This window comes from Aythya fuligula, chromosome 9 (genome assembly GCF_009819795.1).
Source record: "Aythya fuligula isolate bAytFul2 chromosome 9, bAytFul2.pri, whole genome shotgun sequence".
NCBI lineage: Eukaryota > Metazoa > Chordata > Aves > Anseriformes > Anatidae > Aythya > Aythya fuligula.
In genome coordinates, this window is record NC_045567.1 from 16,087,793 (window position 1) to 16,154,990 (window position 67,198).

General features: G+C 54.1%; 5 protein-coding genes across 7 annotated transcripts in view; 3 read left to right on the forward strand and 2 right to left on the reverse strand.

The window, feature by feature from the left end:
- Nucleotides 1–2,422: 2,422 nt before the first annotated feature.
- Nucleotides 2,423–21,506, forward strand: MASP1 (mannan binding lectin serine peptidase 1). The gene is made up of 11 exons (XM_032193274.1): nucleotides 2,423–2,427; nucleotides 4,692–4,917; nucleotides 9,941–10,118; nucleotides 10,206–10,337; nucleotides 10,761–10,957; nucleotides 11,237–11,384; nucleotides 11,484–11,602; nucleotides 11,872–11,950; nucleotides 16,165–16,302; nucleotides 16,888–16,962; nucleotides 20,611–21,506. Exons 1-11 carry the CDS (start codon nucleotides 2,423–2,425, stop codon nucleotides 21,504–21,506), a joined length of 2,193 nt encoding a protein of 730 aa, XP_032049165.1.
- Nucleotides 21,507–30,012: 8,506 nt separating this feature from the next.
- On the reverse strand, nucleotides 30,013–31,359 carry LOC116492505 (receptor-transporting protein 3-like). Its single transcript, XM_032193275.1, has 2 exons — nucleotides 31,214–31,359; nucleotides 30,013–30,538 (listed from the first exon to the last, which is right to left on the reverse strand). The coding sequence occupies exons 1-2, from the start codon at nucleotides 31,357–31,359 to the stop codon at nucleotides 30,013–30,015; spliced, it is 672 nt and encodes a 223-aa protein (XP_032049166.1).
- A 6,582-nt stretch (nucleotides 31,360–37,941) lies between these two features.
- Nucleotides 37,942–42,480, reverse strand: PDCD1 (programmed cell death 1). Its single transcript, XM_032192857.1, has 5 exons — nucleotides 42,372–42,480; nucleotides 40,314–40,646; nucleotides 39,284–39,439; nucleotides 38,859–38,893; nucleotides 37,942–38,160 (listed from the first exon to the last, which is right to left on the reverse strand). The coding sequence occupies exons 1-5, from the start codon at nucleotides 42,478–42,480 to the stop codon at nucleotides 37,942–37,944; spliced, it is 852 nt and encodes a 283-aa protein (XP_032048748.1).
- A 4,074-nt stretch (nucleotides 42,481–46,554) lies between these two features.
- Nucleotides 46,555–52,633, forward strand: TCTEX1D2 (Tctex1 domain containing 2). 2 transcript variants are annotated; one of them, XM_032193151.1, is made up of 6 exons: nucleotides 46,555–46,645; nucleotides 46,859–46,992; nucleotides 48,582–48,651; nucleotides 49,984–50,047; nucleotides 51,135–51,212; nucleotides 52,015–52,633. In XM_032193151.1, exons 1-5 carry the CDS (start codon nucleotides 46,581–46,583, stop codon nucleotides 51,180–51,182), a joined length of 381 nt encoding a protein of 126 aa, XP_032049042.1. In that variant the 5' UTR covers nucleotides 46,555–46,580; the 3' UTR covers nucleotides 51,183–51,212; nucleotides 52,015–52,633. The 2 variants fall into 2 exon arrangements, with proteins under 2 accessions (XP_032049042.1, XP_032049041.1); XM_032193150.1 differs by lacking the exon at nucleotides 52,015–52,633 and having other exon boundaries at nucleotides 51,135–51,731.
- A 391-nt stretch (nucleotides 52,634–53,024) lies between these two features.
- PCYT1A (phosphate cytidylyltransferase 1, choline, alpha) overlaps nucleotides 53,025–67,198 on the forward strand; it is a 17,075-nt gene continuing 2,901 nt past the window's right edge. The window contains exons 1-7 of one of the 2 annotated variants that reach the window (XM_032193148.1): nucleotides 53,025–53,062; nucleotides 57,430–57,570; nucleotides 59,921–60,020; nucleotides 62,139–62,255; nucleotides 64,163–64,314; nucleotides 65,100–65,178; nucleotides 65,895–66,037. In XM_032193148.1, coding sequence (XP_032049039.1) covers nucleotides 57,454–57,570; nucleotides 59,921–60,020; nucleotides 62,139–62,255; nucleotides 64,163–64,314; nucleotides 65,100–65,178; nucleotides 65,895–66,037 — 708 coding nt within the window. In that variant the 5' untranslated portion in view covers nucleotides 53,025–53,062; nucleotides 57,430–57,453. Of the gene's footprint in view, nucleotides 53,063–53,786; nucleotides 53,937–57,429; nucleotides 57,571–59,920; nucleotides 60,021–62,138; nucleotides 62,256–64,162; nucleotides 64,315–65,099; nucleotides 65,179–65,894; nucleotides 66,038–67,198 lie in introns of those variants that run through there. The other variant, XM_032193149.1, reaches the window with a different exon arrangement.

Consider the following 67,198-nt stretch of genomic DNA (forward strand, 5'->3'; position numbering starts at 1 on the left):
CAAGCCCAGCTGCTGCTTTGTCACGGTTTAACTCAGCTGTCCCACCAGCACTTGGGGAAAAAGCACTTCTGGATAAAGACTCTGCATGCCCACTCCTGTTACTCCATGGCCAGGCCTCATATAACATGTACACGAGGCCCTGGTGAGGCAGGGCTGAGATTGACATCCCTGGCATCACCGATCGTAGGAGGGGTGTTTGCAGCATCTGAGCAAGCAGCACAGAGGTCTGCCACTGGGGTCTGCAGTGATTCACATCCTCCTCTGCCCTGCAGTGCTTTGGGGTCGGTGTGGATGCTTTAAACCCTGCTATGCCCAGCAGCACGGGCTGGATCCACATTGAACTTGCATCACCACTGCACAGGTCACGGCCAGCCTCACAGTGTAAACACAGACTTTGACCCTCAGTGATCTGGCTTGAAAGAGGCATCAGCAAGCAAAGAAAGTGTCATACGAGGCTTAGGGCTGCTCCTGAAGTGCAGGAGCTGTTCCAAAAAGCTATAGGAGGTTGTCATGGTGGAAAAATGAGTGCATGAAGGACCCACCCTGCAGAACAGGCAGGGAAAAAATAGATCACAATGTATTCAGGCAAGAGCACACTTGCCTGCAAAAATAAAGCCCTGCATTTGACACGTTGCTGAGCTATTAATTAGTTTGATCAGCTTGCCTGGGTGTGTTAACATGAGGGAGAGCTGGTGTTTGTACAGTGATGAGCTGTTAAAACTTCCCAAACAGAGGCAGAAAAAAATGGCAGAGTGAGATCTCCCCTTTGCCCAGAGCCTTCCTGCTATTCTTCCAGTGCTTTCCCACTCATATTTTTTCTATTTTACCCGGCTGAGTCTCCTAGGTGCCATTTCTTCCCCGGCACAGAACCAGGGACCCATGGGAGCGACAGAAGCGGTTTCGGCACTGAAAGCCAAGGAGCTGTCAGCCCCCAGAGCACAAAGGCAAGGAATGGAAAAACCACCCCGTTTTCCTCCCCACAGACCCCTTCCCTCCCAGCTTCTTGGGGGGCTGCACGTAGCCGAAGGGGCAGGCGAGTTACCATTGCCACTTTAATGGCTGGGGAGGGCTGGGAGCTGCTGCTGGGGGAGCCCTGCCAGCACATCCCTGTCTCCCTGCCCCTTGTTTTTGTGTCTTCTAACACGCCGCAGATGTACCCGTGCCTGCCAGGGGGTGTCTGCAGGGTGTACATTAACCAGCTCAAGCTGAAGTTGGTCACCAGCTATGAAAGTTTCATTCTTGATGTCTCCGAGCTTGGCGTTTCTGGACGAGGGGGCCACTTGCACCCTAAGGCAGCCCTAAGTAACGATTCGGGTTGTGCAGGCAGGAGGGGCCGGGGTTTGCTTGTTCCTGGGGCAGGGAAGGGAAAACCATGTCCCCTGGCTCGGTGGGCAGCGTGCAGGTCCTCACCTCGCCAGGAGGGACTCAGGCTTTGGACCTGCAGCTTTGGCATCTGCAGCTCTCGCTGCCAGGGCAGAGTCCGCATCCGAAGCTGCTCTTTTGCCCTGGGACAAAATGCAGAGCCCAGCCAGCCCCGAGCCCTGCAGGAGGCTCACAGCCTGCTCTCGCCTTTACCCCGACTGCCACCAGCAGAAAGTTTGCAGGAACCAGACCGCAGCCCCAACCAAGCCGGGCACGGCTCAGGGAGGAGAAGCTGAGATCGGGTCCTGAGCGCGGGTCCCAGCTGCAGCACATCCCCGCAGCTCTGCACTTCTGTGCAGGTTTTTATTTTTATTTTTTTTTTCTTTTCACACGTTCTTGCCTTCTGTTTTTGCTGGAGGCTCCCGTCCCTATTGAGAGGCAAATTTTAGCCATCTGGCAAAGCAGACTGTAGGATAAAAAAAATGAGAGAGGGAGAAAAAAAAAACGCACACACAATGTGCATGGGCACACACACACACAAAACTCTGGAGATTAGGGAAGACAAAAACTTCTCCGCGGTTGCTGGAGAGGAGAGGAGAGGAGAGGAGAGGAGAGGAGAGGAGAGGAGAGGAGAGGAGAGGAGAGGAGAGGAGAGGAGAGGAGAGGAGAGGAGAGGAGAGGAGAGGAGAGGAGAGGAGAGGAGAGGAGAGGAGAGGAGAGGAGAGGAGAGGAGAGGAGAGGAGAGGAGAGGAAGAGGAGAAGGAGAGGAAGAGGAGAAGGAGAGGAAGAGGAGAGGAGGAGAGAGCCTTCAGCACAGGCAGGTCCGTGTGTGCGTGCGGGGATGTGGGGAACCGTTGCAGGCAGGGGAAGGCGTGACCTGCATGGAAAATGCCAGACAACTCCAGACACACACGCAGAGGCGCGCACACGCTCACAAATCTCCGGCCAGAGATAAGGCGGACAGCGGAGCGTGGGGAAGGAGGCGAAGCCGGCCCCCGCCGCCCAGCCAGCCGCCCTCCCCTGCCTCCCCAGCCCCTCGGGGAGCTCTCCCAGCAGAGACATGAGGTGAGTGCCTCCGGGACCAGGGGCGATGCGGCGGGGGAGAGGCGCACACCGGCTCTGAGGGGCTCCGGGGGGCACCAGGGGGTGGTTGGGGGACGGCGCCAGTTTCACTCCGGAGTGGGACCGGGACTCGCGGAGAGGAGCTGGCCGTGGGGCGAGCCGGCGGCGCTGAAGGCGAGGTGAAGCGAAGCGGAGGGGGTGATGCCCGTTTCCGCCAGCCCCCGAGCAGAAGAGAAACAGATTTTTTTCCCTTCGCACATTTTTGTGGTTTCAGACGAGCTGTCAGAAAAAGGCATGTTCAACCTCACTCCGCTCGGATGAGAAGTCGGCCCAAGTTTCTCGGTGCCCCTCGACTTTGCTTTGTACCCGGGGGCCGGGGCGAGCGGTGGCACGAGACAGACGAGCCCCAGAAAACTACTGCCCTGGTTTTGAAAGAACGCAGACAGGTTAAAAATAATCTGCTTATATAGCTTCAATTTCCTCATCAGCATACCTAAATCAAGCCCTGCTTCTGAAACCGTGTGTGCATGCACGTGTGGGTAGTTCCAGCGACTGTAATATACACCTACAAGCCTCTGCCAGGCCTTAGTACCTATTTTAGAAAGCGGAAATTTTCTCTAATGGCTCTAATTTCCTGCATGTTTCTGTTCCTCTGTGTGCTGTAAAAAGACGGAGGTCTCTCCTCCAGCCGGGTCCCTTGCAATGCCATGGGCATTCGAGTTTGTACCCCTAGCACGGGCAGGGGTTTGCTGAAAACTGCTCCGCTGGTGCTCACCTTGCTGTTCAAACAGAGCTCCAGACTGGTGTGCAGGGTGACCTGCAATCGCTGTCCTCTGTGCCCTCCTCGGGCACAAACAAGTTGGCAGCTGGGACAAACTCTCTAGGATCAGATTTTTTAAAAATCCGAGTTTGATGACAAAAGGTCTCTATGGATCTTAACTGCTGTGTCCTTCTTCATTTGGGGTGAGTGGTACCCTAAGAACTGAAGAGAATTGAAGAGGGAAAAGAGAAGAGAAAAAAAGCAAAATGAAGAGAAGCGAAAAGTACAAGAGAAGCGAAATGGAGAGAAGAGTAAAAGAGAATTGAAGAGAAGGGAAGAAGAAAAGAAAAGAAAAGAAAAGAAAAGAAAAGAAAAGAAAAGAAAAGAAAAGAAAAGAAAAGAAAAGAAAAGAAAAGAAAAGAAAAGAAAAGAAAAGAAAGAAAAGAAAAGAAAAGAAAAGAAAAGAAAAGAAAAGAAAAGAAAGAAAAAAAAAGAAAAGGAAAGGAAACGAAAGGAAAGGAAAGGAAAGGAAAGAGAAGGAAAGGAAAGGAAAGGAAAGGAAAGGAAAGGAAAGGAAAGGAAAGGAAAGGAAAGGAAAGGAAAGGAAAGGAAAGGAAAGGAAAGGAAAGGAAAGGAAAGGAAAGGAAAGGAAAGGAAAGGAAAGGAAAGAAAGAAAAGAAAAGAAAAGAAAAGAAAAGAAAAGAAAAGAAAAGAAAAGAAAGAAAAGAAAAGAAAAGAAAAGAAAAGAAAAGAAAAGAAAAGAAAAGAAAAGAAAAGAAAAGAAAGAAAGAAAAGAAAAGAAAGAAAAGAAAAGAAAAGAAAAGAAAAGAAAAGAAAAGAAAGAAAAGAAAAGAAAAGAAAAGAAAAGAAAAGAAAAGAAAAGGAAGGAAAAAAGATAGTGTGCTCGAGGGGAGCAGTGTGCAGGTTCTGCTGCTGGGGCCCTGGCCCATCCTCGCCTGGCTGCAAAGCCGCGTGCTGTTTGCTGGGAGTCAGTGAGCCCCGTTTAGCAGGGTGAAGCTAAGCGGTAGTAACAGCAGTGGTTATTGCCATGATGCTTTCATTAAACCGATTCAGAAAGCATCGTTATTTTATTAAGCATCCTAATGTTTACTCTTCTATTAAGCGAAGATTTGCCCATCGGCTGCTCGTCCAAAGACGTGTAGCTGGTGGCTGCAGCTGCCAGGAGCGAGAAGCTTGGGGCTCCTGATGGTGCCTGGAGCTGCAGGGGTGCCTTTGGATCCCACGGGGCACCTCCATCACCCACCCTTCTAAGGGGTTTTCCCTGTGCAACTCCCACCCTCACCTCCACATCCCTACGAAGAGTTTGCTGGCGGTGGCATGGTGCCACAGCTCTCCCAACCCAGCACACTGGTGTCAACTGTGCAACCTTACACAAAGTTGTAAGGGTTTTGGTGGAAAAAAATGCATTTTTTTGGAAAACCAGACTGAGCCCTGACAGGCTTTGGGATGGCCAGAGTTTCATTTGGTGTCCCCATGTGCTTTCCAGGTACCCCCTGGCCTGGTCGCTCTGTGCCTGGCTGCTCGGCGTGGCGGATGCTGTTGAGCTGACGGAGATGTTTGGGGAGATCCGCTCCCCAAACTTCCCCGATTCCTATCCCAGCGACTCGGAAGTGACGTGGAACATCTCCGTGCCCGAGGGATTTAAAATCAAGCTGTACTTCATGCATTTCGACTTGGAGTCCTCCTACCTGTGTGAATACGACTACGTGAAGGTGAGCGGTGGTATCAGGGGATGCACGAACGGGCAGGTGGGACATGCGTTTGGCCAGCAGGGAGTGCTGGAAACGCTGGGAACAAGGTATTTTTCCCCATTTGTTGGGCACAGGAATTGTCTGTCCAGTGGACAACAGGGAGAGCGCAATAAGCTGACAACATCCATTGGGCTAACCAGTGGGTGGGACACCCAAGTCAGAGCCCAGCCACAAAGGACCAGATCTCTGAAACTACAACACTTATTTCTCATTGAATGCCACGGGATTCGCACACCTGCGTGCTGATGAAATCCCTGTGGCAAAACCCCCAGGCTGTGCTCCTCTGATGCCAGGCACATGCAAGCAGGCCCCTGAGCTGGGCACCCTTGGCCAGGTCATGGCTGTGGGGACACCCAGCAGACCCAAAAATACGGGTTAGACCCGAGCTTAAGGCTGTAAATTGGGGTCTGCATGCAGAGCTTCCATCCTACGAGCAACTGGGACAGACCCACAGGCTCCGTTGTGTTCACTACAAACCCATATCACAGCCCAGGTCCAATTTTTGGGGCCACTGCTGGCAAATACCCTCAGCACAAAACAAGCTCTGGATGTTCCCAGGGAGCTGTCATGACCAAAACCACAAAAGATTTCATTCTGCCTCGTTGCTGGGCAGTAACCCATCAGAAATGATGGTGGGCCACACGCTGCGGGGCCACACATAGCATCCTTGCCTCTTGCAACTCCGTGTCCCCAAACAGGGTTCCCCTGGGCTCTCCGTCTCTCTGAATTTGGTCAGTTTTGGTGCTTTCTGGCAGGCCAGGTGTAGAAAACAGGTGCTTCCTACATTTCAGGGCTGAACATTCATCACCCATCGCCCAGCACAAGCCTCACCCTGCCTCTCTGCATGGAGGCAGGTGGAGGTTGCACCCAGGTCTGGAAGCACTCAGCCCCGGTGCTAGGTGCCAGCTACTTGCAATTATTGTTTTATTCTCACCCTAAGAAGACAAAGCAAACATTTGCATTTTTTTTTTCTTCTTGGATCTGTTTGCTGCTTTAATTTCCCCTTTGTGCTGGCACTCATTCTGCTACTAACAGCTCTCATTGAGGTTTGATTAGTTCTTTCTGCTTCTCCTGGATCTTCTCCAAGCACGAGGGCCAGGGACATATATAGAGATATATTGCTCTTAGAACCCAATAAGCTCAAGGAGCAGATTTCTTGGAAACTTTCCCCATTCCAGGCTTTACCCCTCCTCCTGCCCTTCACCCCCTGCTCATTTTTCCTTTTTCATAAGAGCTCCCTGTTATTTGGCCACGGTGCCAAGTTGGCATCACAGCTTTCCCTGCTGCTGGATTTCCATAAGAAGGCGGCATTTTTCACAGGGATTTAGATCTCAGCTGTATAAATTTGCTCAGGGCTGTAGCTCAGCTCACAGAGCCTTTACCACAGAACTGCCTTTGAAAAGTGCCGAAAACGCTCAGGAACACCCGTCTGGGTGGATTACAGGTGATCCGTAAGCTGCTCCGCTGGGAAGACGTGCAATTTTGATGCTATTAAAGCACCAGCTTGGAACACGTAAGGAGAGCAGCAGATGAATAGAAGACCATTTTCCTCCTTGGGAAAACCCAACACGTATAGATGTGTCTGTAATACTATGGCAGCCCCACTAAAGAGGCTCATTGAGGCTCAGAAAGCCAGAGGTGCCTCCTCTCTGTTTGGTACCATCTCCAAACGAGGGCTCTCCATCATCTTCACTGCCACAAGACAGAGGTCAAACACGGGGGCTAAACAGCCCTGGTGCAAGGTGGGGACCCAGCTGGGGCCAGGCAGAAAGCCACCGTGCCATGGTTTTTGCCTCCCTCACCTCCTCGGGTGCCCCTGTGCCCCAGCTCGAGCAGTGCAGAGAATCATCCCCAGCAGCAAGCTCGAGGCCCGCTGAGCTGCGAGCACACGCCAGTCTCTGCCTTCGGGGTGGTCTTCAGAAGGGAACAGTTTCCAGAGCCCTGAAACAATGGCTAATTAAAACAATAGCTGTTGATTTATATATATCCACACGCACGCGCGTGCGTGTGTGTATATATATATAAAACGAACGTGGCTCCTAGGGAAACGTGGCCAGCGGGATTGTTTGTGCAAAAGGGGATGGGACGGGTGGCACTTCAGTAAGGAGGTAAGCGAGGAGGAGCAGGAGGAGCAGGCAGCCCCGAGCAGGTAGGAAACACCAGCCTGCGTGCTCCTCAGCAAGCACCCAGTGCTTCTGGACACAGGTCTCCAGCAACCCTAGGGCAGAAGCAGGGAGATGGGAGGTGCAAGGTCCTTGCCCCAAATGGGACAGGTGGTTTCTCTTGAATCAGGGGAGCCAAGGGGAGCTTCCAAGGGTGTGAGTTAAAACCTCAGCACAATTTTGCAGGGTTTTTTTGGAAGGAGCTCTCTGCTAAGTCTGGGAAACCTCCACCAGGGAGAGGATGCACGCATGTGGGGAAGACTCAGCTGCAGGCTCTTGCTCCCGGCTGCCCCATCCCCACCTCGTTTCCAGCACCAGGCAGCACAGCATCAGGCATTTCGCACAAAACCCCACTAATCTGGGTGTTGCCTCCTCCCATGCACTCCGGCTGCAAGGCGGCTCCGCAGGGGCCGTTCCATGCCCTTCCCTGCCTCTGAGCCTCTCCTCCCCATGTCATGTTCCCAGTGTCTTCAGCCCGGCGCTGCGATTTCTCGGCCTAATGAGCCATTTATATATATTACAAGCGGTATGCTTTGCCCTCGTCAGTCCAATTAGTGCATTCCTGGCGGGCTGGCGGCCGCGTTTCCGTACTGCCGGCTCCATGCTCCTTTCCGGTGGCAGGGGCTGAGCCGCCTGGCCAAATTCCCCACGGTGCTGGGGGGGCTTTGTTAACCCGGCCGCTGCAGGAGGCATCACTGGGATGTCACTGCTCCAGCAGCCAAAGCTGTCTCCTTTCTGGGTGCCCTGGGCACAGCCTGCGTCACCACGTGCGTTGTGACAGCCTCTGAGTCCCAGCCCCAGCCAAAAATCACGGGGACAGAGCCACATCCATGGCAGGGACCCCCCTCCATCCACAGGGGCAGGCATCCTCACAAGGAGAGCAGAGGCAAAAGCAGACAGCAAAGCTGGCGGGAGGCAGTGGCACGGGTAAATTTAAGGCACGAGAGTGTCGCTCTGTTTTATTTTTCAAAGCAGGCTTCTTTCAGCGTATTTTTATAGGGAATTTCTCCGCGGCAATTGATATTTCCCTCAGGGACACATCTTCTCTAGTGAAAACGTCGACATCGTGACCCGAGAGGGAGAAACTCCAAACAAACAACCAGGATTTAATTACCAGCCTGCTCGCTGGATGTAAATGATCTACGAAAAAGTATACAGTCCTCAGCAGAAGCAGCAAATATTAACCAGGGAGGATGACCTCTCTGTTTAGTTTACAGCCGGAGGGCTGTCTCTGCTCCCTGCGTCCCGGGGCATGGGACCCGTCACAGATAAGGGGCTGCCGATACCTTCGGCGAGGCCCCATGGCGAGAGCATCCTCGGGCAGGGACACGGGCACAGGGGACATTTCCCCGTGCATCCCTTCAGAGGTGATGGCAGCACCGGCCCCGCACCAAGGATCTGGCTGGAAAACACTGCTTCCGACAGTTTTCCTCCCCAAAAAAGTGTCTTTGCAGAAAACGCAGTGTGCCCACTTTTCACAGCAGCCAAAGAGCCAGGCTCGTTCGCTTTTTGTAGATGGTGCTCCCGTTTTCCAGCCTGAAATGATGTTTTGTTTCAAAACACCCTTTATTTTGGATTTTTAAACGATTCTAAAGCACCACAGTATATTTCAAAGCGATTGAAACCAGATGGACCCCAAATTACTTGTTTTCCTTTTTTTTTTTTTTTTTTTCAGAACTCTGTTTCACAAAAAAAGAATAAAATTCAATTGGGTTTTTGTCCCAATGCGGGACGCATGCTTTTTCTCCAAATTCTCAAAATCTATCATCGGAAAGTCTCTCTCTTTTCTGGCCAGCTCTTGCTCATATGAGAGGATGGAAAATATCTGGAGGCAATGTCAAGGCACGCTGAGCTGCCATTTCCATGTTGTCTTTCCCTGGTGTGAGCGAGTTTCCTCCTGCATGCTCAGCCCTGGGAAATTTCCTTTTCTCCCCACTCCCTCCCCAGCCGGCGCATCCCGAGGGTCTCGGGGAGCCGTGGTGGCAGCCGCAGGAGGGTCCCACCTCGCCGAGGCCATGCGAGCTGGGGGTGGCACTCATGGGTCCCCAAGCTGTGCGCTTTGTTATGGCCTCAATAACGTGTTCTTGGTGTGAGCACGGAGGGCTGGCGTGGTGCAGAATTGCTCATGTTCCTCCCCTGGGGGGTTATTCGTATTCAGAATATGACAGGGTGCTGGGAACGAGGACAGGGTCCAGAGGTGGGATTGCAAGAGGAAGAGATGAGGTTGGTGCTGAAATGGTCCTGTGGAAACCGCGACGTAAAAGAAAGGGATGGGGCAACGTAAAAGGAAGGGATGTGGAAAACAGGAGGGTTTCCCATAGGGATTACAGTGCTTCCAGGCTGTAAAGAGCTGCACAGAGGGGCTAGTGAGCACGCTGAAATAACAGCAGGGCATGGTGGCTCCTCCATCCCCTCCTGCAGCCTTCTAGGACACAGCACATGGACCCAGGGTGGTGGGGACAGCACCGAGCTTGTCCGAGCCAGCCCAGGGAACTGCAAGGCCATCCAAATTACAGCTGCTCTGACCTGATACAAAACCAGAGTGATCGATACTCAGTGCTCCCAGAGCACGCAGCAGCTCCAGCTCTTTTCATGGGCTATCTGCTCTGCTCCTCATCCCAGAACCCCCAGTGCGGGGGTCCTCAAGGGTCCCAGCACCCTTCTGAGCGTGGAGGCAAAGGGAACACAGGTACCAGCAGCTGTGGGTAGGAAAGGCACAGCTGAGGGCTGATTTTCACCCCCTTTCTTCCCCAGCTCCTGCCCACACGTCAGCCCTGTGTGATTCGTGTGAGCCAAGCACTAACCCAGCCTTTCTGCTACAGATCGAAGCGGAGGACCAGGAGCTGGCAACCTTCTGCGGCAGGGAGACGACGGACACCGAGCAGGCCCCCGGCCAGCAAGTCATCCTGTCCCCCGGCCCCTACATGGGGCTGACTTTCAGGTCCGACTTCTCCAATGAGGAGCGCTTCACTGGCTTCGACGCCCATTACACGGCCGTGGGTAAGCAGCACGCAGCCTCGGGACCTGCTGGACACGGGGGGCTGCAGCGTGTGACCCCCCTCTCCTTGCTGTCACCATCCCACCTAGATGTGGACGAGTGCCTGGAGAAAAGCGACGAGGAGCTGGCGTGCGACCACTACTGCCACAACTACATCGGCGGGTACTACTGCTCCTGCAGGTTTGGCTACATCCTCCACTCCGACAACAGGACCTGCAAAGGTACTGGCCGGGCACAGCACGGCCGTGGGGATGGTCATGCATGGTCATCTCATGAGGGATGAGATGTGGTTTCTCCCTCAGCTAAACTCTAGAGATCTCAAGTAGGAGAAATGAGAGGTTTTAGTCTCTTCTCTGAGTATGCCTGATGAAGGTGAGATGGGTTTGGCTCTCAGCCCGGGACCCTCCACATCACGGGCATATGTGGAGCTTGGCTTGTGAGGTTCTCCTTGCATGGACCCACATTCAGGGCCGTAGACCCCATCCCATAAAGGGGCTGAGCAGGCAGGGAGCTGGGTGCAAGCAGGATCAGGGGCTGGGACGAAGGGGAGCTGAGAGTTGGTGCCCATCAGCACCCCTTATCCTGAGCGTGGCCGGGGCTGGGGGAGGCTTCCGGGGCGCTGATCCATCCCGGCTGTGTTTCAGTGGAGTGCAGCGACAACCTCTACACCCAGAGGAGCGGGGTGGTCACCAGCGCCGACTTCCCCAGCCCCTACCCCAAGAGCTCGGACTGCCTGTACCGCATCGAGCTGGAGGAGGGCTTCTTCATCACCCTGAGCTTCGAGGACAGCTTCGACGTGGAAGACCACCCCGAGGTGACCTGTCCCTACGACTACATCAAGGTGAGCTCCCCCTGCCCCGCTATCCTGTCATACCCCCGGTGTCGCGTTGATGGGGCCAAAATGTCCCCAGTCTAAATGGAGATGATGAAGCCAGCAGGAGCCCCATGATAGCTGAACCTCTTACCACACCTGATGGTGACCCTCTTTCTGGCCCTGGGCCCAGAACCAGTCCACATCGCCCCACCACATGGTGGTGAAACGTCCCAATCCATCGTCCTCAGGGTGAGGAGATCCCCAGGTATCCACACCCCACCTCAAGCCACCTCTTTCCCTTGGCAGATCAAAGCTGGCCCCAGGGAGTTTGGCCCTTTCTGTGGAGAGAAGTCCCCGGGACGCATCGAAACCCAAACCAACAGCGTGCAGATCCTCTTCCACAGCGATAACTCGGGGGAGAACAGGGGCTGGAAGCTGTCGTACACAGCAATCGGTAACTCCTGCTGCTTTCCCTGGGAAATGGGAAGGAAGGGCTTTATACACTCTGCAGGTGGAAACCTGTTGTTTTGCTCTGCTTGCTCTTCATTCAAAGGAAACCCGTGCCCACTGGTGCAGCCACCCATCAATGGGAAAATCGAGCCTTCCCAAGCCAAGTACACTTTCAAAGACCAGGTTGTCATCAGCTGCAACACCGGCTACAAAGTACTGAAGGTATGGGGTGACGGTGTGGAGCAGGGAGGAACCCTTCCTCCCAAAGCCATCACATCTCTGCTTGGGAGAGCAAACATGACCCACACCCCCTGGGCCTCCTCCCCAGGGCCTAGGGCACAGCCTCCTCTAGCAATTTTTAGCTAGAAAAGTCCTCTTCCAGGGAGGTCTGGTTATATCTTTACTAAATTGCCAAGAATTTGACTTTTTATAGGCTCATACCCTGATGGTGTTGTGGTTTCTGTTTTGTTCTGTTTGGTGTTTCTGCACAGGATAACCTAGAGAGCGAATCCTTCCAGATCGAGTGCCTGAAGGACGGGACGTGGAGTAACAAGATCCCCGTTTGCAAAAGTAAGGAAACCCCACGCACACCCTGTCGATGTCCTTTTCCTGCTGAAATTTCACACTGGATGGAGCTGCCCTGCCAGAGCGGAGCTCCTTACTCAGACCCAGCCAGAGAGACTACGTAATTCTGCAATGCTCTCTTGGCTCTTTCTTGGGTAGCATAACGGGGCTTGGTCCAAATGCCACAAGCAGGAGGTTTGTGCTTCCCCTTAGATTACTCATAAGTTGATTTGTGACCAGCTTGGCCGTCTCCCTGTCAAAGAAAGAGCAACCCTGGCTCTGGGGAGCTGGGTGAGCGGTAGCACAGACGGCTCTGCTGCCATGTGAAGGATGGCAAATTCGGGGCTGAATCCTGCTCTCGATGTGAGAGCAAGGGCTGCGTGAGATGGGATGACTCCCTGCTGTCTAGAAAACACCTACGAGCTTCCACAAAGCTTTTTTAACTGTAAAGCCTGGGCATGGATCAGATCAGACTTACCTCCGTGGTGATGCACCTTCATGAATGGCTGCTGCTGGAGGGAGGGAGGTGGCTGGTCCTGGGTGAGTGAGGTGGGATTGTTCGAGCTGTCAGATAAATCTGACACAATTTGGGATTATCTAGTTCCCAGTCCAACTTTCCCTCCAAATGGAAGCTGCTAAGATCACAGGCTTTAGAGAGGTGCCAGGTTCTAGCTGGGCAGTGCACAGCTAAGAGAAAGGGGACAGAAAAGTTGCCCAGATACTTACAAACCTCAAAAAGAGAGAAAAGAGGGAAAAGAAAGGAGATTCCATTTGCGTCAGTTCTTCTTTTGTCTAACCCAGCTCCTCTCTCAGCTCAGGCCCGGAGCTGTGCTTCTCATGTACCTGGTAACACCTCTTTCCTTTCCCCAAACACTCGCCAGTACCTCTCTGCCCCAGAAGGCACTCACTGCTACTCAGCCTGCTGTAAGGCTGGCCCAGAGAGGAGAAAAGCAACAAACACTCTCAGGGAAGGTCCCAAGACCTCCCAGGACAGGCAAGACGAGATGCTCTCAGGGGATGTGGCACCCAGGTTCTCCCCTTCTGGGCATATCCTTTTTGTTTTAATGATGTCGTGGATCTTACCTTAGGAGTGTATTTTTGGAGTTTTAAGTCACGTTTGCTCATTCAAAATGAAAAATGGGAGGTTGCCAGACATGCTAAATAGATTCCTATCTGAAAGGGTTTCTTACAAAGTATGGGATCAGTGATGTCTCTGCCCCACCAGAGAACTACCCCTCTCACCAGCAGCTTCCCATTCATTTTATCCAGCTTGGAGAGAGATCAGATAAACACTGGCATTGCCTAGACAAAAAATAATGCAAAAGTTAGATATTTTTAACCCCCAAAGCATTAATTTTTGGAGATTACCTGCACTATTCCATTTGGGCTGGAACTGGTCCCTTCTTGTGTGAGATAAATCACTACACTAAATTTCTGTGGCTTTCTTGGAAAGCCAAGAAGCCCCTAAATGGGCAGTCCAGGCCTTCAGACTGCCGTGCCTCCCACCTCCCCTGTACGTCTGTCTGGGAGAGGCAAAAATGGTTTGAAGTGAAAAGCAAAGAAAATAGAAACCTCCCCAGCCAAGGTGGATAATATCCAGCTCTGCAGCCTGGCCAGCTTCTCCCAGCCACTGTCCCCAGATCGCCCCGGATGAGCCGAGCAGGTCCCCATCAGGGTCCCCATCGGGGTCCCCATCGGGGTCCCCGTGGCTCCTGGTGCTCGTTACAGATCTCTGGTGTTTTGGGGGCTGGGTTTCCTGCATGCCTCTCTCTGCTCGGCTACTAATTGAGCTTTCTCTCTCTGCTCTCCTCCTTCCCCTCTGCCTTCGGTGCAGCTGCAGACAGAGCCGACAACCAGACAGACAGAAGAGCCGGCTCGGAGCAAGTGGCTGCGTGAGGCTGGCGCCGGCCGCGCCGCCGAGACGGGCAGCCTGCCTCCGTGCCCCTCTCTGCTCTGTCCCACACCCAGGGCAGCTCCCCTTTGCCCCTGGCTGCCAACTCCATCTCCGCGGCTTGTCTAACCGGCATGGCGCTCCTAACCCCCTGCGCACGCTGCTTTCTTAACTCCGTCTCCAGAAGGGAAATTTGGAGCCGAGCCCCCCTGTCCGTCCGTCGGCCCCTTTGGGAAGGTCCCTGCCTGTCCCCGGGATGCCGCCAGCTCCTGGCACATCCTCTGCACCCCTCCGGATGCCCCCGGCCGTGCTCTGCTCCCCTCCGAGCCGGCGGTTGCGCAAGGAGCGTCGGCCCCGCACATGGTTTGTTTGTTTGGATTTAACCTCCCGCTGCCCTTCCTCCCTGGCCCAGCATCGCAAATAAGAAACACTCCTTCCTCTCCTCTCTCCGAGCATCCTTTCAGCTCCCCCACCCCGGGGTGAGGGAGGATGGGGTGGCATCAGCAGCCTTCTCCTGCCAGCCCTTGGGAGGATGCGTGCGGGACCGAGACCTGGCACGGGTACGGGGGATGCTGCTCTGCCTCCCCTTGGTCCCTGCTGCTGGCCCTGCGGAGGTGAGGATGGGCTGGCATCGGGATGGTCACAGCCAAAAGAGGGCAGAGCCCCGTGTCTGGCCCCATCCGTGTCCCCAAGAGCCCAGGATGTGCACACAGGGCTCCTTGAGGTGTCAGGGGCTGCACTGGGAGGGGGACCGGAGGCTGGAAGAGGAGGAGGAGAGTGCTGGGGGGCTCTGTATGGCTCTGCTCTTAGGAAGATGGCTTAACGGCCCCTCTCCCAAGGCAAAAGTCTGGAAGAGCTCAAGGCACCAACTCCACACTCCCTTTGGGCAGGACCCGGGACACCGGTGGGGCAGCACCTCTGTGCAGGAGCCCATTCTGGCATCAGGACTGCCCCCACACATGGGACACGCAGGGAGGGAGCAGGTTGTGTGGGCTGGGGGACACAGCCCTGCAGCCATAAATAGCCCCAGAGCAGACGTGCCAGCCACACCGATCCCCCAACACCCATTTCCCCCTTCCTACAAGCCCCAGCATCCCCCAACACCTTATACAGGTCCTGCAGGTGCTGGTACCATGGCACAAATCCACTGTGCTCCTAAGTGTGGTGGAAAGAGAGCTTGGGGACCCTGAGGCTGGTGACAGGAGTCTGTGTCCCCTGCTCTGCCTCTCTGCAAGGCACAGGCACCCCGAGCCTCCTGCAGCCTGGCTGTACCCATCCCATCGCCCACTGTCCCTACCAAACCGCACCAGGGCAGAGGGGACCCTGGTGAGCAGCGAGCCACAGCATTTTGCCATAAACCAGGCTTTTTTTCACCCAAGTGGGTGGCTCACCCTGAGCATCGCTACATGTCCCTGGTGCCAGCGTTGCTTCTAGTGATTTTTTTCTTCATTAGCCTGGATCACCATGGTAAGGCTCCTGATCTCACTGCCTGCTCTGCTAGCCCCCTCCCCATTCTCAAGCACCCAGACCCATGGAGCTCACGTGCCCCTGACACACTGGACCTCCTTTCCCATCCTCTCAGCTTCAGAGTGGCAGAGCCCAGCTCTGCAGAGCTGCATTTCCCAGGCAGGATGGGACCCTGGGTGGGTGGCACAAGCCTGGCCCATGGGAGAAGAGGCATGGTGAGGGATGTGGGGGAGAAGACAGACCATGGGAAAGGGCAATGGCACCCTGGAGGTTGGAGCAGGTAGGTTTTTCCCTACAACTGTTCATCTCCCCCTGCCTGCAGAGCAGCCAAGCCGTGCTCTCCATGTCCTTCACCCCTGGTTGTCACAGGAGAGCCAGGACCTAGGGGTGCTCAGCCTGAGCTGTAAATGGTTATCAGCAAGGCTTGCTGAGCAGGTCCAGAGCAGGAGGGATGGGGCTGTGCTACCAACAAAGCCTGGTGCATGGAGGAGGTGTTTGATGAACCACTGCCTGCTTTTTCCTGCCCATTCATAAGGCATGCAAAGACAAACTGCGGGAGCAAGTCCTGACAGCTCCTGCCCACCTGTGCAGATCCCTTCCCCTTTCAAAGCTACAGCAGATCTCGTCCTAAACACACAGCTCGGGACATCCTAGGAGGGATGGGAGCCGAGCCAAGGAGCTGCCTGAGCCGTGCCAGGCTGTGCTCCTTGCATTGCCCTAAAGAAGCGAGGTATGGGGCTATCGGAGCCTCGCCCTGCCCTGTAGGACCACCACCCACGCTGAAACCCAGCACTGCCTGCACGGGGCTGGGCACCCCGAGCACGGTCACAGGGCTCAACCCCGATTCTGTGTTGGCTTTCAGTTGCTGACTGCAAAGAGCCGCCGGAGCTGGAGCACGGCTTTGTCACCTTCTCCTCCAGGAACAACCTCACCACCTACCGCGCGGCCATCCAGTACCACTGCCAGCACCCCTACTACCACATGGCCCCCAACAGCACCGGTGAGCTGGGGGACAGGTCCCCATGGTGCGGGTGGGCACGCGGGGGGAGCCAGGTATATGGCCACAATGGGGTCTCCGTGCTTGGGGGAGCACCAGGTCCAGCAGCCCTAGGAAGGGCTCCTTAAGGCACCCATCCCAAAAACCCATCAGAGCCAAAGCCCTGCAGAGAGCAGTGGGATCATGGCAGGCAGAGCTTCAAGCTTATCCACCAGCAGAGACACCATAAGGGGGTTCACAAAACACCACGGGTCTCTGCACCCTTTGGATATGGCTCTGGGCAGCAGCCCGGGTGCACATATGTCCCAGCCCTCCTTCCTCCTCCTCCCTCAGTATGGAAAGCCAAAGAATTTCCTCACATTCCTGCCTCCCTGCTCACAGCCCTGCGCATCTGGTCCCCGCATCCAGCACTCATTAGTGTAATGGGCGGCAGCAGCACTAACAGGGTGACAGCTCAGAGGGCTTCAAAAGGAGCCCTCTGAAAGGAGCCCATCCTGGAAAAGGGTTCAGAGGGTCGCGATGGCAGGGCAGCATTTCACTGTCCCTATACTTGGGCCACCGCCCAGCTAACACACTGCTCTCTTCCAGCCACCTACACGTGTGATGCATCAGGGGTGTGGAGGAGCGAGGAGCTGGGCACGGCGCTGCCGTCATGCCGACCAGGTACTGGTGGAGACGGGTACCACGGGGAGGGGTGCAGGGATGTGCGGGGAGGGGGCTGCCTGCCCGACCTCACCTGCTGCTCCCGGGCAGGGACCCCCCTCCTCGGTGACAGAGCTGTGTGCTGTACGTGTCTGCTGCAATGTATGGCAGAGAGGGCAGTGAGGACAAGGTTCAGGAAGGCAGCAGCCCCAGCAATATGGGCACGTTCAGCCCCCAGCATCGCTGGAGCTGGCTCCAGCCAAGGGCAGCGCACGACCTGCCCGGTGGCGCCGGCTCCCGGCTGCCATTAGCAGCGTGTCCCCATGCAGGAGCAATTAGCACGTCTCCAAGCCTTGCAGAAAAAAACAGCCCCTTCACAGGGCCAGAAGTCCCAAGCCTTTAAGCAGTGGCAGAAACGTTTGCAGCCAGCAAGTTTCCAGGCCAGGCGCCCGCTTGGGATTAAACAAAAGTCCCTGGGACGTGGGCTGGCCACAGCCGGCTGCAGACGGGGCTGGCGGCAGCTCTGGGTGCAGGCTGTGGTCGGATGTGCGGGGACAGCTCTCCGGAGCGGTGCACGGACACGGTGGCAGGGCTCAGCCCCACGGCAGGTCTCGCTGGGTGTCTGCTCTCCAGAGACCGGGGCTGTGGCTGCTCTCGTTTCGGCAGCTGCTCCCTGCATCCCTCCTTGATGTTTCAGCCTGAAATAATTTGTGCCGGGAGCATACGGGGACATTTTTCGGGGCCTTAGCTGCCTTCATGGGCCATTTCCAGACCTCCTGATTAGTGACAGAAGTCACAGGGAGGCTTCAGGATAATGGAAAATCCCAGGGAGAGGGTGACGCTCTCCTGAGATTGGGATCTGCAGGCAGCAGCTGGCCAGCTGCTCTTCAGATCTTCCCTCGTGTCTCACGCTACCTCCCCATCAATAGAAACTCCTCTTCCAGGCCACGCCGCGCCTGCCTCTGCCATTAGTGGGAGCATTTGCAGCCTGGTCAGCGTTTTTGATATGTAATTTAATAGAATAAATATTTGGCTGGATGCGTTTCCTCTAAAATCATCTCCCTGGGATGGCTGTCAGCTTCAGTGCAGCAGCACAGCTGGGCTGGGCTGGGAGGCAGGAGCTCTTAGCCCAAGCACGTTTTCTGTTCCCTGCAGCACTGGGAAAGGCAGGGGAGTGAAGTGCAGGCAGATGCTCCCCACACACTCTGAAGTCGCAGTTTTCCTAGCAGCAGCCACAGCAAATCCATGTCAGCAGCTCCCGGTGCTCCTTCCCCAGCTCTCAGTGCTGATCCCATCACCTTGGGAGCCTCTTTCTGGGAGGTTCAGCATCCTCCCCTCCCAATATGAGGGCATGGGGCAGAGTCATGGCAAGCCCAAATCGTCTCCCACAGCCTCCCAGTATCATCAGCACCCCTGGGCACTAACCAGCCTGGGACTTCCCTCCCTGGCACTGCCCCAGGCACGAGCCAGCTCCAGCACCACCACCTTTGTCCCAAGGAATATGTTCCCCAAGGGCACCTTGGTTCTCAGAGCCACCTTCAGCTGCTGAATTCCTCCCGGTGGGTCACAGCACGTGGATAAAGCACCTGGAGGCAAACCAGGCAGCACATCAGGGCCCCTCAGACATAATTCTGGGTCTGCTGGAGCTGAGCAGAGGGAAGCTGGTTTGGCTGCCAGAACTGCGGCGAAGACTTAGGATGCAGGAGTAAAGCCCACGGTGCTAGGCAACATCCCGCGGCCAAGCCTCCTCCGGCCACAGCTCCTCCGGGAGGGTGAATGCCATGGCCGTGACACCACAGGCCTCGTGATGGGTCTCAGGGCGAGGGGTGAGGCCAGGCTGATGTAAGGCTCCAGCCCTCCCGGTGGCGTTCCCCTGGCACAGGCTGAGCAGGAGCCCAAGCGGCTGGACGGCTGGGGAAGGGCTGAGCGAGCTCGCGGGGCAGCGTGAGGCTGCAGGATTACTCACTTGGCCTTTCTGCTTCTGAAGTGGTGTGGGTCCAGCCAAACCACTCCAGAAACTGAGCTGCAATGGGAGGAATTGCAAAGTGCAGGCTGGCCCACCAGCCAGCTCTGTCTCCCACCCACCAGCACAACTGTACAACAACCCTTCACATGGCAGCCCTGCTTTACTGCAGCCCAGGCCTGGCAGGAATCCTAACATCCACCAAGTCTTTGACACAGCAGCATTCTCCTTCTACCTCCCGTTCCATAAGGAGTCTGGTGCACATGGTGCACATCTGGAGCACAAATCACACAGGTGTAAACCAAGAGTAAGATCTGATCCTACTCAGAGAGCTTGAAGTCCCACCCGGGCTCCCCCTTTGCTAGGTCTGTGCCTGGCTTCAGTGGCGGATCTGGTACAGCTCTGGGGTCGTTATCACTGGGTAAAAGCCTCCTCCACATCCCATGGTCTGCTATGAACTGTTCCCATGGTCCATACTCACTCTCAGCAGACAACAGACCATTCTTTCCACCAGCTGAGACCACTCTTTGCACCCACTTGTCCTGCAAATATGCAGGACAAGTCCTCTAACCCCTCTGGAGTGGAGGTCTGGCACACACCACCCACTTGCACAAGCCCACCTTTTTCATCAAAGGCTTTCTGCCTCCCTTCATGATAGGACCACATGTACTGTAGCCCTGCCCTGACAGGCACCAAGAGCTTAACCCTTCCCAAGCTCAGTGGATACTTTTTGGGACAGAGACCTACCAAAGCTGGTAGCCAAAACTGTGCCTAGAAAGCCCATGGCCTCATGGCCAAGGGCATCTACCTTCTGTTTTCACAGCCTACAGCAAGGGTGGGAAAGGAGAAAGCAGCCAAGAGGCTGCTTTTTGGAGCAGACATGCTGGGACAACCTGGGCCTTGCCTGCTCGTGGCTGAACCCATGTTGGAGTCCTGCAGAGCTGGGACAGCAGCCAGAGGGAGCTCCTGGCTCTGAAGACGTCTCCTTCCCTGCCCCAGCACCTGGCCTAGCGGCCAAGCTTGGTCCCAGTCCCACCAGCTGAAGAATGGCCTGGTCTGGGCAGGCTGCCATAGCCATGGGAGCCACGCAGCCATGCTTCAGGGTGCATGGGGAGATGCAGAGGCAGGTCGGACCCTCTTACCCCCCCATGAAGGTATTGCAGGTCCCAAAGGTGCAATGATGGATGGCACTGAGCGCTGTGCATTGCATGCATCATTGCAGGTAGATTATGCCACAGGCTTAGCAGTACCTCCTGGGAGAGCTGCCTGGGACCCTCCCTTGGGTCTCCCAGGGTGCCATGTGGGAGCAGATGACAGGATTGGGTACCCCCAAATCCTGCAAAGCAATAGATTTTACTGTCCCATAGACAAGACACTTCTCTAATCTATGTCTCATTGACCACAGCCACAAAAAGCATAGACAGAGGGCTTGGTATAGTTACTCTTAACTCCAGGAGAGCATTGTCCCTATTGTCCAGGGCCCATGAGCAAAGCAAGATGTTCTGTGCTCCAAAAGTATTGCTGACATAGCTCAGGCCAAGAGAGAACTAGCTCCATAAGGGCTGAACAGGGTCTGCAGGGGTCACCCCACCATCCTCATGGTCATGAAGATAACCAGCCATGTGGCATAATCTACAGGGGAGTCCCTTTTCATTTGTTCCCCAGATAAGTGCTGGGAGTAACAGTGCTGTCCGTTTTGTCCCCAGTGTGCGGCCGGCCGGCTCGTGCTCTGCCCGGGATCATCAAGCGCATCATCGGCGGGCGCAACGCAGAGCCCGGCTTCTTCCCCTGGCAGGCCCTGATTGTGGTGGAGGACATGTCCCGGGTGCCCAACGACAAGTGGTTCGGCAGCGGGGCCCTGCTCTCGGACTCCTGGGTGCTGACAGCCGCACACGTGCTCCGCTCGCAGCGGCGAGACAAGACGGTCATCCCCGTTTCTAAAGAGCACGTCACTGTCTACCTGGCCCTGCACGACGTGAGGAACAAGATGGAGGCTGTCAACCGGACAGTGGAGAGGATCATACTCCACGAGGAGTTTGACATCCAGAACTACAACCACGACATCGCCCTGGTCAAGCTGAAGGAGAAGGTGACCATGGGGAACTACGTCATGCCCGTCTGCTTGCCCCAGTTCGAGCATGAGCTGGAGGGACCTCACCCCAACACTCTAGGGCTGGTGGCTGGCTGGGGGATCTCCAACCCCAACATCACCGTGGACGAGATCATCAGCTCGGGCATGAGGACGCTGTCCGACATCCTGCAGTACGTCAAGCTCCCGGTGGTGCTGCATGCGGAGTGCAAGACCAGCTACGAGTCCCGGTCGGGGAACTACAGCGTGACCGAGAACATGTTCTGCGCCGGTTACTACGAAGGTGGGAAGGACACTTGCTTGGGAGACAGTGGGGGAGCCTTCGTCATTCAGGACCCGGGAACCCGGAGGTGGGTGGCCCAAGGGCTGGTCTCGTGGGGTGGCCCGGAGGAGTGTGGCAGCAAGCAAGTGTATGGGGTGTACACCAAAGTCTCCAACTACGTGGACTGGGTGGAGAAGAAAACAGGCTCCTCAGAGAGGTGGACATTTCTGGACCCTGAGCTGGAGAGATGAGTGACTAAGCACTGCTTGCTGCCGCAGCTTCCTTTCTTCTTGTTGTTTTTTAATATGCTCCAGACTCTGGTCTTTCGCAAGCAGTAGCCACGATGCTCAGCCGCACTTCGGGCCTTTGCCAGCCCTCCACGTCATCCGTTGCGCTTGGTCCCATCCCTTTGCTTGCTCTCTTAGAAAATGCTTGCTAGGGAGCTGGGGGAAGGGAGCGAAGGGTGAGATCTCATCTCGCATCCTTAGCTCATGCTGCTGGGCTCCAAACCTTGCCCACCCTCCCGGGGAGGCTCCCTCCAAGCTGTGACAAAGGCAAAGTGACAGAAGCAGCATTTCCCTGCCACCAAAGCCTTGGGCCATGCACAAAGACTTGCCCACACCCTCAGGGCTCTCAGGCCAGCTCTTCCCATCAGATGATGTAACTGGAGGAGCAACAGGGGCTGTGGACAGCATGGGAAACCTGGATGGGCAGGTCTGGACCTCACAGGTCCCCCCCACTGCGTAACACCTTTTCTGTGCAAGGAGCAGTGAGAGAGCCCTGTGGGTTTGCTGGTATTTGTATTTGCAGACAAACATCCCTTCCTGATGGCATCTCAGGTGATGTCCACCTGGCCCCAGGGATGTGAGGATGTGTCCACATTAGCCCTAAACTTCAGCCATGGCTGGAAAGGTAATGGCTGCTGATATGGCACTGACCCAGCATATGGGATGGCCAGGTAAGCTTACCTTCCTTCAGCAGGGACATCAACTCCTTCACTTGCCAGCAAAGCCCTCCTATAGCTGTAAGCAACATGCAGCAACTGCCTGCTGTTCCCTCTGCATGCCTCTAACCTCCTTTGGACCTCTCCTCCTCCTCCTCCTTTGGTTTTGCCATGCAAGGAATGAGTCAACAGTAAATGAGCCACTCTCCATTTTGCTATCGTCCAAAAGGCCATTTGTAGAGCATGTAGAGGAGCAGAAGGCCTAAGGAAGGTCTGATTTGCAGACACGCTAAGAACTGTATTCTTGGCTATGTCATGTAACTGCGACTGTATTTTTATATATATATATATATATTTCTTTTTTTGATACTACATTCTGTAAAATATCCAATGTCATGTAAGGATGGTTCTGTGTAATCTTCCTCTTGAGAACAAAATAAAACTTTAATATTTACTGACTTTGTGCCCTGAGGCTTTTATTCCAGGCAGATCAAGGTCAAGGACTGAGGGCAAAGGCAGGTCATGAGTCTGTGCCACACACCCCTGCTCCTTCTTCATTCTCTCTCTGTCCATATCGGTCCTTATCAGCCATGCCCTCAGCTCCACACAGTCCAGCTCTGCATCACACAAACTCTTTCCATGGCCAAGACAGAGGCTGGAGCTACTGGATTTCACACACAGTCATCCTGCCCACCCAAGTATAGCAGTGCTGCAAAAGACCAGCTCACTTGAAAGGATGAAGCTCCTTAGCCTTCAGTCAGGTTCGACAACCTGTGGGCTTTACAAGCCTGAATACTACCCGGTCTCACAGTGATCAGCGGACAGAAACATCCATATCACTTTGGGAAATCTGTCTGCAATTACCATCAGCTTCAGCAAGCATTTGCTGAGCAGAGAACAGCCAAGGCCCGCTAGAAACCTCCCCATGGACCATTTCCCAGGCTTCTGGTCGCTGCTGGTAACGCAGGCTGCTTTCCACACTGCCAGCGACACAGAATCAGAGCCCCTCCATTCCACATGGCCTGGGAATGCAGCAAGTACTCAGGACCATATGGCTCTTTGGAAACCCTTGGAAACAGCAGGAAAAGTCTGGGAACCCTCTCAGGGTTGTAAGACCCAAGTGATGGCCTCAAAGTGCCCTTCGCTCAGGCTTAAGGAGAGGCACCCCGTATCCTTTTACTCCACCACACCCCAGTAAGGGTTTACTGCGAAGTCTGGGTGTTTCCATCCCTCACATCTCACTTTCTTCCCTCTGGTTGCAGTGTGTGGGAAGCCCAGGTTTTCCAGGAGCGCTGTGTCCCGGCCCGCAGGCAGACACCTCTCCCAGCGAGGAGCCTCCCCCTGGATCGCCATGCTCGCTCGGGGCGGCCGGCCCTTCTGCGCAGGCTCCCTTCTGGGTAAGCCCATCCTCGGGGAGATGCTGCAGGAGGTAAAAACCAGGCTGGGAATATCCTGCCTGTGGTTAGGGAGGATCGTAGGATGCTGGGAGCCTCCAGCCTGCTGCTGCCCAGGGACTCCCAGGCTTAGATGTGGTGCCTTTGAGCTTCACCATCCTGCTTGATGAAAATACTGATGTAGTTTTTGAACATATGTAAAGATTTGGTCCCTCGCAGTTGCCCAGAGGGTGACTGCTCCTCATGTTCATTGGAGCCAGCTTCACTCAGTGCTCCCTTTCCTCTTGAACTACAAGAGAAGTGAGCACCCCTGCTCCTGTGGCTTTCTCCTTTTGTGCAATTCCCACTGCACTTCCACCAGACTTTCTCCCATACACAGTGACCAAGAACAACTATGGTAGACTCTTCAGAGGGACACTGATGCCCTGGGGGTTGTTTTCTAGGGAACAAGTGGATTGTCACCGCAGCCCACTGCCTCCACAACGAACTGGACATGGAGATCCCCCAGCTCCGCAGCTCGGATCTGCTCGCCCCTTCCTCCTTCAGCATCATCCTGGGTGAGCAGAGCACTGATGGGGGGTTGTGAAGCCATGCCCAGGGCTCTGCTCTCCCCACGGTGGCTCTGGGCACAGCTTGCAAAATAATCTCTGAAAGACAAATGCAGAGCACCCAGCCACAGTGGGAGCTGCCCTAATGGCCATAACGCCACAGAGCCACCTCCCCCTTTGGTACAAACATCTCCCCTCCCTCCCAGGGAAGCACAGCACCCTGAGGCAGGATGACACGGAGCAGCAGATACACCCCAAAACCCTCCTCGTCCACCCATCCTACCGCCCTGACACCCTGGAGTACGACATCGGGCTGGTGGAGCTGTCCGGGGCAGCAGCACTGAACGACTACGTCATGCCCATTTGCTTCCCCGACCAGAAGCAGCCACGAGGCAAGAGCTTTGCTGCCCTCCTTTCCCTCTTCTGCCATGGGGAAGGGGCTGCGGGAGGGTTCAGGAGGTGGAAGGGAGTGGGGATGAGGAGTGGCAGCAGCCAGGGTGCACCCCGAGAGCGGCTGGGTGATGAGCCAGGGTGGGTGCAGGGGGCACCTTGATGCATGTGGGATGTCTTGGGTAGGTGGAGAGGGAAAGAGACAAGGTGTTGAGGAGAGGCAATGGCAGGGACGTAATATTGTATGAAATGGTGCTGGAAGGGACCTCACAAGGCCTCTGGCTTGGCTTGGGATCAACCAAGTGAAAGCATCCCTGGCATGTGCTTCTCAGACCTCACCGGGGTGTCAGACAGCCTTCTAGAGCTGGAGCCACAGCGTTTGGTGGTGGTTAGCCTCCTCAGAGACTGTATGAAGCTGATACACTCATCCTTGCACCTCTGAGTGATTTGTGAACCCAGAACCACAATCCCCTCCCTCTCCTCTTCCCAACCCCTTTGTCCCTTATCAAAGTGTAGCCCAGACATCCTGCCTGACAGCTGTTTCCCCGAGCTGCTGCACACCTGTGTGAGGTCCAGGCAGTTTTACTACCTGCTCCACACGTCTCTTTTAGCTCCCCAGCACAGCTATGGGACTCCCCAGCCCCGAACCACAGCTCGGATGGGGGAGCTGGGGCAGGAGCTGCCAGGCAGGGGCAGCCTTCAGGAGAAGGGAGGTGGGAGGCAGAGACAGCCTGAAGGTGGGCAGGAGGAGCATCCAGCATCTGAGAACCACCAGACAAGGGCAGCACACACGGTGAGCAGTGCAGCATCTTCCCTTTCCCTTTCAGACACCCTGGTCATCGTCAGTGGTTGGGGGAAACCCTTCCTGCAACGGCTTCCCGAAACCCTGATGGAGGTGAGAGCTACAGCTGGCCTCAGGGGCTGGTACAGAGATAATTTTCAGCAGGACATGGCACTGCCCCGTGTCCCCATCACGGTGGGGTTCCCTCCATGGGGCTGGGGCTCATGCAGCACTTGGTGAGAAGAGCTGGAGGCTCAGGAAGTGGTGAGAGGGGGCTGGATGGAGGAGGCAGGAAGAAATGAACCAAAGCACTTGTGTTGCAGGTAGAGGTGCCCATTGTCGAGCACAGCGAGTGCAGAGATGCCTACGCCAGGCTCCACAGGACGGTGACGGATGACATGCTCTGTGCTGGGGAGAAAGAAGGTAAAATCCGTGCTGTTTCCAGCCTCACATCCCAGTCCCTGCTCCCTGCAAGCCCTCCAGTTCACTCCACCAGGGTGTCTGGGTTCCTGGAGAGGTTCTGCAGCAGTTTGCACCCCTTGCAGGTGGGAACGATGCTTGCAGCGGAGATTCAGGCGGTCCCATGGTCACCTTCAGCCCCGAGAAGAGCCAGTGGCAGCTGCTGGGCACAGTGTCCTGGGGGGATGGCTGTGGGGTGAAGGAGCAGTACGGGGTTTATTCCAGTGTCATCCGGAGCCTGGAGTGGCTCAGGAAGGTCACAGCGGTGGAGCACTGACTTCCAACCACCAGTGTCCCCGGGCACGGGGAGCCCAGCAGGTGATGCAGTGGGCTGCTAAAGCCCAGGTGTTGATGTGGACCCATGGATATCCTACCTGAAAAAGGGAAATAAAGCAGATTCCTCAGCCCAGAAAAGGGAGAGAATTGTGGAGGAGAGGAGTGTTTTCCTGCGGACCCAAGGGGAGGGCTCGCCTCCTCACCGCTGCCCAGGGGTGTCCCAGCTCCCTGCCCCGCGGCAACGCACAGGTTGAAGGCAGCTCGGAAACGGTCCCCAGGGGCTGCAGATTGCAGAGAAGCCTCTCAAGGCCGGGAATCCTGCAACACCGCTGAGCCCTTTGGCTTTCAATAAACTCCCTCTTCAGAAGTGCTGGGGGAAAAAAAAATATTTATCCCTGAAAGCAAACAATTAAACTGAAGCGCCTGCAATATATCTCTTGTTCCTAAGCATCACGGGGGAAATGCTAACGAAATCCCCCAGGATTGCAAATCGCCCTTCATCTCTGCCAGCTGGGCTGGTGTCCAGCAGCGCATCCACCACCAGTCACTACCGACTGCGACTTCCAAAGCCCTTGGGCTCTCCGTTTACGCTGTCAGTTTATTTTAAGCTACTTGGGGATCAGAGATAACGCACCGAGGGGAGAAATGCTGCGGTTCCACCGGCATTTGTGGTTTCACCTGTGTAGGGCGGATGCTGAGGGGCTCTGCCCCGTGTGCAGGCTGGCAGTGTGCCTGCTCAGCTACAGCCCCTGCAGCTTCATGGGCTGAGGCAGACCTGGACTGCCCAGGAATGCAAACTGCAGGGAAAAGCAAGAGGTGAGAGCCTGCCCTTCAATTATTTATAGCCCTCGCGTGTCATTAAAGATGGATTTGGTGGCCGGAGCAGAGCGCAGCGAGAGAGAATAAAAATTAAAGCTGGGTTCAATCAGCATGCAGAAAAAATAACAGGTAAGGGACTTTAGTTTTAAAAGGGGTGAAGAAGCAGCCCGTCCCTGCTAGCTGTTGGGAGAGAGCACATCCTCACAGCAGGGGCTCTGCAGCAAACACGATGGAAGTTGGGGCAGGGACACAGCTCTGCTGAGCATCTCTTCCCCAGGCTGTGAAAATCCAGCCTTTGGAGAGAGCCTAAGCCACGGGCATGTTTCCTGCCTTGTGCCCAGATCCAGGGCTGGGAGCTGGGCTGTTGGCCCTCATTTTCCTACAGCACAGGACTGGAATAACACCACTGAGCTCCTCGGAGTTCACAGCAGGGTGGCTGCCCAGGCTTGCTCACGCCCGGGTGTGCTGGCATGTCCAAAGACATCCAAAGAATGAACGGAAGGAGAAAGAAAAAGCAAAAGCAAAAGATGGTCCCCTGGGCATCAGACCATCAGCTGCAGGACCTGTGCCTAGACAGCTCCCAGGCAAGTTACAAAACGCTGCTGCCCACAAGATACCCATCACACATAGAGCCTGTCCTCCTCCTCCTCCCTCCCACAGCTCTGCTGGGAAGTCCCCGATGCCACCCAGCCCGTGTCCCCTGCATGCCACCAAATGCCAGCCCCTTGCCCCAGTGCCATGGGGATGGGAGCGGGCAGCAGAGGGGAACAGCAAAAGCAGCAGCTGGCCATGTGTTCCTTGGCACCTCATGACCTGCCGGGGTGCTGAGAGCCTCTCGCCAGGGAGACAGGCACAGAGAGAGCAATTTATCAGTTAGGTTATGGTAAAAATCCAGCAAAATGGCCCTGGGTGAGGTTTGCCCATCCCCGGCCAAGTGTAAGCACCAGACATTAGCTGCGGAGGAGCCCAGCCCTGGACAGACCAGGGTGGCACAAGAGGGACAGTGAGGACCTGCCCAGGACCCACCAGGAGAGCATCCTTCATCCCTCAGCCACCTTCCTTGGGCTCTCTGTCTCCATGCCTCTCACCTTCCCTGGTCACTGCGCTGAGCTGGGGGGGCTTGCTCTGACCTCCAAAAGTGCCAAGAGCCATGGAGAGCAGCACACAGAGGGCACTTTGCTAAGAAACCTGTGGGAGATCGGCACAACTGCACATCAGAGCGGAGTATGCTGGAAAAAAAAAAAGCCCAAAAATGAGGCTGTGGCTCAGAAGTCCATGTATACATGGGTGTTGCTGAGTGATGGGAAGGGGATGAAGCAACTGCACAATGGAGGGGGCAGAGCCCCCCCAGAAACACACACAGCACAAGGAGACAGGCAGGCAGCGTCAGCAAGGGGACTGGGGAAAAAGCAGCGTATGCGTGCAAGGCCATGAGTGAAAGGAGCCTGGGTGTGTGCAGAGAACATTTTAAGGAGGGTTAAGGGATGCCCTGCCCTTGCAAAAGAGCAGAAGAGACACAAGCAAGAAAACAAGGACCCCCGCAGGGATGCAGTCTCCACCAGAGCTGGCTTCGCAGGAGGAGGCGAGGGAGTTCCCCCTGCAGCTGGGTGGCTGGGCAGGCTGCAGGCAGCCAGGCACGGGGACCGACTGGGGCTGGGAAAACCTCAGCATGGAAAGAAAAGGGCCAGGGGCAACGGCAGCAAGAAACTTGGCAGCGTCTCCGCCTTCATGACATAACGCTGGCGGGGAGAGGGCTGGTCCCAGCACCAGGGCAGCCCTGGGATGGAAGGGACAACATCTGCAGCATCTCCCGCAGCACAGCTCAGCCCCTGGCTGCCCTGAGCAAGGAGAAACCTCCAGAAAGATGGGGATGTTCAGGTTCTCCTGCCCAAAATGCTCAGGAAACATGGTGATTTGCATCACTTGTGCATCTCTCTCCAGTGCTTCAAGACTGGAAAAATCAGAGTGAGAGACCAGCTCAACTGGCTGGCACCATACCCACAAAGGGCATGGGTTGGGGGAGCCACGCCGCAGGGAGCCAGCAGGGCACTGGGATGGGGGAGAGGGCTGCCCCCCTTTAGGGAGGGCTGTCCCCTCCCAGTGCTGGCAAGACACTGGTCCCAGTGCTTCCCAGTGCCGTGCCGGAGATCTCGCAGCTCCATCTGCTGGCGCTGGGGCTGAGGGAAGCAGAGGAGGAAAGGGTTGGGGAAAGGGAGAGAGAGTTGGTGGGACAGAGAAAACCCCAGAGAGAAGGGCAGAGATGAATAAGCAATGCAGCTCTGGTCCGTGGGGGCTCAGGGACACACACACACTGCTCGAAGGTCCTCATCTGCACCCATCTGCACCTCAACCTGGTCTGGGTGGCTGTGGAAAAGGCTGATGGCCTGGGCTGAGCTCTAAAAGTGCTCACATCGGGATCACCAGGCGCCGAAAGAGAGGAGAGCCCTGGTGGTGAGACAGGGCAGCACTGAGAGGAGCACAAAGACACATCGTCACCCACAGCCCTGCTGCTGCAGCAACCTGGGGACACTCAGGATCCCTGCCTGGCCCCATGGCACCCGTCTCCAGGGCAGTGGGAAGCTGGAAGGAATAAGGGGGATGCCCACGGCATGGCTGGGATCCATTTTACAGGTGAGAAAACCGAGGCACAAAGTCACCAAACCACCTGCATGGTACGGATCGGGCAGGTGCTGCTGGCTCCCGGTGCTTTTGCTGCAAACCTTCGGTTTCAGGTGTCCTTCGGCTGCTTTGGGTACCCATCTTCACTAAGGCTGAGCCAGGAGAGCACTGGGATGTCTCCTACGAGCTGATAAAGGAATCCCCTGCTTCCAGCTGAGCTGGTCGCACATACCCAGAAAAAGGCTTTGGAGAAATTACAAAAGCACAAATGCTGAGGACAAAGAGCTGGTTTATTCTTGCAGGTACACTCCATCTTTTTTTTTTTTGGGGGGGGGTCATCCTCATGCAGAATATTTCCCAAAGGAAGCCATCAGACCCACCAGGCTCCCCCGAGCTGGAGCCAAGGTGCCCAAGCAGGGTGGTGGTGGCCGTCCCTGACCGCTGTGTGCTGGGGAGACAGGGAAAAAGGCTGGCCCTGGGCACCCAAATTTCCATCCACCACCCCCATCATCCCCATCCCCACAGCCATCACCCCAGCTGCCCTTTGCCAGCTCCAGCTCCCACTACTTCAAGAAGAAATAACACAATGAAGAGGATCACAAGCACAACACATACAAAGAGGGGACTAAAGTAATATTGCTTGGGAAAGTCGCTGAAGAGCTGGAGTGGAGGGCTCGTGGCCGTGCCCAGATGCCTCCTGGGCTTCCAGGCTGGTGTCTTCGGGGCCACCAGTGGCTTGGAGCAAGCCCCAAGCCGGCAGCCCTCGCAGTGGCTGCTGTCGTGTGGCCCCGCCGGCACGGTGTCCACCATCACTTCCATGAGATCAGAGGGCTGCACGGGCACCTCGTAGAAGTCCTCAAGGATCTGAAGCACCAGGTTGTGTAGGATCCTCTCCATGTTCTCCTGGCTGAAACTGGGCTCCTCCAGCAGGGCGCTGGAGCAGTGCCGGCAGCTCTGCTGGAAGATTCGCATCCTCACCTTGCCCTGGCACATGTGGAAGAGGATGTGCACCTTGGCTGAGGACCACTCACGTAAGCAGTGGGAGCACTGGAACCTGCCGGGGGGCACAGGGGACACCCGCTCATCCCCGGCTCCCTGCTGCAGCCCAGCAGCTCCCCACGCCATCAGTAGGGACCAGGGCAGTTGGGGCTGAGGGATCAGCTTCACGCAAGGACACCCATGGCCTGTCCTCCCCCGTGGGCCTGACACCAGCCTGGGTAGCTCAGCAAGGTGAGCTGGGGGCTGGCCCAAGCTCTATACAGATTTTAGGATGAGCCTGGTGCCCTCACCCATCTGGACCCCGCCACCCCAAGCAGAGGCCCTGGGGGAGGGAAGCATCCGGCACCAGCTCCATTTGGGGCTCCAGCCCCCAGCCCGTGCTGTTGCAGCACATCTCAGCGGAAAGCCAGCATCAACAAGGGGCAGGGGAAGTCGAAAAAGAAGCAAAATAGAAGGAAGGTGTGGGTGGAGGCCGCAGGGCAGGTGAGGAGATGTCTTGAGCAGTCAAAAGGGGAGAAACCTGCAGCTCCTCGTCTCTCACAACACGTACGGGGGCTGGCAGCCCAGCACCCCTCTCTGCATCCCCTCCTGCCCCCTGGGCTGCAGGGTGCTGTGGCACAGGGCTCTGCACCCCTCCACCAAGGTCACCCTGCTGCAGCCCAAGGATCGGGAGGCTTTTTGGGGAGGACAGCGGTGGTGGTTCAAAGGGGACCGACTCGGCAGCCCCTACCTCCCGGCTGCATGCTTCTGCAAATACTCCCTCCGGCCATGCTTGGGGCTGTGCACCTGCAGGCTGCCATCCTCCTGAATTGTCCACGGCTCCTCCACGCCCATTTCCGCAATCTTCTGTGCAAAAATCTTCTGCCAGGTCCTCATGGTCCTGCCTGGAGCCGGGGAAGCGGCGGTGGCCAAGGTCAAGCTTGCAGCTTCTGGGCGTTGACACGTGAGCAGCTCTTGGTGCCCCACACCGTTCTTCCCTCCCTCGTGGGTACAAAGTCACATCCCGGTGCCTGGAGACGGGAACCTTTGCTCCCATGTGAGCAGCACCACCCCAGCCCACTCCCTGCATCCACTGGTTCAGCTGACGCTGTGCCACACCTGGACAGGTGAAAAGTCCCCCAAAGCAAAGCCAAGGCAGCTGTCCCCGATGCGTTTTGCATGCAAGACTTGGGCACGGGGCAAGCTCCCATCCCTGCTGAAGCTGTCATCTCTGCTCCATCCGTAGGCAGACAGGCTCAAAATGCAAAACCTCCATGCTGGCCAGGACCACCAATATCAGAGCAATGGGGCAGAATCAGCAGAGATTTGGCCCAGCATAGGAATAATGGAAGCAAAACCCACCGAAAATGCAGAGCTCAGCAGCTGACAAAACCCCAGGTACATTTATCTCTCTCAATAGCTGCCACCAAACATGGGGTGTTTTTAACAACTTTCAGCCAACTCGAGCAGAAAAAGCCTGACACGAAACCACAGAGTGGAAAGTCGGGGACGATGGCACCGCACATAAAACCGAAAGTGGGGAGGTGAGCTCTGTGCCGAGAGGTGAAAGCAGCGGGGCCGGGGCTGCTGACACCCCCCTGCCTCCCCCATCGCCGGGCATCCCACCCGGAGCCACACAGGGTGGGCGGATAAGGGGCTGAATGGCACCTGGTCTTGAGAGAGAAGCTGGGGGAGGATCTGCTGCCCGGTGGAGCCACCTCGATGTGAAACCACCTCGTCTAGCCTGAAGGATCCAGAGGAGACCATCCTCTGCACAGAGAGGGTGCAAAACTCCCCAAAGCGCCTGGCCTTAGAGGGTATCACCAAGGATGCATCCCCTGGGGAGAATTACAGCAGCAAATCGTGTTGGGTGCCTGAAAAAGGCCGTGTGGGCCACCACGGTTTGTGCACAGGGGCTGTAACCCCTCGCCAGGTGTGGCGTGCAGCAGCTCCGCAGGACGATGCCGAGCTTCTCCTCCAGAGGCTGGAGAAGCAGCAGGGTTCCCTGCAGCCACACTGCCTCCTGTGCCTGTTTAATCCTCGTTTTGAGGTCCTTCCACCCTTAACAGCAATCCCTCCCTGTCATCGGGAGCAGGGCCAGGAGGGAGGAACGGAGATTTCCTGCAAGCAGAGAAGCCAAGCTGGAGTTTTCGGGACCTTTACGGAGAGCTAGCAAAGCCCTAACCTGCAGATGGGACCCGAGCACCTTGCCACGGGGACCCACTGGCATCCTGCAACAGGGCAGCAAGGACAGGGCCACCCCCCTGCAGCACCTGCCCACCCCCTCAGCCCCTCTGCTTTCGGGGCTGAGATTTATCCCAGGGGATGAATGCGGGGAAAAAGAAAAGGGGAGGCTCCAGGGATGCCAGCATTGCTCCCCGTTTCCCTGCTGCCCCTCGGGCTCGGGGGGCCGGGTGCCTCCAAAACCCCGCTGTCATGGAAAGCCTGCCCCGCTGCGTCACGGCAACACGACTCAGATCTCGACTCGGGGCGCAGAGCCCTCTGCGAGGAGCCGGGCGCTGCTCCCTCTGTCAGAGCCCGGTGCTTGCCGGCACTGAAGGGACTTTCCCAGAACCACCCACAGAGCTGAAACTGCTTTGACGTCCTGTTCCACTCGGCGCACACCTCCCGGCGCTGCCCCAGCGCCCTGATGCTTACTGGCACCTGCCTGGAAAAAAAAAAAAAGCTCCTGTGGGACCCCCGGCACGGCCCTGGTGGGTAATAGGGATCAGCCCCATCCCAGCACGGGGCCGGACCCCACAAGCCCTCTCCATCCCAGAGCTCCAGCCCTGACTCCTCCGCGGGATGCGTGAAGGAGAAGATGAGGCACAGCCCGCGAGGTGCTTTCCCTGCCACTTTCACACAGCCCGAATTTATTTTTGGCTTCGGTTCCCACCCCCAGGTGAGCTGGGGCGTGAGGAGGGAGGTGGATAGATTCCTCTCCTCCCCTCCCAGCTCTCGCTGCGCCAACATTTTTTTTTTTCAGGGTATTTTTGCTCCTTCCTCCAGCTCACCCGTGGATTTGGTTTCTAACCCTGATGGCCTCCACAGCCTCCCTAAAGAGCAGGCTGCCTTTATTCGGGCCACGCACATCCCTTCCCTGGAAAAACCCTATCTGAAGAGCCTGCCATCACAGGCTATTGATAACTCTTTTGGGGATATAGCTTCTCAGGTAGCGGTCCACCCACAGTGGGAGAATTTCCCATTTCCCTAATTTGCTTACGAGAACGTAACATAACACACTGCACAAAGATAGCATCACTCCCAGTTTCCTTGCACCACCCAGCTCTAATGAAAAGAGCATTAGGTTGGTTTGACACAATTTGTTCCTGCTAAATCTACGTTCTCAGTCCCAGCGCTGCCCTCTCGGTGTTTACCGCTTGGTGGCCTTACTAATTTGTTCCAGCGGTTTTCCGGGTACCGAGGCTGACTCATCTGTAGCTTCCTGGATCCTCTTTTTTCCCTTTCCTTGATGCAGATGACAAGTTTGGCATCTGTACCCTCTTGGGAGCCAGCACCGTGCCAGCTCCCTGCGCCCCTGTCCCCCACTGGTGCCACTGCTTGTCACCCCGTCACGGCGAGGCCCATGTCCTCTAGGGACCAGCATCCCTTCCAGGCTGGGCTTTCTTCACGGCTGAGCCCTTAGAGAAGGCAGGTCTGTCCCAGGATGGGTTTGAGGCACGGAGAATCAGATCCCAAGGAAATGGGGACATGCCCGAGATGGGCTGTGGAAAGGGGACATCGCTGCCTTGCCCCCAGCCTTTTGGGATGGAGAGGGATGCTGAGCAGTGGGGAGGGATATAAGGGGGGAATCAGCTGAGGAAACACCATCGGGTACCACCTCGAGTGGGTTCTGGTGCCCCGTTGGCCTGGTGGCCCCGTGGTGGTCCCCCTGGTGTAAGGAGAGGGCTCAGCCCCCCGGGGAGGCTGTGCCCGGTGCGGTGGCAGCGGGTTTGTCCCCGGGCGCAGGGCTCAGCACCGCTCAGCCAGCCAGCCCCTCCAGCAGCACATCCCTCCCAAGGGAGGAAGAGAGAGAAGGAGAAACCATGGAGCCAACTCAAAGCAAAACTAGAGAAAGCAAAATGAGGGCAGGAGGAGGAAACGCAGATGCTCGGCAAGCCTCCAGCACTCTCGGTCGCAGGCAGGGCAGGGCTCTCGGTGGGATTGCATGGGATGGAGGAGATGCTGTGGGTGCAGACCCATCAGGACACGTTGGGGTGGTGCAGATGGGCTGTGGCTAGGGGTCCAGGCAAGCTGCCCAGCAGCACATCCGACCACCTGCAGCACTCATCCCACCTCAGCCACTCTCCCAGCATGACAGGGCCATGGAGATGCTCCCTGGCCACCACACCTGGGGGGCCAGTCGCACCCAGAGGTCACCACCTCACCAACCCAGGGGCCAACAACTCGCACACCTATCCCCCTGCAGCCCAGCCCTTCCAAAAACCAAAACATTGCTGTGAAACCTCCCAGCTCTCCACATTTGTAAGTGACCAGGACGCTGCTTGCTTCTAAGTGACCTTATTGCCATGTGGCCCTACTGTCCCTTCTTTCCCCTACACGTGCAATGCCCTATTTTGCAGGAACAGGGCTTTGATGTTCCTTGGCATGGCTCTCCTCGAAGACACTCCTGCAAGCAGCAGAGGATTTCCTCTCCACCTTCCTGCCCGCTTCCTCAAAACCCAGCCCTTGGGCTAGGGCATCGTTAAGGGACTCACATGTTCCCTATCACCTCTGACCACAGCTGGGCTACATAAGGAGGTACAGTGAGGGGTTAAAAAGCTCTGCTGGGACATTTGCTTGCTCAGGTACTTTATTGCATGTGAAGCTTCTTGTGTGTGCTGATGGGGACCAGCCCCAGCTCTCGGAGGTCTCCCAGCCGTTGGACTGGAGCTGGGGTGAGCCCTGCTCTCTGGGTGCACCTGAGATGCTGACAAAGCACTTCAGTGATGCTAGTGACAGCCCCGCTGCCCTGAGGAAGTGTGGGGTGGCCGTGGTTGGAAGTGGCTGCTGTGACAGACCCAAGAGAGCAGGAAATGCGGTGGCTGCAGCCAGCCAGGCTGCTCCCCGTCCTGCACAGCACCGGGGCTGGCTGGGAGCACGGCTGCAGGGTGTGGGTGAGCTCTGGTGGCCACAAGGCTGAAGTGAGCTCAAAGCCAGAGCAAGGTTTTTGGGGGTCTGGCTGGCTGCTCTGCAGCAAGCTTTTTCTCTGCAGCCTAAACCGAGGACCATTAAAATCATTCCTCGTCGCAGCAATGCAAAGCAGCTGCTGCAGAAAGGCCAGAATTTGCCAAATCCCCCCAAAACTTCCTGACCCATCAAAGCCCAACCTTGGTGCAGGCAGGGAGAGTTAAAGTGCCTGCAGGACGTCAGTCCGTGAGGGTGTCAGCTCAGCCTCCCCAGAAAACCTGATGCAAACCTTAGCAGGGGTGGACATGAGTTGCTGGGGTCCTGGCTCAATTCGGAGCAGAGAAAAAGGGTGCCAAGTCGGTGCCAAGGCCAGCCGGCGTGGGCATGGAGGAGGGCAAAAGCAGGAGGGCTGTGACACAGGGAGAGGGGCTGGGAAGGAGGGATGTGGGATGGTGGGGCTGGGAAAGCCAGAACAGGGAAACTCGCACTAGCACTAGCACCCTGCCCTGCAAACAGGGGTGGGAGATGGTGCCTGGGGCATCCCCACCGTGCCCCCCAAATGTCCCCAGCCCCACTGCCTTAATCCCTGCAAGGCACAGGGTGATGGCCAGGCTGCTGGGTGCCCCGAGGGGCACAGCGCTGCAGTGGCTCGGGGTGCTCGCTGGGGTTTTCATGAAGTGCTGAGCCCCCACGGCGTGCCTGGCACCCCTGCTGCCCGAAGAGGCAGGGTGGAAAAAATGAAGCAGGGCCCACCCTCCTGCGTGTGCTCTTACGGGAAAGGCAGAACCAAAACTGCTGACTGAGCTCCTGCTTCTTGTTTGCTGCAGCTGCCTCCTGCACGACCATTGAGCTGCTGGGGCAGCGCGGCGCTGCTGCAGGGCGAGGAGCGGAGCTGCTCCTTGCACCGAGTCCGGATGGACTGAGCCGCACTGTGACGTGTGTGAACGCGGGGTGAGATGTGCCACTGCCCCAGGGGAGCTTGCAGAGGGTCACGGGACTGAGCAGGGCCACCACATCCATGGTCTTGCCCTAGGGAAGGATGTAAGCCACCCTGGATGGATGCTCATCCCGTACGATCTTCTCTGGAGGCTTCTCATGGGTGTCACAGCCCCCAGAGGGCACAGCCCTTGGTGCCTGCTGTCTCAAGGCTATGCTACTTTTAGCTGTGGTAACGGAAAAAGAAAGCTGCTGACAGTGCCACGAGGTGCAGTATGCAAATGGCCCTTTGTTTGCTTGGGGTTTCATGGTCTCCCAGCAGGACGCTGCTGCCTCCAAGCCTGCTTCTCACCAGGGCTCCTCCAGTCTCTAGCGACTGCCGCTGCTTTCTCTTTTGGTTTCTGTAAGCTTTCGGCTGGGCTGCGCATCCCTGGCATCGCTTTCAAGGGAAAAATGGAAGTTTGGAGACAGTTTCACAGCTGGGCTGTGCCAGGCACCACACCATGAGCATCACCCTGCGTGGTGACAGCCAGTCCCCGGCACCTTGTCCCCAGCTGGGCAGGCAGAAACCCCAAGCTGAGCCCAGACAGGGGAGTGGGGGGCTTTTTTGTGGCTGCCCCAGCCCCGTCTGCACCCAGGCAGGGCTGGGAAGCAGGGAGCAGCTCGTTCTCTAAATTATTAAGAGCAGCTTCATGGAAGAGCGGCTTGCTTATCGCACGGAGGGGCCCAGGAACCACAACAGACGCCGCTGCCTCCCGGCTCTCACCTGCGTGCTGCCAGGAGCTGTTATTTGCCTGCCCACGCGCCTGCCACCACGAGTCAGCAAACAGCCCGGGTGCCAACCCCTTTATTCACCCCCGTAGCCGGATCCGGCTCCCACCAGGCACAGCATCCTCGTCCCGGGATGCCCAGCGGTGCCCCTCGTCCCCACGGAGGAGGGAAGTGTCTGATAGCACCCGCCAGCTTCCCCGGGGCTCGATAAATAGCAGTACATGCAGAAGGCCCTGCCCCGAGCTGGCACAAGACCCTGGGGTGGGGATGTTGCTCCCGTGGGGTGGCAGCTCCCAGCACTGCCCCTGTTCTCGCTCTGGAGCCCGTCCCAAAGCCCTGCTTTGCCGGCAGGGTTGGACGCAGGGCGGCTGCCCCAGATATCCCCGGGGAGAGGTGGGAGATTGACGCTGAGAGGCCATCCCTTGGCACAGACCCCTTGGCATCGCTGCTCGGTCCCATCCTGCCCTTAGTACGGAGGCACCTGGAGCCCAGCACCAGGCCAGCAGGGACCTGTCCCCGTCCCTCGGTGCCTGTCCCATGGCCGTGACACCAGCACAGCCAGCGCTGTCCGACACGAACTGCAGCAGCAGCACCTCCATCGCTCTGCTCAGCACACGCCTGGCTTTGGGGCCAGCCCGGCCCTCAGCAGGGCTGTGACGGGGGCTGCCACGTCCTCTCGTCCAGGTGCCTCTTGCCCCGTTCGGGTGTGACAGGTTTCTCCTCGGGGAAGATGATGGTGGCGTACTCGGTCTGGTCGTCCGGGCAGGTCTCGGGAGGCAGCTGGGTGTGTGGGTCCCACTGAAACTCCAGCACGCCGTAGTCCACGGTGGACACGGACACCACGGGCGGCTTCTCTTCCTTCTGCAGAGAAAGGATGCCCCGTTGGGATCCATGCTCTGCCCAGAAGCACCATTCATTCCCAGCACGAGTCCCTTTGTACAGCAAGTGCCAGAACAAGCATCCCACGAGGGCAAGAATAATGCAGAGGGGTAGGATGTACAGACCTGGGGTGGCATTTGTGCAGGGAAACCAGACCCTGAGCCTTGGGGTCACCTGCAGGCACGTCAGGGTCCCTTTTCCCACCTCTCCACGGGCACCAATGGCACAGGGTGAGCTTGAGGCTGCAAGTGCTCAGCCCAGAGAGGGGAGAGTGAAGGCTGCCCTCAGCTACCTAACGGGCTTGGAGGAAGACAGAGCTGGCCTCCTTCAGGCAATGCCCAGCAAAAGGAAGAGAGGGAACAAGCCAAGCTGCAGCAAGAGTTGGGTATGGAGTGGGAGAGTCTCCCATTATTCACAGCAACACAATTCCCCACCAGATAAAACCTTGCTCTGAGCAAGGCTTGGAGTAGAGAGGCCCCCGTCCTGCCTCAGGCGGTTTTTTGATTTCGCGATGGGGCCGTGCTGCAGGTGCAGCCGTAGCGGTGCCGGAGAGATCGCGCGGTGCCAGGAGGAGATAGGGGAAGCGAGAAGCCCGATAAAGGGAGGCCCCGTGCCCTCCGCTCCCGCACCCGGCGCCGCTCCCCCGCAGCACGGCGGGCTGTCGGAGGCGGAGAACTCACCTCTGCGGTGTTTTCACTCGGTGGTTTCTGCACATCTGCAAAGTAACACATTTGGTTAGGAGGTGCTTGTGTGCCAAGGCAGTCTGAGCGGCTGGGGCTGACCCAGCCTCATCGTGCTGCTGCACCGGGGCTCGCCAGTCCCCTCGTGTCCTTAGGTGCTGCTCCAAGGTGAGGTGCAGAGCCTCAGCACGTGGGCTGGAGGGCGAGCAGCAGCCCTGAGCACCCTTGTCCCATCAGCACGGAGATGCCTGTCCCACAGGGACACGCCACACTTGAGTTTGGGCATCCAAACCAGCCCGCGTGCACCCCACATATCCATCTGCCCCCAGGTCCCAGCTGGGTTTCCTGAAGGAGCATCACCCCCTGGGTCCCCTGGAGCACCCCCAGCCCCTTGGCACGGCGAGCGGGGTCCCCGAGGTCCCCACCTCCTCTCCTGTAGGTGACGAGGCAGTAGCCGAGGACCACCAGCACGACCACGCAGCCCAGCAGCAGGACGCCCAGGATCACGGCCTTGATGTGGCTTGGGGGGCTGCTGTCCTCCACGCCAGGCTCCTCGGTGGTGTTTATCTTCTCAGGGGCTGCTGCAAGAGCCGTGACAAAAGCCAGCAGGTCAGGAGCGTAAGATCTCTCTGAATGGCACTAGGGGAGCACAGGGGGTGTCCCCAGAAAGGGCTCGGTTCCAGGCTGGCTGCTACAGCCCCGCCATCCCTCCAGGACCCTCAATTTGGGCTGATGTGGGGTTTTTTTTTGGCCACGTTCCACTCCTCCTCATTGCGGGTGGTGAGGATGATCCCACTTGGGGTGACAGTGACAGTGTAGGGGCCAGGACACCCACAGGCAGTCTCACAGCAGGACCCCATCCCCATCCCCAAGGAGAACACGGTGCCCCCAAGCCTCCCAGACCCCTCCACATCTTGGGGCCAGCTCACGCTGGCAGGAGATGTGTAAGAAGACTAAATTTTGCAGTGTTTTCCCCTATTCTTAAAGAGAATGCCATCAGTAAGTACTCATTCCTCCCCAGAGCATCCCTGGGGACAGAGACCTCCTGCCTCAGGACCAGACCCAGCTGCAAGGTGCTCAGGGAAAGGACAGCCTGCTGTGTCCTGGACCTCAACGGTACGAGTAAAGGGCAGGGCTGTGCTCTCCTCACCCACACCAGGTCCTCCCCAGGAGGGTGCTGCCTGCCTGGGGCCATACACTTCACCAGGAATGTGGTTTCTCCATCTCTGGGACGCAGCCCCTTGGAGGCACCGCAGCTGAGATGCCACCAGCATGCCCCTGGTTCAGGGAGCAGGGCAGAGGGAGGACATCACTCCATAGCTGATGTGCAAAACCCCACAGGGCTCTCACCAAGAACAAGCCCGGGAGTCCCCATCTCCTTGCCATCCACCCCAGTCCCTACCCTCTGGGGTGGCACCGCAGGGTGACACCGACAGCCTGTCCCGTTCAGCTGACCTGTGACCACCAGGTGGGACCGGTTGCTCTCCTCCACTTTGTTGGACTGGAAGAAGGCGATCAGCCCGCAGTAATAGGAGCCCGAGTCATTCTGGTGGAGGTTCAGGATCTCAATCTTGAAGACAGAAGCGTGGTTGGAGAGCAGGTACTTCTCCGTCTTTGTCTGGGGGATGCTCCGGCTGATCTGAGCAATTTTTTGGGAATTGCTGTGGTTGGTCTCCTTGTACCAGTTGAGGTTGTACTCCAGGCTGGAGTTGTTCTCTATGGAGATGTTGCAGAAGAAGGTGGCTGAGCTGCCTGCGGGGCGAGTTAATATGGCTGGGGAGGAGGTCACTGTTGGGGAGAGAAGAAGCAAGGAAATGACACGGTGACAGCAGGTAGCAGGAGCAGCCATGCCCCTCGTGGGATCCTGGGCTGCAGAAAGGGTGAGAGCCCCCTGCAGCTCCCATCCCGCACGGAGGTGATGGGCTCCCAAGCCCCTCGTGCTCCTGCCTCGTGTGCCAGAGTCCCCGCACACTTCTCAGCTGTCCCACCCTCAGCTCCTGAAGGCCCTTAAGGAGATTTGTAAAAATCTGCTCGCACGCCAGCCCTGTGACCTGCGCCAAGTGGGCTCAGCAGAGCCCCCTACAATGAACCCACAGGAGCTTTTGCAAAAAACAGACTTCAGGGAGGGGGAGGAATATTATTACTGCTATTAAATCCATGCTCGGTGTTAACGTTGGGTTTCACCCTTCCTCTAGCTGGTGTCGCCTCCAAAAGCGAGCAGAGGGACTGGATCCCTGTTTGGGGCACCTCATTTCTGCCCACCCAGTCCCAGCAGGGCTGCAGGCATGGGCCAGGCACCTTCTACCACCTCCTGAGAAAAGCCAGGGCTGCAGAGCCCAAGCAGTGCCCTCTTGTCCCCTAGCAAGCCCCTAATTAGCAAGAATTAGCAATATTAATCCTGCCCATCAGACTCTCTGCCTGCCTCTCACTTTGGCTGCTTGAGCCACTGGAACGGGTGATGTCCTGGCAAGGACAAGCAGACCCAGCAGGAAGAGGTGGCTGCTGTGCTATATTGGGTTCAGAGCAATAAAAAGCAGAAAAGAAAATTAAAAAACAAACAAAAAAAAAATGTAGGTTTTCTGACTACACGTGATCCAAACCATCGGTGAAGTTTAACTTCCCATTTTTCAGAAATCAGCACTGACACCAGCCCCTAGACTCGGAAGCAGGATCAGAAAAGTGCCCTCTCCCTTCAGCATTGGCCTGAGGCTGGTACAAGCAGGCTCACCAAGCAGAGAAGGAACCGGGACAGTTCCTTGATTACAGGATGAGCTAGAAAACAGGGTTTAAAAAAATGAGAAACGATACCAGACAGGAGGATGGAGAGAGGGAACTGCTCCAGCTCCCGGCGGGCAGCGTTTGCTGTGGCAGTGCCTATGCCGAGAGTTTTAATTTTCGCAGTATTCTTAGTTTCTTGTGTTTAACAGGAAATATTCAGCAGGCTCAGGGCTGTGCTTCCTACCGAGCGCCACTCTCAGCAATGAATGAAGTGCTCGGAGGATGTCCCGAGCAGTCCCTGGTTTTACAGGTGTCCCTGCCTCCTCCCGGCACCAGCTGCCATCGGTGCCTGGGGAGGGTCCCACGAGGGGCTTCCAGCCCCGTGTTCACCACCGGGACAGAAAACAACCGATGCCACCAAAGCGGGGACCTGGCCTCACCAGGACTCTTCCTTACCCTGCCCAGACTCCCCCATTCACTCTCCACCTGCCTTTCTCTCCCAAAATTTCACGCCAAACAAAACCAGAGGCAGAAGCCTGGCTCGGTGAGGATGAAGCCCACCCCAGGAGGCGAAGCACGGGGGCATGAAACCCAGAGCAGGAAACCTGACAAACCCAAACCTCCAACACCAAACCCCAACCGTGGTCGGCACGCACGCAGCCAGGCTCACACCCCACCAGCACCACGACCTCAGCACCTGGCCCTTTTCTCCATCCTTTCACCCCATTCCTCCGCTGAGCGCCCCCCATTCCCCTTGCCCCTTCCGTACCCCAAACCTTTGGGTTTTCCACCTACCCCGGTGGCAGCCGGCCAGCGCGGGGCTGCAGCACAGCAGCAGGACGAAGAGGCCGGCCAGGGCCATGTCCACGTTGCCCGGTGTGGTCCTCGAGGTGCCGGGAGCCATGGCGAGGCAGCGGGCCCCCTGCCCGTGCCGCGTGCCCCGTGCCGTGCCGCGCAGCCCCGGCTCTCGCCGCGCTTCCTTCCCCACGGCGCTGTCTCGTCCTCCGCCACACGCGGCAGGGGTTGGGGTGGAAATGAAACGTGCCCATCTCAGCCCCGCAGGGAAACCCGGGCTGCCTCCCGCCCCCGGCTTCCTCCTCACCGAGGCAGGGAACAGCTGAGCTGTGGCCTGGCCCCTTCCCCTCCCCGTGCGCTCCCCCCGCGGGCCCCATAGCATGGCCCCAGCCCCAAGGATGGCCCACGGGTGGCAGGGAAGGGGTGTCTGGGTCTCCTGGGCACCCATGGGTGCTGGGTGCTGATACTGGGAGGGGATGGGGAGAGGAGGGAGGAGGAGAGGAGAAGGTGAAAATCAGAGGGGGGAAATGAGAAAATGACAAGAAGGAGAAAAGGAGAAAAAGGAGCAAAGGGAGAAGGAGCAAAGGAAAAGAAGGAGAAAGGGGCAAAGGAAGACAAGGAGGAGGAGAAAGTGGAGAAGAAAAAGGAGAAAGAGGAGAAAGGAGAAGGAGGAGGAGGAGGAGGGGGAGAAGGAGAAAGTGAGAAGGAGGTGGAGGAGAAGGAGAAGGAGAAGGAGAAGGAGAAGGAGAAGGAGAAGGAGAAGGAGAAGGAGAAGGAGAAGGAGAAGGAGAAGGAGAAGGAGAAGGAGAAGGAGAAGGAGAAGGAGAAGGAGAAGGAGAAGGAGAAGGAGAAGGACACTTTGCCTCCTTGGGCCCGTTTCTAGCGAAGCAAAGAATTTACAGGGGGCAGGTGCGCAAGGTTTGGGTACAGATATCGGGGTGATATTTTCTGCAGACTTCTTTAATTTCTCTGCCAGCGATGCTTCCCGCTCGCCCTGCTGACTAATATTCACGTCGCAAATAAGCAGCGGTGAAACCGCACTGTTCACTGGCTCCTCCTGCTTCTACCGAGCCCAGCCGTGATGCGGTGGCAATTTTGGAAAGTGTCTGGGGAAAATTAATAACTGGGGCAAAGGATGCTATTCTTATGATGATTTAATAATTTTCCAGGCTCTCAGAAACTAAGCGGCGGGGCTGAGGCTCACTCACATCTCACTTTCAGACCCAAGAGCAGCCTGGGAGGAGGCTGAGCCCCCAACTAGACCCTCCTGGATCTCCCCTCAGGCCTCCGCCTGGTGCTGTAGCTTCACACCTTGGTCCTCAGCTTTTACCATTGCATGGTCCAAAGAGAGAGCCCAGGGGCTGTCCCGTCCTTGTCACCTCCCAAGGCCACCACGCAGCCCGGCATGGTGACAGGGGAGCGCTCTTCAGCATGTACAGCAGCGCTGGTGGATTTGAGATGGTTATTGCCTCATCCTGTGTTCCCATTAAAAAAAAAAACAACAACAACAAACAAACCAACCAACCAACAAAAAAAAAAAAAAAAAAAAAAAAAAAAAAACACTAAAGAAACTAAAACGAACTCTGGGAAACGGCTCAGAGCAAGGCAGATTTTCCCCCTCGGTGCTCTGTGTCCCCACACCACAGCATCACTGTGCCACCCCAGTTCCCTTTGGAGACCCCCCAGCCCCATCTCTGCGGGCCCAGGGCTCTCACCGCCTGCCCTGCAGCCCCAAAAAAGCCTCAAGGCAGTCCTGACGATATGTTTGGGTGGAAGATGTGACGGGTATCGCTGCAGAGGCTGCAGCTCACCGAGGGAAGGATCGGCAGGAAAAACTGGCTCACACCCCTGCACGGCTGGCACGGGGCTGATTAAAATCATAGCGCGGTTGCTCAAACTTTCCAACACACGCTCTAAACAAGGCGTCAGGGGGTTGCTGCTCAGTGGGGCGGGGAAGGCGGCTGTGTCCACTAGAAAACAACGAGGGGGAAATGCAAGGAGTAAGGCAACATTTCGTGATACTCAGGTTCCCTCTGGGTCTGGCAGAAGCTCTCCACAGCACACCGTGAGCGAGGCGGTGGGTCCCAGCAGAGCAGGAAGGGCAGGGAAATGCCCACTGCTTGGAATCAAAAATTCCTATGGGAAAACACATTTCACAGTGCCAGACACCCCTTAGTTTTGCTGTTTGCTTCCTGCTGCCTTAGACTCTTCTCCTCATCACCAGCTCAGTGGCTGCGTTTGAGTGCCAAAGCTCAGGGGCAGAATGCGGCCCCGCCACTTGGTCACAAAGCACAGGGGAGGCTGCAGAGCTGGGCACGCAGCAGAAACCACGAGCCCGGAGCTGTCCAACCGAGCACCAGCAGAAAGCACACAAAAGGGTGATTTTTTTTTTTTAAAAAAAGGCCAAGATCTGCCTTGCTACAACAAAGTGGCTACAGGGGAAGCAAGATGTGCAGCTGTGCAGGGACCTTGCAGGTACCCCAGGTGCTGGCATCGCGGGGGGAGCCTGGCCCCAGCAAGGGGCCCAACTAAGATAAGACAAGGACAGGGCAGACAGGTAGGGGGAGTTGGATGCCAGGGCAGGAAAAGCAGTGCTCAAGCTCTACAAGATCCTTTGATGCTTTAAAAAAAAAAAAAAAATTCTCCATCTCTGAGCTGGAACAGCACGTGGTGCAATCCTTCACTGGCATTCTTCACCCTGCCAAGGCCAGCACACCCCAAACGGCTCAAAGGGCCTAAGGTCAGTCCCGAAACAGCTTGAAATCACCTGGGGTATTTATTTAAGGAGCACTGAAAATGTGGAAGAGGAACAAGAAATCAATGTTCAGGCACCTGGTATGCAGTCTGCTGAGGCCCCAACCTGGATGCCCACAACGCCTTGGGAAAACAAAGACTCCCAAAATGAGCAGGACCATGAAACCAACCATGAACAGATGCTGAGGAAGATCAGCCCGCAGATTTATCACGTCCCCACACACACACAGCTTCTTAATTGAATTTGCATCTGTGGCTCTGATCCAGGCAGCAGGCGGCAATAGATGGGCAGCAGCAGGAAATGGTTAATGGTGTTTGCAAATAAATGCAAAGCAAGCCCGCTGCCTTTCAGATACTTCTCGGAAATTAAGAAGGCCCGTGCAGATGATTTGCATGAGCTCCGCCTGACCCTGCGGGAAAGTGAGGTGGCTCCAACCCACGCAGCCCAGCGGTGCCTCGGGCTGAGCAAGTGCTGGGTGCGAAGAGAGGGAATGGCGGCACTGAGGGGCTCCTACAGAGAGCAGAAACCTGCATGGCCCTGGTATGGGGATGGGAAAAGCTCCTGAGCTGCTGACCAAGGTGCTCCCGTGCCCAGGGCTCTGCTGGATCATCTCAGAGAGTGATGCTGCTGAAGCACTGAGCCCATGGGCATCAGCAACTGCTGCACCTTGGGTCTCAGCAACCCGCATGTGGTCAGGGGAGGCTCGGCGCAGGAGCTGGTGTGAGCCTGGCTGTGTCAGAGCTCACAGCCGCCGCAGGAAGGGGCTCCGGGAGAGCAGCCCGTGCCCGCGGGGTGGCCAGCCTGCGCCCGTTTGTCAGCCGGGGGTGGTTTCCTGCTCCCCCAGCCCCGCGCCGCGCTCCACCCCGCAGCCAGCTGCGCTTTTGGTGCCGTTTCTATTCTAGCCCAGGCGCCGAGTTCTCAACGGTGTCACCCAGCCGTACGTAGGAAACGCAATCGGAGAGATTGCCGCAGCGAGATAAGCGGCAGAGGAAGCAGGATGTCAGCTCCTCAGCGAGGCACCAGCCGCGAGCCGTTACCAACAGCGCGGGACGGGGAGCGGGCAGGGGGAGCAGCACAGCTCTGTGATGACGGTGTGGAATTACAAAATGTTTTTTTTTATTATTATTATTTTTAGGACCCCAGGGTGCAAACCCCACAGCAGGGCAGCGCAGGAGGGCGCATGGCACCCAGGGCAGCGAGCAGGGACCCGGCTGCACCGTGCAGCAGCTCCATCCCCGAGCCCTGAGGGTGCGCTGGGGGCTATAGGGGCACCCCGGGGGGGGGCTCAGCAGCACCCATGGGTGCGGGCAGGGACCCCACGGCCCCAGCGCGCCACGTGCCGCGCTTGGCGCGAAAACGGGGCGTGGCGCCGTGACGTCAGCAACGCGGAAGGCGGCAACGCGGAAGTAGCGAGGCGGAAGTGCCCGCGGTTGCCATGGTAACCGAGGCCGGCCATGGGCGAGCTGGGCCCAGAGGGCTCCGGGGATGCCCACGGGCTGCGGCCCGGCCTGCGGCCGAGGTGAGGGGGAGCCGGGGCTTCCCCCTGGCCGTGTTTTTATTTTTAGCAGGTTTAGGAGCTAGCTCCCTTCGAGCTAAGCTCTTTTCTCTACAGCTCTTCATTTTGTCTTACTTTTTAATGGGAAAGCTGAGTTTGCCTGGGTGTGTGTGTGTGTTTCTGTACATAACATAAATATCCTGAGCCTTTTCTTGCTGCTTTTTTTTCCCCTGATAGGTTTAAGTCGTCCACGGTGAAGGAATGCATCCATGCGATACTGAAGGAGAAGCTGGCCGATGCTCAGTACGTCCCAGAAGAAGTGCCTCAGCTCACAAAGTCGTTATCAGAGATAATAAAAGATAGGCTGAAAGGTAAGGAGGTGTGCGGGGAAAGCTGCTTCTTTTCTCACTTTAAACTTAACTTCTCTAACTTTAAAATGTGTCCTCTTCCTTTCATAAATCCCCTCTTTCCTCCTTTATTCTTAAAGCCTGTTCCTTCACTGTCAAATGACTGAAGTCTGCTGTTGTTATCTGCATAAATATGTGCCTCACCTGTGGAAGCAGAAACCTAATTCAAGCAAGCAGCTTTGTTTTAATATGGGCTGGTTGGTGTGGGATGTCAGCCTTGCAGGGCTGTAGGGGAAAGAAGCTTCATTAGAGAGAAGGAGGAACGATTGCCTCTTGCTTCAACAAGCAAGTGTTCCTCCTTTTTTGTTTGTTTTTTGTGTCCCTGAGATGGGAACAAGGCCAGGTGGGAGCAGTGAAGGGTGAGTTAGGAGCACTGTCGGTCAGGGAGGGATGTGAATACAGCACTGGAAGAGTGGTGGTGCTGCTGCACAAGATACCCTCCAACGTTTTTGAGTGCAAGATCCAGCAGGTGTTTCCTGTGCTCAGAGCTGGAAAAAGTAGGTAGGTGTGAGTTGGTGTGGTCACTTCTTTTCCCTCTTTTCCTTGGGACAGGCTGGTGCTCCATCTGCTGGGCTGACGAGCAGTGGCTGTGCAGAAATGCCATCACCCTCAGCAGGAGCCATGGGTTTATGCTTCCCCCAGAGTTACACATCTGCTTTAAAAGCAGCAGCAGCTGTCGTCCCAGCACATGTTGATGCCAAGCTAATATGCACAGGGCTTGACTTCAGCAATCTGTAAGCACCCTCGCAGTAGCCTGAAGCAAGACTGGCCCAGTGTGGCCGTTGTATTGGCTGACATCTCCGATAAGCATTGACACAGTGGGTGTTACCAGGCCCAGCATGTAATGTTCAATCTTTCAGCGGAAACAGGCACTAGAGCCTTCCTTTATGTTGCTCTATTGAAGATAAAGGCATTAGGATTAATATTTTATTTAAAACATGGTTGTTCTGGTTTGAATTCTGGAATCTTGTCATGGCCTGATTGGATCTGACCTCTGCCCCAAAGATATCTCTTTACTGTTGTGAAACAATCATATTTTTGCAGACACAAACTTAGACCTGCCTAAGCTTTTTTTGTGACCTTTTATCTCAGCTCAGAAGCAAAGGAAACAACTACGTGGCAGAAAAATCTCTAAAATACCTTTGCATCAGAACAGCTTTAAAATAAACCAATTTTATTAAACTGGCTTTTGCCCTACCAGCAGCCTTATTTACATTCTCACCATGTGTTCAGTTCTTAAACGCTGTAGAACTGGAATGCTTACATAGAAGAGGGCTGTTTGGGGATATCTTATGATTTAGATGCATCTTTTGATAGATACCAAATACCCTGCTCATCCTTTGAGTAAAATGAGGCTGTGGTAGTCCATATCTAGGAGAGTGAAGTGATGAGACAGTTGGTCTGCTCTGCCTATTGCATGTACTTTTAATTTGTACAGGACACTGCTTTGTAACTAGAAATCTTGCTCTCAGTGTGTCCTGTTCTGGGCTCATATCTTAAACAAATACAGAGTTTGAAATTGCTCTTGCTTTCTTTTGTTTTTCTTTTCCCAGAGGAGGGATTTGACAGGTACAAAATGGTGGTGCAGGTTGTGATCGGAGAGCAGAGAGGAGAAGGAGTGAAGTAAGTTTTGCATTTTCTAATTGTATTTCTATGATTTTTGTTTCATCTTTTTCCATTCTCCTTCGGGAGCTCCTTCCAACTTCTCCATATTCTAAGATATTTCTGCCTGTACTAAAATGTAAAGCATTTTCTTTCCTCTTAAGCAGCAAGTGCAGGCTTGGACTGTGGCTGATTGAATTACTAGTCAGTTGACTGATGATAATTGGCTGTGTGATGGGTATTAACAGGCTGAAATGCTGAAAAGCATTTGTGAGGTGTGTTGCAGAAAAGATTTTATATTGTACTCACGATGAACTGAAGCATACATCCAGTCTATTCTCAGGGCCCTGCTGGAGCACAAGAGCCATGGTAACTCACTTGTGCCTAAAGCCTGATTTCCATAAGTACTTCATTTGCATTTAATCCCCCCAAATAAGTATTTTTCAGTAGTTCAAATTCCTGTAATCCTCCTGCAATACTGTTATGGGAATCTAGCCCAGGCTGGGGGTGCTGAGCACTTGGAAATCTAGCTCCCAATGCCTGCAGTCAGACAAAAGAATTCCTCTCTGCTGCTGTGGTGGGCTGTAGCTTTCTGTTACTGCTGGGTAAGGAGAAGACAAAAAGGAACAGCCCACAAGGTTTATGTGCCTTATACACAAGGCTTCACGTTATTATTGTGCTTGGTATTGCAGCAGAAGATCAGTGAAGCAAATAGGAATCCTGTCAGTTGAGACTGCGTGGGGAAGGTAGTGAGCTGGGCATTTGCAGGAGAGAAAAGAGTGTCAGTGACATTAAACAAGGCAGCGCTGAGGTCTCATCCAGAATATCCTCTGACAGTCTAGTTGCTTGTCTTCAAAGTAAAGCAGATGCAGAAAAAGTCTGCCAGAATTCTCAGGGAACAGGCAGTGTAGATATGAAAGGGCTATAAGAGTTCAGCTTGGTTCTAGTAATGTGAAGGCTGCCAAGGAATACGATAGCTCCCTATAAATAAACGGGTAGTATGCATCAGGAGGGCACGGGAGGTGAAGGATGAGAACAAATCAGCTAAATTAGCCACTGATATGCATACAGCAGAAGTCAGAAGGCTCTTAAGCACGAAAGCAAGGAGGCTGCAAGCCCTGCTGCACAGTGTAGCTGGCAGAATTGATAGTTGAGGAGTTTCAAGATGCATCTTGATCAACATACAAAGAGGTTTATAGCGTGTGGTGGAATTCAGCAATGCTCGGGATTTGGGGGAACACGTCCAGTTTCCTTTATCCTTAAAGCTTAGCTTGATTTTTCAGGGGAAGTGTGATCACTCAGATCCTTACACCTAACTTTGCAGGTAATGGCTGTGCTTTCTCCTTTGTCTAGCATGGCTGCGCGGTGTTTCTGGGATGCTGACACTGACAGCTATGCTCATGATGTTTTTGTTAATGTAAGTATTGACTGTTTTACCATAGGAAATGTAAAGCTACTACTTTTATGACAGGCAGACTAACTTTAAAACGTGAAGCAGGCAAAAGGAGCTGCTGTTGCCTTTGGAAGGAACCAAAGCCAAATCAAAACAGTGTGATTTATAGTCTCATTCACAAATTCATGAAATAGACATAATACCCAACACAGTAAAACTTGTTTATTGAGTAGATCATACAATATTGTACACAAGTCATTTAAGTTGCACCATTTTACAGGTAGGGAGAGGAAGCACAAGAGATGAAGTTGTTTTTCTCTTTTTTTTTACATGCTCTGCCGAGCTGCTATCCAGAAGTACCGCTGGAATTCAGGACTGAGCAAAAGCCAGTATTTTATTTTAAAACCTCCTTCTTTACTGTCCTGACTCCACGGAGCATTTCCCAGGTTTAATTCTCTATGAAGGGCTTCAGGCTCTCTGCTGTCAAAGGCATCAGCCTACGGGGCTTTCAGGAAGGAGAATGTCCTTTTTGTGAGCTACAGATAACAGGCAGGAGCACTGATTGCTCTTTGGTGAGGACATTCACCTGGATTTGGGTTTGGTCACTGCAGCAGAAATTTTCCATGCTTTACATTGTTTCTGGGTTGTCATCTTATCTTCACTGAGCTGCAGTTGAGAAATCACTGGGACCCGTTCCCACAGTGCCTGTGGATCCTGAAACAGTAGGGGTGCTCTAAGAACGCCCTGTGAGTGGAGCCCGGAGGTAAATTTGTCTATGGGCCCTGGAGAGGCGAAGGCGGGACAAGGGTCAAACTAGTCAGTTCTGACATGACTGGGACACTTCTAGGTACACAGAGAAACGACACCTACACACCTTTGGGTGTGCAGCTGGAGAAAACTGAGGCACTTCTGGCATTCAGACTCACTGGCCTGGGTTACACCACACCTGAAGTAAATAAGTGACTAAAACGACAAAAATCTGAAGGACTTTACAGCATAAGGCTCTAACTATTTTTAGTGCTCTGGTCCAAGCCTTCCCTCAGGTTAGCTTTTTCAGTTACGCTAGCAAAGAGTTGCCTTTACTAATGCAGAGCCTTTCTGTTTTCCTCAGGACAGCCTCTTTTGTGTGGTAGCTGCATTTGGCTGCTTCTACTATTGAAGATGGTAAAGATTGCACAAAAGGACAAAGGTGGGGAGGAATACTTTAGAGTATTTTTGCTAACACACACAAAAGCACCATACACTTCCTTTAATACCTAACACAATACAGCTCTACAAAGCACGTCCTACACCTGTTACACTACAACATCCCTCCTCCCTTGTGGATATCGACATAGCTTTAAGCACATTATTATCATCTCCTTATTTAAATCATCCTTTTGTTTTTATGTAGTGTACTGGTTTTGTCCTAAACAGTATACTGCCAATGGCCATTGTTTCTAGGGCAAACTGAACTTGTGTTGTAAAAGAGTTCTGTTATTTTTACTTTATTAATTTTCATAAGTGAATGGAATATTTCTAAGAAATATAATAAATCTGTGTATTTACTGTTTCTCTCCTGTGTGTTTACCTTTGCCATTTCCACCACTGGTTCTTTTTCTCCACTCTGCGAAATGCACTGGCCTTGATTGCTCATCAGTGCTTCTCAGATAAGCATTTTCTGAAGATTCTTTGTAAGTTAATAAATAAAGCTGATCTCTAATTCTGACTATCCAGACTTGTTACTAAGACTTCTGTAAGAATTACGCTGTCAATCCCAGCTAAGTGTCACATGAAAATGATATCAATTGACAGGAAGACAAGGTATTTAGGATAATGGTTCAAAACAGTAGCCTGCACACCCCGCTAAGTGCCCAAACACCCAGCTGTAAGCCCTCATTGGTTCGGTGCAATTTGGCACCTGTGGAAGTGTTGAATAACCATTGCTCAGTGCCCAGTTCAATAGATATTGCAGTGCTTTCTCAATCTTTGCCTTTCTGTAACTGTTTCAGGATACACGGTTGGATGTTTGGAGAGCAAAATTGATAAAAGTCAAGCCTTTAAAGGAACGATAGAAAAGGCTGCTGTAAATCAGAAAGGGAGAGCCAAAATCTCTTATCTCCCCAAAAATTAGAGGACGAGGTTGGTTCCTGAGAGATGGGTGCTACTAAAATGCATCTTAAATGCCCATTGGAAGACAGGAGGAGTTGCTCTATGCTGATGCCTGTCCTCTGTGCTAAGGAAGAAGCGTAGCTGAACAATTTCAACTGCATGAATGGCTTTTGTAGCACTGAAGTTTAGCATGGTGAATCCTGAATCCCACCCTCACCAACTGTTAGAGCAGAACACACTCTGCCCGTGCAGCTCTTAGCAGAGAAGTCAAAAATTATGGTTCATCTTCTAGAATCACTCTTCAGTCTACAATCCCGCAACTAGCTCATTCCTATTTCTGTAACAGGTTTGTTTGAAAGCAGCTTCATCTAATTTACCTCTGATGGGAAATAGATGGTGACTTCCCTGCTGTCTTTGTATCTGTGGCATGTTAAATGAGCTGCCAAGATGTAATGGCACCACTCAGTGTGTGAGCCTGAGAGTCCACAAGCTTTGGAAAACAGTGGAAAAAAATAAAAACACAGAGAGATTATTTATACCTTCAGACTTGTTTAGACGTTTTTATCAAGTCACGGTGATCAAATCATGCTTTTTTGCCTTGCACGTGTTCTGGTTGGGGCGGTTTTTAACCCCCGCTTCACAAAGACTTGACACAAACCCCCCAGTTTGTGACCATCCTGCTTCTTGCCAGCCGTCAGGGCGAGCACCGGGGGTCCTGCCGGCAACTGGGGGGGCTCAGCACCCCCCTGATAACCTGCCGGGGCTCGCAGGGAAGGCGGCGGGGCCCGGAACGCGGCTTCGGGCTGTGGTTTCCCGGAGCGCCGCCGGTCCCTTCCTGCGGCCCGGGCTGTGCGCGGCGGCTCCGCCCGCGCCCCGTTGGCGGCAGCGGGGCGGGACCGGCACCGGCACCGGCACCGGGCGGCTCCGGGGCTCCGGCACCGGCTGAAGGTGTGTGGGGACACGGGGGGGACACCGGGAGGGGTGGCTGCGGGGTTGGGTGCTGAGACGCGTTGGGAATGGCTGCGCGGTGGTTAACCGGGGATAACCGCAGGGTCGGTGATATGGGTGGGTTGGGGGGTCCTGAGCGCACGGAAAGGGGTTGGGGTGGGCTCGGTGTGACCCCAGGGGGGCTCTGGGGGGCTTGGTGGTGATATGCAGCCCTCCTGGGGGAGGCTGGCACCCGGCTCCCAGTAGGTGCTACTGGCAGACCCTAAAACACGGTTTTCAGCCCAAAGGTCAGGCAGATCGGCTGCCCATCCCTGTATGTTGCAGCCCCCGAGCAAGCCCCAAATCTGCGATATTCTGCAGAAATCTGCTCCTGCAGACCGCAGCTGAGACCTTGGTGTGTGCCGGGATGCTCCGGGTTACGGTGTGCCCAGTGGGGCTGCAAATTCACCAAAAAGGTCCCGCCAGCAAATCCTTTATTTTTTTTTATACTACAGGGACTCGGGGGGCGCCCAGCATCCTTCCCCTGACCCCAGAGCTCTGGGTGTGCCAGACCCTGCCAAACCTTGGGCTTGGGGGCTTGGCACCGAGTGCAGGGACAGCCACAGTCTGGGCCATTTCCACCCAATTTTTGTGCCGGTGCCCTCGGTCTGGGGGCATCGAGCAAGGCTGGGCTGTGAACCAGGCTGGCGTGGAGATTGGGCAAGGTTTTTAAACACTAAGAGGGATCCTGATCTCTCCCAGTAATTACGTACAGGTTAACCCCCACCTTGTAAACAGCCTTTCATCAGTATCTAGAGGGGCGTGTGACGAGCCTTGTCATTAACTTCTCCTGAGCCTTCCTGTCTACAGCGGATCCCTACAGAGAGGCATACCGGTGAGATTAATCATAAATCAGGGATGGAGAGCACAATACAGAGGCTGTGCTCCCTGTGGCTGAGGCATGGAGGGCAGGTCGGGTGCTTTGCAGCCTGGCAGGGGAATTATCGGCGGTGACAGGACCTCTTCCTCTTCCCTGCGGCTCTCGCTCCGTGCCTTCCATGTGTCAGGGCAATTCTTCCCCGCGGACGGCTGCCAGAGTGCAAAGTTTGGTAGTATTTGCCTGCGGATGAGTCAGCAGAAGAGAAATAGCTTGCTTCTGTGCAGTGGGATCGTCTTGTAGGCAGAGCAGCACATGACAGTCACATCTGACCGTGCTAACAACGCCTTCCGAGTCCAGCGGGCGACGGGAGCGTGCGAGGAGGCTGCGGAGCCTGGGGCCGGGGGCTCGGTGTGCCGGTGTGCCGGCCAACTGCTGACCTTCATCTCTGCTGGTAAATGCAACAGCTCGGGGCTGGAGTGCTTACGGGGTTGTGGCAGCCACCTCTCGTTTCGTACGTGTTTCGAGTTTAAGCAGCAGGTTTTGTTTTGCCTCGGTGTGGGAATCTGCAAGGAGGACGCAGCAGGAGAAATCCGGCTGCTGCACGTAGGTTTGCAAATCATAACGCTCTCCGAGAAATCCCTCAAGTCTCAAGACACAAAGAATGCAGATGAGCCAGGTCCCCGTTCCATCAATGGGCTCGGGATGCAGGAATATCTGGTCTGCTGCTGTGGTGTCAGAGTCCTGCGACACCACAAATGCTGACACTCGGGGCTAAACTAAACCTCGGTGCTGCCCGGGAAGGAGCAGCCCCTGGGGTAAGGCTTTGGTAAGCAACAGGATTTGCTGCACCAATTCTGGGACCTTGTCCGTATGCCACAGGTGCTGTGGTGAATTTCCAGCTCAGATGATGATTAGTTAACTCTAAACTAAGGGGTAAAAAAATTAATTTTCCTTGTGCCTGTCCTTTCTCCCCTCTGAGACGTGGCTGCGTTCCTGTGGGGAACGCCCTGAGCTTTGTAGTCGGCTGCTCCTTGCAGAACCCAGCAGGCAGGTGATGGAAGGCACTTCCTTGACACGGGGTGCAAGCCAAAGAGATGAGTTACGGAAGCAAAGCCCCAAATGTTCTGTGAAGTGGCACAGAGGCTGGGATCTGCCCCATGGGCCTGCCCTGATAGGGCACTCCTTAGCTTTGCTCCTAGAGAACATTTTCTCATGTCAGGCACAGGCTCGGTCCTGCAGGAGGTTGATGCTTTAGGCAAAGTGGAACAGTGATAATGTTTTACAACAGGGCTGCTCCTTCTGGTTATGCCATTTCTTTGTCTTGGAGGTTTTCAGAATAAGCTTTCAGAGCTATCTTTCCTTCCCTGCTCCCCATCTGCTGCAAGTGTAATTCATTTTAGAACAGGCAGTGTTTTACTCGTTTGGGGAAGCAAAGATGTGTGCTCATGTGTTCAGCTCAGCTACAGATGCTGCATCCCATTGTTAGGAAGCAATTGTTTAGGGTGCTATTTTAGTCCTTTGGGTCAAAAAAAAAAAATAAATGTTCTAAGAGCAGTAGCTTTATCGCAGTGAGGTATGGCTTGTTTTCCAAAACAACTTGTTCCCAGTTATTTTCATTAATAACTTCGGTGCTGGGAGGAGCTCCCGGAAACGCGCTAGCCACGGGGTGAAGGTTTTAGAGCCCCAAAGAGGTAAAATTACTGCTTAAGTTCTGCATTAATTTGAGTAATTAACAGAGCTGCGTCACTCCTGAGGTGCCCAGCCGAGCTCTCCAGACTCTGCAGAGGCTCCTTCAGCACGGTCTAGCCTGAAACATCAGGGCAGGGAGAGCGCTTGTGTGCCATCCACCAGCCAGGTAGTCAGGAGAACCTACAGCTGTTTTCCCCCACTCTTTCCGTAAACATTAAGGTTGCTCCCACCAGAGACAGAATTGTGCTGCTAAAAATTCTCTTTTCCTGGTCGTAGTGCCATACATTAGGTCTAACAGAGCAGCCTGGGGTGCGTGTCTGCAGGTAACACCGCACCGGCTGCGCTTGGCCCTACTCCCGCTTGTAAGGTTGATGCTTGGTGGGGAGAGTTATTAAACTGCATTTGCCTCCTTACCTGGGGACATTCTTTAACATGGAGTCAGATAAACCCAATCCCTAAATCTGCTCCTTCACAGCTCCCTTTCGCAGAGCCCAGGCTTGCTGGCAGCCGAGGAGCAGGGCTTTACCCCGCGCAGAGGGGCACTGCCCTGTCCCCTTCCCTCGCACTGCCCCGCCTAACGTGTTCCAGCTCATCCTCTGCAAAGGGTGGGGAGAAGCTTTACATTCCACCTGGCTCTTATTAGAAGGGTGTAGAGGCATGCACATAATCATCATTCCTGGGTGGAGGGAGGGCTCGCGCTGCTCGCGGCTCCAAAACGCTGCGCTGGGAGCTGCGCGGTTCAGGTGAGCAGGAGGGACAAGCCTTGGCTGCTGCTCTTTCCTTACAGCCTCTGCAAATGCAGCACCTCTCTCTATCTCAGCAGCTGAAAGAGGAGTGTTGGCTGCCACGCGTTTTATAAATCCCTAGCTTTGCTTCAGCTGCTTGGAGTACTTCCTAACGCTGCGGGGCCCTTCGGGAAGGTAGCAGCGAACGGTAACCCCAGTTCACACGCCAGGGTAGCTCACGACCAGAGAGCTGTCACGATTTGCGTCCTGAGCTGCTCGTCCCTCTGCCCGTTCAGAATCACAACCTGGTACATGAAGTGCCAGAAATGTGTGCCCAAACGCGGTGGCAGCAGCTGCCTCGCCGCCAGCTGAGTCACGGCTGCAGTGGGGACAGGGGACGAGCGGGGAGGACGGTGGCAGCCCTCCCAAGGTGAGCTGTCCCCGCTGAGCCCCGGCTTGGTCTTACGCAAACAGCAAAGCAAACAGCGAGCCGTCTCCTTAGTGAAGTTATGACCGTGGGTTGCACCCCTTTGCTCCTTCCCCTCCCCTTGTCCTTCTGCTTAAACCAGCTTCATCCTTGCATTGGGATTGCGCAGGGCCCCGGGGTCTCAAAGCGGGGCTGCAGCACTGAGGGGCAGAAGGGTTTGCGTTCGGTGTCACCCAAATGAGAGCTGGGGGAGGGCTGGATGCGGACTGGGCATGCCTTAATCCTTAGCTTGCCTTTCAGATGCTAAACCAGCAGAATTAGCCTTGTTCTAGATGATTTATAACTTGCACTGCAACTCCTGGGTGAGTTTCTCTCCAGCCAGCTGACTGCTGCACGCTCCTCTCTCTGCAGCAGAGCCCCGGGTTGCACTCAGTGATTCCGTATTCCCACCAGGCACTGTTTGTCAAGCCTTGGCAGCTGATGCCAAATACAACTGGCTAAGCCCCTTGTTAGGTGGCTGTGTCTTTGCACTGACCTTCTGTGCGCTGTGCCTGCTGTTGACTGATTTTTTTTTTTCTTTGCTTTGGAAGAGCTGAGAAATATCTCTCCCTCCCGTCCCTTTTTTTTATTATTATTTATTTTTTTCTCCTCCTTCATTTTGTCCTAGTTCCTACTGGACGCGCTTGGCGAGATGGAGCCGCCGACCTCCTCCCGGCTGAATTCCCGCAAGAGAAGAAAAGATGGATCCGGCCCCAACGGGGCGACGGAGCTGGATGGAGTCCCTCCAAAAATGTCCCGGCGCTCATTCGTAAGTAAGCAGAGATAGGGGCTGTAGGTGCCTGGAGATTAGGCACTGAAGTCTTAGCAGCAGGAAGATAAATGTTATGGGGTTTCTGTGGAGACGGAAAACAAGGGGGAGGAAAGACAAATGACTGTAGCTATCCTTCTTGTAGAGCCAGTCTGAAATCTTCCTTTGCCCATACTAATAACATGCTTACAACATGGGCTTAAATTAGATCTGAGGCGAGCGTTGCTAAGCTGCTTTTGTGGTCTGTCCAGCCTCTTTGTATCATTTAATCTGCACCCAAAGAGGCATGTGTATAGATACCCACGTGCTACAAAAGGCAGCTTGCTCTTCACACAGGTGGCTTTTCTCAGTGACCCAGCAGGAGGGAGAAATACACCAAACAAATACAAAATAACTCGTGTACCTAGCAGAAGGTCTGCATCAAGGCAGGGGACCTATTGGTGGGCTTGAAGTTTGTTAGCACCTGCAGAAGACCGCTGCTGAAACACAGGGAAGATGACTTTTTGATTCTCCTTGTGTGGCAGGATGCTGCATTTATGTTGCTGGTACTTCAGGAATGTTTAAAAAAGAAAATATGGAAAGTATTTTTCCTCCTAGATCAAACTTGGAGTCTCTTCTAAAGGTCATTGGTCCATCTGTCTCAGCTAACGTCACTGTGAAGAGCTGATTTTACCTTGTCCTTGCTGCGATATTGTGGTGATGGGCTTTCTACAGCTCCTCTCTGCTCCTTTTCCTCGAGCTCTCCTGTGCATCACGTGTTTGCTGGTTGCTCCTTCCTTATCTCTGAGAAGCAACTACCGTCCCTGCCACATCACGCTGGGGTCATAGTCCTTAGTAAAATTTGGTGATGTGTCACGGCTTTCTTCTTGGATAATGTTTTGCTCTTGAGGAGTATTTCAGTGCTGTCCCAAGACATTTGACAGATGTTAACAGCATTGGAAGTGAAGGATTGAGCTGTTGCATGACTTAATTCCACAAGGCCTTAATATCTTCGACTTCCATAAAGATCCATCTCTTGAAAATTCCACATATTTCAGTGAGGAAAGAGAAGCATAGGGGTTATTCCATGGAAATCACTTGCTCTTCAGTTTGGTGTCTGTCCTGTGTTAGAAATAAAGCATCTCTATATGAACAACATGAAACAGGTAATACCCAGCCTGTTGTATTGTGCACATCTGGTTGTGTCCCGAACTTTGTAGGTGCTGCAGAGGAAGGGTGAGATGGGCAGGAGCTTTTGAGAGCATTTCTCTGTGATTATCTGATAATTTCGGTAATTTTTTATGCTGTTATTCCTAGCTTTGCGTCACATACATGGCAACCAAGCTGCAAGGAGTCTGGTTTTATTCACAAGTCCCAAATATAATGGCCGTGAGGAAAGGAAAGAGAGACAGGCCTTACCTAACAATAAGGTCCCACCAGAGGAGGTGATGTGTGAAACATGGGTACCAGAGCCTCAGAAAATGCTCCTGTTAAAAGAGCATCAGTTTGCTTCAGTGTAGTGGTCAGTGGGTTGCTTTTTCTCTGCACCTCACTTGGAGCACTGTAATCAGGGATGACATTAGCAGTACTAGCAGTGGTCCTTCTGTTTGCAGCGGTGCTGGGTACTGTGGCAGGACGCTGCAATGGGACAGGAAGCCAGAGAGGAAACTGCTGATTAGCTTTCTGCAGCTTGAAGGTATTATTGTAATGATCTGCAGGCTCGTTTCCTAGCCTTCTGGCTCAGGAAAGAGAAGGCATTGCTGCCTCACACCTTCCTGTGAGAAGGAAGTTGAGCTGTTTGTTCCATTATGGCAAGGTCAGATGTTTTGTTCCCGCTCAGAGGAGGCCAGAAAGGATACGGGGACTTCAGCTGCTGATGAAATGTAACTGCTGTGATCAGGTTAGTAGATTAGAGAGGTTTTCCTGCAGCACTAGGATACGTTCTGCCACAGATCGAGGTCAGTCTCTTGTTGCACGTCTCAGAAAAGGGAGATGATGCACACGTTCCTTGGGGATTTGTGCTGCTGCTGGTATTGCTCTTTTGCTCATCTGTGTATTCAAACTGAGGAGCTGTTAGAATTTGCACATCACGGCACAGGCACACAAGTCCAGCAAAGCGATTGTCTTGCCTGGGTGGGCAAAGTCACAGCCGTGACAGTGAGGTTTGCTGAAGCTCCCCCTGTCAAATTCAGGCTAATCGCCCTGCAGGGCTGTTTTGAGGTTTTAACGCTAATTAGTCTTTCAGTACACGTGCCTGAATCATGCAGACACAGCAAGTCACTCCACGACAAGAGCACTGCAGGTGCCTTGCTGCTGCTACACAGTGCGCTCGCCTTTGCATCCTCACAGCTGACCACCTCTGGCTTTTTAGGGACTGAAGGAACCAGCTCCGTTTTCAGATGAAGTGGAGATCGACTACAGCAAGCCATACATCAGAGTGACCTATGAAGAAGCAATGAGAGGGACCCCTTGTAAGTAAGAACCAGACTGGACGGGGTTTGTATAAACGTTGGGTTTGGGGAAGAGGTTTGATTCTTGATATCTGACTCTGATCCAACCTTCTGTGTCAAACCAGGTTTGCAGCCCGTGACTTTATTCATGCTTTGGTGGTTAGATAGCTCTCCCTGTGTGAAATTAGGTCTGCCAGTCCAACTGAAATTGGAGGCTCTCTGTGTGAGGTGTTGTACCTTTGTCAGTAAGACTCTCTGAAGTAAATAAATATTCATATTTTAGCTCTTCCTGTGCCACTGACAGCTAAAGAGTACTATCAGAGCTGAACATTTTTCTGTACTACTTTGTCTGAAGCAGCTTAAAGTTAGGCACTTTAAAAGTCATCTCTTTCGGAATTTGAAATGCCAAGTAAAACCAACATATGTCTTTGTCCAGAGTATCCCATTCTAGCCTGGATTTGAATTAAAGTCAGTGTCATTAATCAAAATAGGCTATCCCCACAGCAGGAACATGCCCTTTTATTTTATAAAACAAACGGAGAAACTGTGCTCTTTGCAAGTCCAACGGGGAGGCAGAGGCAGGACTGGCTCCTCCTGAAGGCCAAGCTGTGTGCAGACCGTACTGCCTTGCTTGGCCTCTCCATTCTGGAGACCCTGAGACAATAAAAATGCTGCACTTCTGATTACCTGACTGCTGCCGATGTTGAGAGAGAAGCCAGCATGGAATGAGATCTGGCAGTGATTTCCTGCAGGAGTTTCTGGAAATTCAGCGCTTTTCACAGCCCGCGTTATTCTCCCAGCTGAAAGTCTCCAGAACCTGCACAAAGGTCTCTGATTTCAACATCGATGGCTCTCCTGCCTGCTAAGACTAAAATACACTGCATGCTTCCTTGTTGTTGTTTATGCCTGTGCTCAGCAACTGTGGCTGCTGCAGGTACAGAGGGAAAGATAGAGATGTCCCAGCCAATTCCCAGAACATAATTGCGCTGTGACAAAGGCGTGCCAGGGCCAGCCCTCTTCTGGCATACAGAAAGCTCTCACAGTCTTAGGCCTCCAGATCCTTGGCCCTCCAGAGCCTCCTGGCACCTTCAGACAGAGGCAGGTTTGCTGACGAATGACTAGAGGAGGCCATCCTCAAGCTGACTCCTCTGCTTAGCTTGAACTTAACATCCTTCCCTTTGCATCGAGCCTTCCTCTCCCATGTTGTGTCACTAGGTGCAGTCAGAGCCCTTCTCGGAGCTGTGAGGTTTCAGCTCTCCTCATGGGTCTTCTCTCTGCCCATTCCTCGCTGCAGCTTTGGTGTGCCTCTGAGCCAGTCTATGTGGCTTTCTGTCACCAGCAACAAGAGAGCCCGAGCCCCGTGTGGTCCCAGGGGACCAGAAGTCAATCAGTCTCCTGCTGCTACCTGGCAGGACTCCTCTATCTCAGCTTATCTTTGTGCTGAGCTCAGGGAAGAGCTACGATTTACCCCGGCAGAGATGGGCTGATGGCCTTTGTTCTTCCTTATTAATCTGTGATTTCAGTGCATGCCAGCAGTTCAGCAGGATTGTGTTTGCATTACTCTGAGTAGCCCAACTGGGTTTTCAGATACAGACACACACTTTGTTAGATGTTAGGGAACCAATGATGCTGGTGGGGAATCAGAACAGTCTGGTCCCTCAAGCAGATGTGATAGCTGTGGCAGTGGGCTGCAGAGAGGAGGATTTTGAGAAGGTCTTGGATGCCATCCTGGATGGCAGGGCAAATTGGGCACCTGTGAAATGTTTTGGCCAATTCCCCTCTGGTATCTCCTTGCTTTGCAAAAATGAATGCTACATTTAGATTTCTGTAGGAGGGAGATATTCAGAGTTTGCTTTCCCCATAGTGTCCCTTCATGGTAGACATGTGGTAGGTTTTGAGTCTGTTTTTGAATATGGTTCAATTTCAGCTCTGTTCTCTGCTGTGTTTGTTTCCATGTGCGAAGGAAAAGAGCCAGCCATTTCTTTTCACAAATGTTTCCTGGCTATGGCTCTGTATTCTGCCAGTTTCCTGCAACTTCCCCCTGAGTTTCAGAAGGTCCCCATATGCATGCATGAGCAGCAGCTACTTCTCCAGGAGGGCATCTTCACAAATGTCTGTCTGTCTGTCTCTCTGGCACAGTGGATCGCCCTGTCAGAGTTTACGCCGATGGAATATTTGACTTGTTTCACTCTGGACACGCCCGGGCCTTGATGCAAGCAAAAAACCTCTTCCCAAACACATACCTCATTGTGGGAGGTAAGGAGTGATCTTGTTGACTTTGGCTGTCAGGGGAGCGCAGTTAACCTCCGCTGTTGTGCATACAGATTGGCATAACAGGGTTTTTGTCCTTATGGCCTTAGTGCCATAAAGACATCCGCAGAAAGAAATCCTGTACCAAAAGAACACAGGGAAAAGATTCCTCGTCAGCCTGTTCAAACTTGGCCCCTCTGTTTCTGACAGATACCATTGAGTATGAAAATATACTGGCGGCAGCTGAGCATCTGCCTCTCAGTTAACAGTCCCCCCATGGCTGGTTGAGCTTTGTGTCACTTGCATTGCCCTGCAAGGCACCCTCCTGCTCCAGCTCTCTGCTGGGAATTGCTTCTGGCTAACCCCAAGCCAGGAGCACGGAGATAACAGTGGTTCCTTGGGCACACGAGTGGCCACGTGGAAGTCAGTAAGGCCCCTTTTCCCCAGTAAAAAAATCCCATTTTGTTCATTAGATTCAAAACCTTGAGATGAAACCAGGAATACCCTGCTCGCTGCCTGAGGGGATCCAGCAGAGGTGTTTCAGCCAGGTCTCCTTCAAAAATATAACAGGAAAGAAGAAACCCTTTCCTCTGGCTGCTGCAATACGCTGGCCTCTGTCCACGCAGTGCCTCTGTGCCTGTACCTTCACCCACGTTTCTGATATGTGACACTGGAGACACGTCAGGCTGTGGATGCTGTCTATCAGGAGCTGACCTCTAATCAGGCTGCGTAATAATGCTGAGGTGTCAGGAGCTGGGAATACCCCTCACTAGTTTTCTCAACTGTCATTAACTTGCTGCAGCAAAGTGAAACTGATTCTGTGACAAACCATTAATAATGCCTTTGTGTTTTGTTTCACTGCTGAGAGCGGTTTCACAGTGGTACTTCTGTATTTTTTGTGTGCTCCAGTAGTGTCTGGAAGGGGAGAGAGGAAGCTGATAGAGTTAATCAGACTTTCAAAACGCTCTAAACTCAGAAAGTTTCTGCAGGCAGAAAGACAAGCCATGTACATAAATGTACATCAGGCAGGAAAATACCTTCAGGTAACACTATTAACATGCTGGTGTAGCAAGATGTGTAATCTTGGTCTCTGCATCTGGGAGACTGGTGAGCTGTAGAGGGCAGTGAGCTGCTCCCCTTGCACCAGGAACTGAGGGAGATGAGGCCACAGCCCAAGTGAATGTTAAGTCCAAGCTGGGATCAATCTCACCCACACTTTATCATCCGTTTGTTTGGAACATAAATACATCCAATACCCTGAGATTGGTAATCCCTTGTTTACTTTTGAGTCTGATAACCAAGTGAAACTGCTTCCTCCTCAGTGCAGATTGTGAAGAGTAGTTCATTTACTTTTTCATAGAACATAATTAAATGAACTTAATTTGCTGTGAACTCACTCTTCATTTTAGTTTTCCGAGAGGTGGACTATGGTATGTTATTTAAGAAATTAGAAGTTTGGGAGGTGTTTTTTTTTGATGTTTTTTTGTTTGGTTTTGTTTTTCATATGGGCTCCAGTTTCCAGAGTTAAGACATCCAGAAGGTCATAAGCAGGTTTCTGCCAGGTGCCATTTCATACAGGAGAGTTGTCTTCTGTAGTGGCTGATTTTCTTGGAGAGTATTGTAATCTTTAGGGACCTTGAGGGCTTAGGGTGTGGGTCCCCAGCTTGTGCAGAAATCCCCCAAGCAAATGGACAATTCCCCTTGCTCAGCCTGCCTAGAATGGCTCAAGAGTTTAGTGCCCTGTCACCACTCCCTGGTTCTAGTGCTTTTTGGCTCAAAGAGTTAGGTTTGGAAGCGCCAGCCTGTCAGCAGCTGGAATTGTCTGGCTTGGCAGGGGTGTATGCAGGGTCCTTTTGCTGTGAAGTATGAGGGTAAGTACATCATCCCACTCTTCTCTCTGCCTGTTTCTTCAGTCTGCAGTGATGAGCTGACCCATAACTTCAAGGGCTTCACGGTGATGAATGAAAACGAGCGGTACGATGCTGTGCAGCACTGTCGCTATGTGGACGAAGTGGTGAGAAATGCACCATGGACGCTCACCCCTGAATTCCTGGCAGAGCACAGGGTAATATGTGGCATCTGATCTGCTTTGAATTTTGATTAGCTGCTGTCTGTGCTTGCTATTTACAGCAAGAATTCATCCGTGGGGGTGACCTCTGCCTGATCAACCCCTTTCTGTTGAAGATCCTTAAATATAGAATGAGCTGGGTTATGGGAACCAGGTGGGGCTTCTTGGAAGATTAGAAGTGTGTGCTGAGCTGGCAGATAGCGACAAGGTAAAGGAGCCCGAGAGGGCAAAAGGGTTTTCTGTGTTCCAGGGGAAGCTGATGCTGGTTACAGATTGGTGTGAAACATGAAAAAGGGAGAGCATAACATTGGGTGGAAGGGATTTCTGGAGGTCGTGTGGTCCAGCCCTCTGCTTTTAGCAGGGCCAGATTAAATCTACATCAGCTTCCCCGCAGCAGGAGACCAGGCAAGCTGTATTGTGAGTCTTTTATCAGTAGGTAAGATGAACAAAAAGAGCCTCTGACATCTGTTGAACTGCTTTGGGAAGTGAAACAGCATCTGGGGAGTGTGCTTAGTTTCCCCCTGTGGCCGTTAACAAGCTGTTTCTCTCTGGGGCTTAAAGCAGCTGTGTCCTTAGTCCCAACCCTTCCTTTTTGTTGTGTGCTAACAAGTTTGATCTGCAATTGCCAGTGAGAATTTGTGACTGCTCTTTGTTGGTTTTTCAAGGGGAAACTCGTGCAGTTCTCGGCCATGCCTCTGAGTGGAGGTGTTGAGCAAAAAGTTACTCTCAGTGACAGATGCTCAGAATAAAATGTTGATTCTCATATTATTCTTAATTTTCAGATCGACTTCGTTGCACATGATGACATCCCCTACTCTTCTGCTGGCAGCGATGATGTATATAAGCACATAAAAGAAGCAGGTGAGTTTGGGTCAGGTTCTCTGCTGTAGTTTTTCCTGTGCTCCTGTGTATCAGGGTTGTGCCCTGCAGAATGGCCCTGAGGGCAGGAAGAAGTACAGCTTTGGGCACTAGTTCTAAGGCCAAGACTGTTCCATGTGCCACGTCAAGGATTGCCTTGCATGAATTTTTATGTACAACTTTGTTACTGTGATTGAATTCACAGCCACCTTTTGGAAAAATACAACGGCTTGTTTTATAGATTCTCACGAGTGGAGAATCTTACAGACTTTGCAGTGTGGATCCTCTAGCTGATTGCTCTAAAACTCACTGTGGGGTACAGTTTATTTTAAGCTATCAAACCCCAGCCATCAGGGCTTATGTCTCTACCTGTTGAATTGTGGGACCCCTTATTCAGTCCTTGTCACCACACTATTATCAGTGCAGTGGGTTGTAGTCAGTAGTTCAAAACCAGGTAAAGTGAAGAGTTGGAGTTTTTCATTAGAAGATATATTTATATTTGAGTAAGAAATTGTTTCTGACATGCTTAGGCCTTTCTTAGTTCCTCCCCATGCTCCCAGAAAGGAGGAGCCAGGTATTGTGCATTCCAGGGCAGAGTCATGATGATGTGAGGCCAGTTAGGAGTGTTCACAGGAGAAGTTATTTACCGTTAGAGGTGGCAGCAGCTTTTTACCACGTGTCTTGCTACAGCTGTCCCAAATCCTGTTCCCCAACTTTAGGCATGTTTGCACCAACTCAGAGGACTGAGGGGATCTCAACGTCAGATATCATCACCCGCATCGTGCGGGACTACGATGTTTATGCCAGACGGAACCTGCAACGGGGCTACACGGCTAAAGAGCTCAACGTCAGCTTCATAAATGTGAGTTGAAGTGTGTCTGGCCACAACTTCTTGCTCAGAGAAGCTGTGAATGCCTCATTCGTGGAAGTGTTCAAGGCCAGGTTGGATGGAGTTTTGAGCAACCTCATCTAGTGGGAGGTGTCCCTGCCCTTCAGGGGGGTTAGAACTAGGGGATCTGTAAGGTCTCCTCCACCCCAAACCATTCTGTGGTTCTGTAAGCTGTGTGAAGCTGTGCCTTGCATAGCACTAGCACGCTCCTGCTGTATGCCAGTGAGTAGCAAGTCTGCAGAGCTAAACAGTTACACCAAACTGGTGTCCTTGTAGCAGAAATTAGATTTCTTTCTCTGCTGAAACTCTCACTGTGAAGAGTGGGCCTGTCCAGAGGAGCTGGGGTTTTGTTAATACTGCTCTGTTATCAGAAATTACTTGGTGACATTTCACCAGTTGAGAGAGCTGGAGGCCGGGGCATGTGCCAAAATGTGTGTTTTGTCAAGTTGAGTGAAGTGTTGGTTGTTCCTGGCAGCGGCTGCAGCGCCTCACCTCTCTCCTCTTCCCTCAGCCACTTCCCTAAGGTAGAGGCATTTGTTAGGATAAAATCTGATCCTGTTCTCACTGTGCTATTCCCTCTCTGGAGCTGCAGGAGTTAGGGGAGAAGGACGTGCTCTGATCCTCTACTGAGTGTCTCTTAGCACACAAGTAGAATACATGGCAGGAGGCTTTTCTTTTGTAGTAAACATTTTTCTTATCGCTCAGACACTGTGCCTTTTTAATACAATCAAATGCAAAATGAAACGGGAGAGGTAACGGCTGCTTGGCCTCTCCTTGGCATTCAACTGTCCCTGTGTACGAACACCCAGCAAAAACTCTTGTGCTGCCTCGATATGCAAGGAGACCTACAGCAGGTCACTCAAATCTAATCTGTATATTTTATAAATATTTCCCTCTTCCATGCACTGCTCTTAGATAGCCCTTATCTCTGGGTTTAGTCTTGCTTTGTGGACTGTGCCAGGGCCTGCCACAAAGCATCTCACAGCCCCACTGAGTGTCTGCCACTTAGTCTAGGGAAGAAGCATCGCTGAAGTGAGGGCCAAGTGCCACAAAACTGGTGGGGATGCTGAGCCTCAAGCAGCAGTTCAGTGTAATAACACAGAGCAGAGGTGGTCGCCACTTAGATCTGGTGAG

Bases quoted from the DNA above. Each gene is read 5' to 3' on its own strand.
- MASP1 (XM_032193274.1), top strand. The intron at 4,918-9,940 runs GTGAGCGGTGGT...TTTCTGCTACAG, and splicing joins GTGAATACGACTACGTGAAG to ATCGAAGCGGAGGACCAGGA. The intron at 16,303-16,887 runs GTGAGCTGGGGG...GCTCTCTTCCAG, and splicing joins CATGGCCCCCAACAGCACCG to CCACCTACACGTGTGATGCA.
- LOC116492505 (XM_032193275.1), bottom strand. From the start codon at position 31,359: ATGAGGACCTGGCAGAAGATTTTTGCACAGAAGATTGCGGAAATGGGC. The intron at 30,539-31,213 runs GTAGGGGCTGCC...GCCCCCCGGCAG, and splicing joins CAGAAGCATGCAGCCGGGAG to GTTCCAGTGCTCCCACTGCT.
- TCTEX1D2 (XM_032193151.1), top strand. From the start codon at position 46,581: ATGGGCGAGCTGGGCCCAGAGGGCTCCGGGGATGCCCACGGGCTGCGG. The intron at 46,646-46,858 runs GTGAGGGGGAGC...TTCCCCTGATAG, and splicing joins CGGCCCGGCCTGCGGCCGAG to GTTTAAGTCGTCCACGGTGA. The intron at 50,048-51,134 runs GTAAGTATTGAC...TGTTTTCCTCAG, and splicing joins CTCATGATGTTTTTGTTAAT to GACAGCCTCTTTTGTGTGGT.
- PDCD1 (XM_032192857.1), bottom strand. From the start codon at position 42,480: ATGGCTCCCGGCACCTCGAGGACCACACCGGGCAACGTGGACATGGCC. The intron at 39,440-40,313 runs GTCAGCTGAACG...CGGCTCTTGCAG, and splicing joins GTCCCACCTGGTGGTCACAG to CAGCCCCTGAGAAGATAAAC. The intron at 38,894-39,283 runs GTGGGGACCTCG...GTTACTTTGCAG, and splicing joins CGTCACCTACAGGAGAGGAG to ATGTGCAGAAACCACCGAGT.